This window comes from Phyllostomus hastatus, unplaced genomic scaffold (genome assembly GCF_019186645.2).
Source record: "Phyllostomus hastatus isolate PE091 unplaced genomic scaffold, TTU_PhHast_1.1 phas_contig_34, whole genome shotgun sequence".
NCBI classification, from domain to species: Eukaryota; Metazoa; Chordata; class Mammalia; order Chiroptera; family Phyllostomidae; genus Phyllostomus; species Phyllostomus hastatus.
The window spans coordinates 37,080,046-37,152,134 of record NW_025333857.1 but is presented as its reverse complement, the minus strand read 5'-3'; the positions used below and the strand labels follow the sequence as shown (position 1 = coordinate 37,152,134).

Sequence of the window (72,089 nt, the reverse complement as noted above, 5' to 3'; positions counted from 1 at the left end):
ATAGCAAAAACATTTGTAGCATTTGTTGTCCCGTAACGGTTTTCTCCTTTTTAAGTTTCCCTGAGACAAATGTAACACAGGATCACTTTAAAATGTTCAGACATTACAGAAATTCAGAATGTAGACAGAGAGTGTTCAGCTCTCAAGGCCAATTCTAGTTTAGGTACTAAACATGTTTTTTGGATTGGTGATAACATTCACATGGTTCAAAAATCAAACATCTAAGAGATGTGCAGAGATAATGTCCTTGTCCTCCACTCACATAGGTCCCCTGCCACCTCCCCTAGTGGCCACGTTGCTCAGTTGCTTTTGTTTCTTTCCCTAGTTCTCTTAGCAAATATAAGAAAATACAAATACATATTTACTCCTCTCTCCCTGTTATACAAAAGGCAGTATACCATATACACTCCCATGCACTTTGTGTTGTTATTGTACATAACAGGTAGTAAGCAAACTTTTATTCAGAAGCCAGAAATAAAAGGTCATATGCACATAAATGCATGCCTGTATACAAGCATGCACACACCCACCCACACACTCTTTCCTTGTTATAACTAAGCAGGACAAATTAATCAGGCCAATAATTATTCAGCTTATTCCTCTTCCTCTGCTTAGACTTAAGAAGACACAAACCAGTGAGAAGATCTGATGTTCCGTTTCTGAGGTAACAGTTGTGAATGAGAAGATGCTGTTCGATGTAGTAACAGAAGGTGGGGCAGGGGAGCCTGTCTAAGGGCCAGAAGTGCTCAGGTTCATGTCTCGCGTGTTCAGAAGACATTGTGAGACCCAGCTCTTTTAGGGCCGACCAAGACTGGGCATGCCTCTTCTCTTTGAGAATTCTACTCTGATTCTTTTTATCACTAGAAAACAGAAATCGTAGCATACCAAGTGACAGAAGCTGGAGAATGGGCTTCTTCTTCATCCTCTCTTAAACACAATGCCAGTACAAACACAGAACTCACCATCTGCCTGAGCACGAGACTTTCCGATAGCCCAGACAGCCCTAGGGTCCCACACTCTGGTCAAGCTCACTCCCTAACAGGCTGTGAACCATGGATTTTGCAGAGAAGTTCAACCAAGCCCCTGGAAGCATAATTATTCCAAGAAATCCTTTGATCCTGTTGTTATTTCTCCCCACACAAACACTAAAAGTTTACAGTGTCAACCAACCACTATCTTCTTCAACTTTTTGTGGAGAAGGATGCTTACACATGTGCACACACATTTCAAAGGCACAAAGCAAGCATATTTTTCAGAGACTTAGCCTTTTCGAGAGATACCACATTATGCTCCTTCCTCACCACACAGACAAGATATTTCCTGAAGGAAGCACAGAAATCCTCGTGTATTTTTTTCAGAACCATAGTCACTGTTCTGGTAAGAGTCCCCAGGCTGTTAAAAGGATCTTCCCTGGTTATGCTGAGGGAATGCAGACCTACATAGGACATTTTTCCTAGCGTCTTCCATCATAGCAACCCAAACCATTCTTCAAACAGCAGAACTCCGCTCCTGGGTACACATCCCTTCTACGTTTGGCCACTGTCATCCTGTGATAAAACATCAGCCAGCAACAGCACCCAACCTTTTAAACAAAATACATCATGGACAATTTGAAGCTCTTCTTTCTTTTGCTTTCTTTGTGCCTAACCTTCCAATAAGTAGATATCTTCTTTCTTTAATATGTGAGTGCTCAATATAACTGGGGAGATGTAGGGTGCACTATTTTTCCTGTTAGTGCCTCTAGCCACCTCAGGAGGGTCCCCAAGTTAAACCATGTTAAAGAAGTGAGCAAGACTCGAGCAAAGAACTGAAGGCAGAATCGGGGGCAAAATCAAGAGAAGACTCAATAGCATAAATCAAATTGGCACTTAGGCATCTGAAAGAGCAGAAGGGCTGCAAGTGCCCTGTGGATCGTATTATCTAGCCCAGGGGTGTCCAACTCATCTTCACCAGGGGCCACATCAGCCTCCTGGTTGCCTTCAAAGGGCCGAATGTAATTTTAGGACTGTGTAAATGGAACTACTTCTTAACTAGGGGCGAGGAGCTGAGCACTGCCACTGGGCAGAAACAGGGTGGTTGGCTGGATAAAACAAGGTGGAGAGCCGGATTCAGCCCGCGGGCCTTGTGTTTGCCACCTGTGATCTAGCCCATCATTTTACAGAGAACTAGAAAGTACCTCATCCAAGATCACACAGAACATTAATGGTAAGAGCAGAAACCAAATCGCTCTCCTTTGCTTCAGTGTTCAAGATACCTTTCCCTGCTACTCCTGTCTTCTCCTGAAGGGAAGGCAATAGCCCGATCCTGCCACTAGTTCATCTTCAGAGGATAGCCCCTTCACCTTAGGTGCTGGGAGCACTTAGATGCCTCCCTGGACTTTTTCAGTTGCAAGTGTCAGAAATTCGTCTCCACTCAGCTTATGCAGAGGGGAAGAGAATCCATTCGTGACACCTGGAGCCAAGCATTAGTGCAGGCAGACAAGGGTAAGGCTTCACTTCCGGTGCAGCCTGGACCGAATCCCTGCATGCTGTGAGGTGTGCATTAGTGTATGTCTTTCTCTCCTGTCTTTGCCTCTGTGATCACATCCTGTCATTCTCTCAGACTGGCTTTCTCCTCAGGCCTGAAACCATGGCCAGGGCTGTCCCATCTTTGCCATGAGAGGAGAAGAAACCCTCTTTCCTTGTTTCTAGTTCAAACATCATCTGGGAAGGACTCCAGGGCCTTTGGGTCACACCCCTTCCTGTTCTCAGGGACACAGAGCAGTGGGACTGGCAGCATCTACTGGACCACGATAGTGAGGTGAGGAGGGACTAGTGCAGCCCAAAAAGGGATGCTCCGGGCAGAAGAAAGACAAAGATCTGGGAAGACGAACTTTATTCCCCTCACCTGCCCCCTCCCTTATGCAGCTCAGTCAGGTGACCTCGCCTTAACTCCTGTCAATGTTCAGATGCTTAGCTGATGTACGTTGTCTCCCAGACATTCCAGTTCATGACCCGTGCAGGCAGACTACTTAGAATGCGCTACCAGCACAGCAGAAATCCAACTTTTAACAGCAGGTCAATGATTAACATTTTATCCTGTACCAAAGTGCTAGATGATATTGCAAAAGAAACATGTTTTTATTCTAAAATCACCAAATCCTTATTGCTGCAAACTGCATGTGACCTTAAATGGCTGAACTCAGAAGGCCACATACCATTGGGAAATATTTATTATGCAAGAATGCTTTATAATCCTAGAGATTCGGGGGGGGGGACCCTGTCTTTCCTGCACTTTCTGTCCTGTGGTCTCACATGGAAGTTCTGATTTATTAGTTTTATTCTTCTGAGCTTGAACATCTCAGAAGAAATATTCCATCCTTTCCTTTTGACTATTAAAAAAAACTATGCAATTGTTTCTTCTGCAAAAATTTCAGTGACCCTTCAGTTCCATTTTGAGTTTCTGTGTCACAGACATTTTTCAGCCACAGCATTCGGGTTTTCCAATGTCCCCAAGTTTAAAGGTATTTGGAGGCCAGCAGCCGTGGACGTTCAGTGCTCCCCCTGCAACGTGATTGGAGGCTCGGGTGTTCTGCCTGTGTCCACAGGTAATTGCTTTGAGAGTTATCCCCTCATCCAAAGGTGTGCATCAAAAATCTTCCCCCAGGAGTTTAAAAAACTGTGCTGAAATGCACATAAAAATGCACAGTTTTGGCCATTTTTAAGTGTACAGTTTAGTAGTGTTAAGTACATTCACATTTGTATGCAACCAATCTCCAGAACTCTTTTCATCTCGCAAAACTCAAACTTTGTCCCCATTAAGTAGCAGCTCTCCATCCCCCCTTCCCCTCCTCCTGACCCTGGCAACAACACCATTTCACTTTCTGTCACTGTGAAGATGACTACTCTAGGCTCTCCACATGAATGTAATGGCACAGTGTTTGTCTTCTTGTGACTGGCTATTTCATTCAACATAAGGTCGTCAAGTTTCATGACTGTTGTAGCACATGTCAGCACTCCCTCCCTTTTTAAGGCTGAATGGTGTTCCACTGCGTGAGTAGAACACATTTTGTTTATCTGCTTCTTGGTCAATGGACACTTGGGTTGCTTCTACATTTTGGCTATTGTGAATAATGCTGCTATGAACATGAAGGAATAAATAGCTCTTGGAGACATTGCTTTCAATTCTTTTGGATACACAAAGTCTGTTCTGAAATAGTCCGATCATTGTTAACATAATGAGAATGGTTTGTGTGACATCGATTGAACCTGGCAGGCAAGAAGAGTGGACAGGAGTGCACATGTGTGAACAATGATGACTTCACTGTGCTAGTCAGTGGGGGTGGTAGATGCCATTGAATGAGCATGTGTACTGTGTGGCCATCACATTAAAAATGCCTGAGCGAGTACAGCAACGAAACTGTCTGCATCAAATTTTGCGTGAAGTGTGAACATTCCCCCGTGGAAAATATTTGGATGGTTCAGAAGGCTTTCAGGGATGTTGCAATAAGTGCATTGCAAATAAAAGCGTGGCACAAATGCTTTAAAGATGGTCGAGAATCTGTTGAAAGTGACCCATGTTCTGGAAGGCTGCAATAAGCAGAATACCTGAGAATGCTGAACATGTACAGGCTGAAATCCACGCAGACCAACAGTGTGAGAACTAAAAGCTGATCTGAGGATTCCAAAAACTACTGGCTTTTCCCAAAACTAAAATCACCTTTGAAAGGGAAGAGATTTCAGACCATCAATGAGATTCAGGAAAATACGATGGGGCAGCTGATAGTGATTCCAACAAAGGATTTTGCAGAGTGTTTTGAACAGTGGAAGAGATGCTGGGAGAACTGTGTGAGGTCCCAAGGTGCCTACTTTGAAAGGGATTGAGGCATCATGGTGCTGTGTGCAATGTTTTTTGTATCTAGTACTTTCTTCAATAAATGCCTCTGTTTTCCACATTACATGGCTGGAAACTTTCTGACCAGACCTCTGGAATTGCAGGATCATAGGATACTTCTATTTTTAATTTTTTTGAGGACCTGCCACAGTACTTTCCATAGTGCCTGCACCATTTCACATTCTCATCAATAAAGTACAAGGGTTCCACTTTCTTCAAATCTCACCAAATGCTTGTTGTTTTCATTTTTTGTTGTTGTTTTGAACAGCCATCCTAAAGGGTATGAGGTGGTTTCTCCAGGATTTTTAACTGGAACTGAGGAAGGAGGTCGGTCTCTCCTAGGACAGAGCAGTGGAGGTGGGACCTAATTGTCATGTTTCTTGACACGTAAAGAGAGTACAAATTAATCCTACCCCTCTTCCCTCCAAAGTTTGGAACCTAGCTGAAACTTATTCATAGAAGCCCAATAAACACTAATAGGAATGAAAATATTAGCAACAGTACTTTTCAAGGTGGTCTGGACACAGTGACTGGAAATCAATTCCCCGAGAAGTTTCCCTTTGCTCTTCCCCCTGCCAGACCGAATCTCCTCTCCAGGCAATGGTGGGCCTGTCACGCCCAACTTGCCACAGAGACAGAGAAGGCTCTGGTGAATTACTACGGAAAAGGCACAAGACTAAAGGAAGACTGCCTGCTGCTTGGGGACAGGCAGGGTCCTGAAAAGAACCAGAGGGAGGAGGCCGTGCCTGCATGATGACCATTTGCCAGCCTCACCAACCGCCAACTGGGGCAAGCCACCTCACCATCCTGGGAGAAAGGAGGGCGTCTGACAAGGAGAATGAAAGCTCAGTTTCTCAAAGCTCTGAGAAGGTAGACACTCATCTGTGTGGAATTAGGGTGATTGATACATAAAGGCCGGGAAAAGGTCTTTCCCCTGCCTCCCCAGTATTTCCATTTCCTAAGACACACAGGCTCCGCGCTGCACAAACCACAGCCGCCCTTCCCGGGGAAGGATGCGGAGTGCAGGGGAGCACCCTGTGAGGCCGCTCCCTGACCCGTCGGCCACTGCTCTGTGAATTCTCCCGAGCTCAGCCAGGGGGCCCTGAAGGCTCTGAAATGGGTCCCAATAGAACACTGAGTAGATTCATTTGAAGCTCCACCAACACCGTGGCCTGGAAATCCACTCCCCAATCTGTTTTCCATCATACCTTTGCCCAGGTAGGACATTCTACAGAGATCATTGGAGAAAACACAATGAACTCAAACGAAGGTATAAAACTACTCCACATAATAAATGCCAGCAATATTAAAAATGCCCTGATTTGAACTGTATGAAATACCTCACATTATTAAATTCTCAGGGAGGAATTAAAGTCTTAAAAAAATAAATATCCTTTTTCTTGAGGGTTGAGCTCTAAAGAAATTATTTTTGCCCCAAGTTCTTTTCAGTTCGTAGTCTGTCAGAGGGGCCTCATTCAGGCATGGGTGGTGGATTCTGGCGTTTTCTGCAGTTGTCTCCAGTGCAGAGCAATCTTGGCTTCCGCATCTCCAGGATGTCTGGAGTTCATGACTTGTAAGCATAAACCCAACTGGGAGAAACCACGCTCATGGGTTTCTGCGGCCATGGCACCCTCCCCTCGTGGGCAGAAGTCCCATGCTGGCAGAGGCTTGTGCGCTTTTCCTTAGAAGCCACTTCTGCTCAAAACCATTAACTGCGGAGGTCCTGGCTGATCTGACAGACACAAAGAAACTCTTTTCTTAAATATTGTTACATATATCGGATGCACACACACTTGTACATGACTAATGTTAAGCCATAATGTTCAAGTTAGTTGTGACCTTGAACCTATGCACCCGATATATGTAACAATATTTAAGAAAAGAGTTTCTTTGAATCTCTCAGATCGGCTGTCCAGTTAGGGGGAAACCCCCCTTGAGGAGGGTCTCTGCCTGCCTGGAGGTGAGACTTCCCCAGCTCCAGCAAGCACCTGGCCTCTTCCACAATGGGACTCAGAAGTTGGTGAAGAAATGAAGCTGTTTTTAATTCCTCCTAAAGCTCCCTCTGAAGGAGGCCCACTTGTGCTCAAGTCACTGGCAAGCCTGTGAGATGAAGAGTAGCGGGACACAAGCAGCTACCCACGTGGAGGCAACGACCTGCCAGGCCCATGCTGCCTAACCCGAGGCCCGTGGCATCCGCCTCTCCTTCCAGCGAGCTGCGGAACATGGAGAAGTAAGCAGGTGGAGAGAGGCATCTTTTCATTGTGGAGAATAACTCTGGGTTTAAAGCTGATAAACATGGAAAAGCCTGAAGTGATTATAATCTGTCTGTAAATCATGAAGGAGATTTAACCCAGGTTAGTGGGAAGTTCAGTCCCTGTCTGGGTTTAAAATAGGAAATACTTGAAAAGCCCGGTAGAATCACAGACAATCGAGAGTCTTGGGCCTGAAGCTTTATCATAACCTAAAGTTAGAGGTCTAAAATGTTAACTACTACCCCTCGCCCCCTCACCCCTCAGTAAAAGATTCAGGGAAAATCTGTCAGAGAGAGAAAACAGAAACTGTATTTTGTCAATTGTATTCAAAATCTAGGCGTTAAAGACTTGGACTTTATTCTAAAATGAGTGATTTCTGCAAAAAGTTACTTAATTTAAAAACTCTAATATTTAATTTTTAAAAACAGAAATGAATGGAAAAGTCTACAGAAATTTTTGAGGCATTAGCCAATTTAAACTTACAGTTATTATTTAACTTAACTGGGGAAGAGAGCAATGTTAGAAACTGATATAAGCCTAAGTGTCCATAATGACCAGGAAACCCAGAAAAAGCTTGTTTCGGAGCTCACGTTTGTTGTTCCTGCACTCAGTACAGAAACAGCCAGCAGTGCACTGGATTGGACGCTCATACCGGGGTATGACTGACACACGGCCTAAGGAGAACACCTTTGACACCCTATAGGTTTTTGAATCTTAGAATAATGTATGAAAGTGTCTCCTATCTGAGAACAAGGCACTCCATTATTAGGAAAGATTTAGGTGAAGTTCGACTTTGGTATCAAGAAAACAGAGCTGACTTTAGCAAATGGATTTTAGTGTTTTTTTTTTTTTAAATAGAAATATATTTGGCATATATTGTGCAAATTTAAAGTGTACAACATGTCACTTTGATACATTTATATATTGTAATATGATTGCCATTGTAGCATTAGTACCTCTACTCATATCACATACTTCTGTTTAGTGGTTGAAATAATTAAGATCTAGTTTCTCAGCAATTTTTAAAAAGATTTTATTTTTAGAGAGAGGGGGAGAAGAGAGAAAGAGAAAAAGAGTCACATTGATGTGAGAGAGAAACATGGATAGATTGCCCCTCCTACACGCCCCGATGGAGGAATGAACTGCAACCCAGGCTTGTGCCCTGACCAGGAATTGAACCAGCAACCTCTCACTTTCCAGGACGTCGCCCAAACAAGTGAGCCATGCCAGTCAGGGCTGGTCGCTCAGCAGTTTTGATAATTATCATATAGTATTGTCTATATTCACCATGTCGTGCATTAGATCTTCAGGACTTAATATTTACTACTTGTTGTAAGTTTGTACCCTTAAACATCTTTCCTACCTCCTCCCCCCACCTGACTTGAGAGTTTTCAGACCCTACTCAAATATTATCGTTTAGGATACTGATCTGGGATTAACTGGTTTTAAGATTTTGTGAAGTGTTTTATTTTATTTTTTCCATTTTCTTTCGCATATTTCAAAGACTTTGAGGACTTATTTTTCTAAGACATTAAATAAACCAATCAATCCTCACTGGCCTGATGAACAAAGTTAATGATTATTTAATCCATAGGAGTTTTTCTTATGTTTTTTTTTTTTTAATTAGCACTGGTTTAAAATTGACAGACTGTACGAAGAGAGCGTGGGCATGAGGTTGAGCCCTTCCGCCCCCCGTTGTGTGTTATGTGCCTTGTGAGAGCCCCCGTACCGAGGGATTGATCGCCTTGTCACAGCCCTTAAGTCACAAGACATTTGTATCCTTGTCTTTTAACTGTTTGGCCAAATTATATTTCAAAATTGTCCTATAGACATGTCAATTAGAAAACTCAGGCTTTTAGTGTAATGAAAGGGTTTTAAAATGGGGAATCTACCATAAATTACCTTCAGACTACAGAGAGTTAAAGAGCCCAGGAAAGCTGGGCTTTGGAAGTAATGAGCAGATGGAGAACGACTTTCAGGCATAAAATAACAAAGCAAATGTCGGAAAAACTTGCACAGCAGTTTTGTCAGGGGGAAACCAAGCAAATAAATGTTTGGAACACTCTGGCCAGTGTTTTCAAACCGCAGGACATGACCCATTAGTGGATTGTGAAACCGACTTTGTGGGTTGCCAGCAGACTTTCTTTAAAGGAATGAGACAGAACAGAACACAGAGTGAATCACTGGAAGTACACTAAGAATGGTTTGAAGAAATTTTCCATTTATAATCTGTGCACATGAGGCAGGTGTGGACCAGGGTGATTACCTTTCACTTTGTATAAAATATAATTTTTACTGTGGGCTGTGGTTAAGAAAAGAGTTTAAATACATTATGTAGGAACGCCTGAGGGGCACAAGCCTTGGAGAGGAAGTCAACATACTTTATAAATCCTATTTTTGCTCAGATGTTAGGACAGATACATTTTGAAAATTAAATGGACACAGGACATATGGAATGACAGATTATGTATTTGCCTCTTTCAAGTTTTCTGTGATGAAGAAGGATTCAGGAAATTACTCGTCATCAATAAAAACTTACTGATTTTAAAGAAGTCAAATAGCCTAGAAGTAAATGAGTAGAACACGAAAAGCCCCTTTCCTTCCTCCTCCCGCAATCCTCGGGCCTTGGCAGAGGAAACTGTCGGCCGCCTGCTGTGTGCCACCACAGGCTGTTTCCTAGGTGCTCACACAGACACAGGCGTGCTACGTGTATGTGAACAGGCTTTTAACCGTATACATGTGAACAGGAGTACGATATTATCGTGCAACTTGTTTTCCATATCACTGTGTCTTACAGGTATTTTCACGTCCATGCCAAACAGCAACTATTTTGTCTGCTGCAGAGCATTGTGTGGTGGGCCTGGTTCGTGCCAACTCAATAGCTTCTGCGTTCATGTACAATCATGTTGTTTCTAATTTTTATTATCTCAAAAAAATGCCTCAACATACATCCTTTTATTTCAGTAAACGTTTTTATATCTGAACATATGTTCTCTTAGGACACAGGTGTGAATATTTCTTTGTGGTTGGTGCCTAGAATCAGAGCCGTCAAACCAGAGGCTAACAATTTTTAAAATATTGATATACACTGCCAAACTGTCCACCCAAAGAGCCGTGTCTACTTATATACCCTTCCTTCAACAATGACAGTGCTCAACTCTTCACTTTCTCTCCAGCACTAGCAACAATAAATCCTTTATTCTCTGTCATTTCAGTCGATTGAAAAATAGTATCTCATTTTCATTTTCCTGATTTCTTATGGAGTTAAATGTTTTTATGTTTGTTGTTTATAGTTCTTCCTTTTTATATAAATATTTTATATCCTTTGTTCATCTTTGGTTTGTAGGTATGTTTTATATTAAGAATCTTTTCTCTTTATTTATATTTAATTTGTGCACAGATCACATTTTTTAAATGCTGTCGAACCTATCAGTCTTTTTTCATGAATTTATAAAGTTGATTTTAGAGAGAAACATTGCTTTGTTTTTCCACTTATTTATGCATTCATTGGTTGATTCTTATATGTGCCTTGACCAGGGATTGAACCCACAACCTTGGCATATGGGGATGATGCTCTAACCAACTGAGTTACCCAGCCAGGGCCTTCTTCATGGAGATTGGGTTTTGTGTCTTGCTTAGAAAGGCCTTCCTCACCCAACATTTGTTACATTTTTTTCCTTGTATTTCCTTCTAGTTGTTTTTACATTTCCATGTTTAATTCATTGGGATTTTATTTTTTGTCCATAGTATGAAAGAAGAAAATGTTATTCAAATAGTCAATAATCTCATCATGGTTCAATCCTTCCCTACTTATTTGTAATGTCATTTTTCAAACATTAAATTCCTATATACATACACATTGCTCTGTTCTTGGATGTTCTGTTCTGTGCTTTTAACCTATTGATTTTTCCTATGCCAATACCACACTGTTTCATTTACCCTGGCTCCATGGATTGCTTTGATATCTATTCAAAATGTATTTTGTGCTCTATGTCTTCCAGATGAATTTTATAATCAGGTTGTTGTAGCCATTGAAAAAACTTTGCTATGATTGTATGAAATTGCTTTGAATTTCTAATTTGGTAGAACTGACATATTTACATCGGGTCTTCTCTCAGAGAATTGTGGCGTGCTCTCCTTTTTGGGTGCACCTTCTTCCATAACCTTCAGTATAGATGTTTTTTATTCACATAGGCCTTACATTTCTTGTTAACCTTGTTTCTAGATGAATAGGGTTTTTTCCTCCATAAATGTGTTAATTGGTTATTGCTGGTATATACAAAAGCTTTTGACATTGGTGTTCCAACTGCCTCCTTACTAAGCTTCCTCATTCATTGTAGCAGTATGCCAGTTGATCATCGTGGGTTTCTTTTCTGTCCAAAATACTTTATTACAAACGATAACAGTCTTGTCTTACTTTCCATTGTGTATACTTTTTGGTACTATTTTTGTTTTCTTTTTGAGTTAGTAAGAACACGTCAAAATATTCACGAAGTTTGTTGTAAATTTCTGGCAGGTATATTTGGCCAAGCTGCAGAAGTTCAGAAAAGGAAGCTTCCTTCTGCTTCTAGGTTGTTACGGGTACTAGAGGTTGATTTATCAAATGCTTTTTCGGCATTGGAGATGGTATGAAATTCTTTAATCGGTTAATTGAATGAGCTATAGTGACTTTGCACCTCTGTCAAGTGAAGCTGCCCTACAGTGTTCTTTGGGTTGCATTTGTGCAGTTTGGGTATGAGGATTATGCTGACCACATGGGTGGAACTAGGGAGCTTTACGTCTTTTTTCTGTCCTCTGGCACAGTTTACAAATAAATGTGTCCCTGGAAGTTTTGTCTATTAATATTTGCCTTTTTGAAAGAAGTTCTCATACCAGGTTTTTGATTTCTCCTAGGATGTTTGGTCTATTTACAATCTCTACCTCTTGTCAATTTTTAGAATCTGTATTTTTGGCAGTCCTCAGACTTTATCTAGTTTTTCAGATTTACTGGAATGAAGTTATTAAATGGTTATATTGGAAGTAAACTATAAATTTTATTTTCGTATAATTTGAAAAGTTTCTGTTCATAGGTATCTTTCTAAAGATTGTTTTCCCCTTTTATTCTATTTTTAACTTTTTTCAATTACAGTTTACATTCAATATTATTTTGTATTAGTGTCACATGTGCAGAATAGTGGCTAGACAATCATATACTTTACAAAGTGTTTCCCCTGATATTTCCAGTACCCATCTGGCACCATACATAGTTATTACAATATTATTGACTATATTCCCTGTGCTGTACTAAAATTATTTTTAATGCTGGGTATATATTTTTGTTAATTACTTATTACAATTTTTCTTTCTCCTATTTTCTGAAGATTTATTAGGTTTTATTTAAAAATCTTTTAGTTTTATTGATCAAATTTATTTGCTATTTTAATTAATTTAATTTTTTAAATTCCTCACTTCTACTTCCTTTTGGTTTATAATTTTTTCTAACTTCTAAAGTTATTTTTTATCTATTTTCAGTTTATTTCTTGAAAAATGAATAAAAATTTATGAAATTTCCTCTAGCACCTGATTTGGCAGAATTCCCCAGGTTCTGAGAAGTAATTTTTGTTAATTCTAAATAGTCTGTAATTTGATTTCACCTATGAATTATTTAAAATATAATTAAAAAATTTCCAGTGTAGAGGCCCTTTATTAGTTTTATTACATTATGCAAAGAACATGACTTATATAATCTCTGTAAGTTTTTCCCTCATATGAATCATTTTAATAAGTGCTCCATAGGTTTTCCAAAAGAATTTGTATTAATGATAGATACAAAATACATTAGACATTTTCCTTATGTTAGATATCTTCCCTATCTTGAATTTTTGATGGGAAGAGGAGGGGCCTGAGCTTTTTGTTTTAAAATTATTAGATAGTAAAAATGGCTTTTTTTTTTTTTGCAGGAGGGTATACAATTCCATGAATTTTAACATATGTATTTATGTTAACCCTACTACAACACAGCTCATCACTGAAGAACTCCCTCTCACCCCCTCTGTTATCAAACCCCCCCCACCCCAGCAGCTGGCAACCATTGACCTACTGTCACTGCAGTTGTGTCCCTTTGAGGATGTCATATAAATGGAGTCACGGTGTATGTAAGCTTTTGAGATTGCCTAAAGATGTAAGATTTTGGCTTTTTACTTAGCACATGACTTTGAGATTCATCCAGGTTGTTACATGTATTAATAATTTATTCCTTTTTATTGATGAGTAGTATTCCATCGACTGGAAGCACCGTTATTTACCCACTCTCCTGCTGGAAGGCATTTTGGTGTTATGAGTAGAACTGCTGTAAATATCCATGCACAGGCGTTTGTGTCAACACGAGTCTTTTTCTCTCCAGGGCAAATACCCAAGAGTGAGACTGCTGGGTCATATGGCGTGTTGAATGTTTAAAGGCACTGCAAACTGGTTTTGAGTGACACATCATTTGGAATTCCTACCAGCAACCTGAGAATTCCAGTTGCTTTGCATCCTCACCAGCACTTGCTTCTGTATTTTAAAATTTCAGCTGTTCTACAAAGAGCCTAGTGGTAGAATTAAAATTTCTCTCATAATTGGCATGTTCATTTTTCCTTGTGCTTCTAAGTTTTTGTTCTATAAATTTTGAAACTGCGTTTTCATGTTGCAGATAAATTTTTTAAAAATCTTTCTACAGAACTATACTTCTTATCAACCAAAAAGAAACATTTTCTTCTTCTATTTTGGTCCTATTCCATGGTTTTCATCTTGGGTTCTACTTATTCTATTGAATCTGAAGTTAACACAGCCACATCTGCTTTTATTAGCATCTGCCTGGTATACTTCTGTTTCTTTTGGATTTTTTTTCTTTTGCAAACAGCACATAGCTGGATTTTGTGTTTTTACTCAAGCTTAAGGAATTCCAGAATCTAACCTACTGACAGTCACTGTGAGAAAAGCATTTGGTCTTGCTGCCTCGTGTTCTTTTTCCCTGTGTAGCTTTCTCATTTCCTGCCTTTCCTTGGATTCTTAAGTCTTATCGTCCCTGGCCACGTAGTTTGACATATATTTGGTTCTCTCTCTCCTCTTGGCACACAGTACATCTGTACTTCCTTGCTCTGTTGAACTCAGGCGTGGCCATGTGCCTTTCTTGGACAGTAAAATGTGAACCCAAGTGGCATGTATTACATGTGTCCGAAACTTTAAGTCAGTGTGTGTTGCATCACACTCTTTCTCCCCGCCCCCCGCCCGGGTATTGCCACCAGCAATGTTCCACACTAGGTGGAAGGTGATGAGGAACTGGATCCTCGCCAGTCTGTCAAAGGCACATAGATAGCATGGACACAAATCAATCTCTGTTGTTTTAAAACCTAAGGTTTGGGGCTGGTTACTGCAGCATCACCTATTTTTATTGATACACCTTTAACTTTAAATATATTTTAATATATTTTTCTACCAACAACTAAACATTACATCCTTTTTAAGAAAACTCCTAAACATACTTTCTATATATCCTGCCTTACCATCTACTCATGTTAAAACTTAGAATCTTAGTTCACTTTATATTCACATGTGCATTAGTATTTATTTAGACTATTTCTGATTATAGGCATCTCTGGTTATTATAAAGGGAAGGCACATGAAATAATTTTTCTTTGATTTAAAACCTTTTTTCATAGATTCATTGTTCACAGCTCAGTGGATTGAGCACGTGCTGCGAACCATAGCATCACAGGTTCGATTCCCAGTCAGGGCACATGCCTAGGTTGCAGGCCATGGCCCCCAGCAACCGCACATTGATGTCTCTCTCCCTTTCTTCCTCTCTTCCCTCTCTAAAAATTAACTAAATAAAATCTTTAAAAAAACCCTCAATATATCCAAACAATAACTCTTCTCCTCCATACAGTTCCTTACCCGCTGTCTCCAACCTGGGTAATACCACCTAACTTTGGTGACACAAAGGGGAGACCAGCCTCCGCCTTCCTTCTTCCTTACTTCCTATAACCAAGACTTGCTCATTATTTCCTTTCACCTATACCTCACTTCAGACCCTTTCTTCCTCTTGCTATTGCCTAATTAAGAACTTATCAAATTGGTGTTTGCTGGAACCAGTTGTCAGACACTTCTATTAGAGCAGATTCTATAACCCAATCTACTTTGTGAAGGGCTACATACCATATGCCTGTCTCGGAGATTCAGAATGAACGTTAGTCTGCAACGGCCTTGAGGAGTAGTAAAGAAACCTGCTGAACTGTAAGCCAAGTTCTCCCGTTTGCCCATTGAACCCTTTCAATAGGGACAGGAGAGAAAGTGGGGGTGTTTTAAATCCTATTTAGAAACCAGCGCTCCTCAGAAGAGGAGTAAGTGGGGTGTAATTGATTTCCATGCTTCTTCAATTTGGCGTGTGATATGGAAGCTAATGATCTAAAATGCAAACCTGAACATGTCATGGCCATTCTTCAGTCCTCCCTATTAGCTCACTCTTCTTGAAGAGAAACCAGCTCCATGCAACATGGATTCTAAGACCTTCACCCACTCTCCCGCTGCCTACTTTAGCCTTAGTTGCCACTGCCTGAGGACATCCCAAATTCTAAACTACATGTAGGTGTGGTTTCCAAACACACCACTCTCACACCCACTGCTCTGTACTTGTGCTTACGCTGTTCCTTGTTCCTGGAGTATCTCTTCCCTTCATCACTTCATTTGTCAGTTTCCAGTCTTTTAAGACTTAGCTTAGATATTACATCTTTAGGTAACCCTTCGTGGCCCCACAACTCCCTTCTTCTCCAAACACTGGCTAAATTCCCTAAGTATTCTCTGCATAGAATGTAACATGCTGTATTAAGATACCTGCTTGTGTGTCTTCTCTCTATTGTTAAAGGGCCAAGACTACATCTTGTTCGCTGTTCCCATAACACTAAATTAATGGTTAAAGGACAACACAGTATTCATTCATAGTATTGTCGCAGCTTTTCTGATAACAATCAGGCAGGACCTTCAGGAAGAAATCTGATGCTCCAGCTTTCTCTGATCTTACTTACCTTTCAAGCCAGTCTTGGTTGAACTAAAAACTTATTTACACATGTTTTACCAGAGACATAATTTAGTTCAGAGACATATGTTCACATACTCTTATATACTCTGCCTTTAAAAAATCCTGACCAGTTGGGGGAAGGGACAGGTGTATAGGCCCACCCCCTGGCACTCCAGTGCTCACTGGCTTTTCTCTCACTGTCATCTTTAAGCCCTTCCTCTCTTAACAAGGAAAGAGAATAACGAAGTGATTAAGAGCATGGCTACTGATTCAAATCCCAGCTCTGCCACTTACTTTAACTGAGCGGTTTGGGGCAATGCACATAACCTGTCTCAGCCACCTCATCTATACAATGGGCAAAAGACTAATCCCCGCCACCCCCCCCACAGTGTTGCTGTAATCAATAAACCTGGTTAAGCACTTGGTAAATGTAGGCTGCTCTGGACATTAGGAATTAGGATACATCAATGGCTCTTGGCCATGAAATTTATAATGTGTTCACATTTAACCAAACAGTAAAACTGTTCACTTATTCACTCCCATCCCTCTCTAGTCCCCCTACCCTGTTTTGTTCATTTTTCCTCACTCCACAGAGAATTAGTTCCATAAGGGTAAAGGCTTTGTTCTGTTCACTGCTAGGAATAGTAACGCCTAGAATGGTACTGTACATATCAAGCCCTCAGCAAATACTTGAGTGAATGAATGGTGCAAAGTATCAAAAAGAAATAAACACCAAGAGTTTCATTATAATGAAAATACATAAATCTTTCTCTAATGGCTTCCAGTCCTATATTTTAAAACACCATATGCCATAATGAAAACATGAGAAATTTATTAAAATTTTAAGGCAAAAAACATAATTTCAAAAGATTTAGACCTATGTCAGGCGTGATAGAGTATGAATGCTTTCTTCAAATTCAAAATCAGATTCAAGAGTATCACTTTCAGAATGTTCTAACAGATTGAGTTTACTTTTATTCGTCTTGGATGAAACAGTCACTATTCTACTTTCTTTCTTGACAGAAATGTGTTTTTTCAAAGACTCACTTTTAATTGGTTCGTTAACCAAAGAGCTATTCTGCCCTGCTCCTTTGCTTTTCTGGTTTACAGGTGAGTCAGAGTCGGAACGTAGGTCCTTTCCAGGTTGTTTCTTAGCAGAGTGTTTTTTGGAATATTCACCTGTTTTGGTCATTTTCTCTGAAGAAGATCTGCTATTTCTAGACAACTCGTCTTCTTTTCTTTGACTTCCAGGCCCAGAAACCACATCTGCCAAAGGAGAACACGTTCTAGCAATGAATTCTTCAAAAGACTCCTGCCGCCGCTCAGTGACGTGCACCCCTGCGTGGTCCCTGGATGTTTCTAAAGCCTCCTGAGTGGAAACTGGAACGTGCAGGGAGTCCAGAGGCAAAGGAATTCTAGCATCACCCGTGATTTTCTGAAACTGGAGGGGAAGAAAAAAAGACAAGACAAAATTTCAGCAATGAACAAAGCCAACCATTAAAAATAGAGTCCTAAACTTCAGTGTTCCTCTGACCTTATTACTAAGGTAGTCAACTGATCATTCACAAGATTTTAGAGCTAGTTTTTTTCTAGCTATATCTTGACAAGTGATTCCCAACTTAACTTTGCTATAACCAAGGTATGTCTACTATGTTTTCAGACATTTGTGTTTGGGGGTAATTACCCATTTCCCTTTCCTTCATTAGCTATAATAAAACCCTATTCCCTGAGAAAAGTAGTTTCTTTCCTATACTTCGGCCACATGTAAGCAGCACCCCATTTGTGATGAGACTGTGTTCTCAAGCTGTGGTTCCCATGGCCAGTCTCAGGCTGGCTGAGAGGGAGATGGCGACTCCAAGGAGGGGCTGACGAGAAGCAGACAGGTTTCCCTCTTCCACTCCCCCAACAGGGTGATTAACTATAATATACTGCCTATTCCTGGATCGCTTATTTTTACGTAATTATCTGTATCAGTACTTGTACCTTCATTAGTGTTCCTTCATTGTAAGCTGACTGCATACAAATAGAAACCTAGATGAAATATGAATAGAATAGACATTTACACAACTTAAAATTTGGAATATTTTCTCTAATGCTTCATTTCTTTCACTGAGGACAGTTTGCTTTCAATCATAAATTTTCAAAAGAACTTCCAGTTTTCTTATATATAACAAATCATGAAATGGACACAAATTTACTAATTTCCGATTCAGAAAGGACCCCAAAGAAGCTTCTAGCTCCCAAGTATGTGAATGAAGATTATTATTTTCTCTGACTTGGTGACTCCCTTTTTGCTAATCAGTCTTAGAATTGTTAAGTTTTATTCTGTCCACTTACTTGGATATTTTGCATTTGTCCAAGGGCATTCTGCTTTGAGTCTGGTTTTTCTTCTTCAAGTGCCTTCTTTTCTTCGTTAGGTGGACTAGTAAGAGTAGAATTCAGCTGGGGACGACCTAGTAAGTGAAAATCTGACGAATCTATACCAGCCATTGTGGCAAGCTGCCCAAGCCTGGACAAGAGGAGGAAAAGGCAATGGTTACTGTAGTCACATAAGGGCAGCTTAAATTTCTCCATACCTAAAGTTAAAAAATACTTTTGTAATCTTAAGAGCCAATATCCTACTTCAGATTATAAGCCTCTCTCTTTCCCAAATTCTCACATTTCTCCATATTCATGCTCTGGGACCACAAAGACCAACCAACCCTTTTTCAGTATCTCTCTCCCCTCAACATTGTGTTAACCACGATTCAACTTTATTCCCTTACCTGTCAGCACTCCATTTTAAACACAGTCTCTCTAGCAGCTTCAACATCTCCCACACACCTGGTCTTCAGTCCCTCACTCCCCCCACAGTTCTTTATCACCCGTCCTTCCTTCAGTTTCCAACAACGTGTGTGTTCCTCCCTTCCCAACACCAACCATTCACTGACAAAACATACGCCATCAATGATCGACATCCCTTTCTCTCTTTCAAAGTGAAAAACAGGTGGGGAAATTCCTATGCCTTCTGAAATATTTTCAATTCAAATTATCTTTAATTTCCTCTTGATCAAAAACTATACTTACTAATTATTCCATCTATAGGTCATTCTTTTGTAATGGGCTCTCTACCAAAGCAAGATCTACAATTTTGCATTTCTTTTAAAGTTTGATGCCTCAAATTTAGTACAGTACACACAGTTACACACTGAATATGACAATGGAAGTGAAGAAAATTGCTCAAGTTCCTCAGCAAACTACCATTACAGTTGTGAGGAGATGACGGGCATGGAGCGAAATGAACTAACCCAGCATCTTTGAGGAGATCCAAGAAAGCATGGAACTTCTGAAAAGAATTCTCAATGCTGCCTAAGACACCTTCATCATCCAGGATCATGCTTGTCAATGAATGAGCTTGAAGGGCCTCAGACAAAGAGAAGTTTATGTTTCTTAACTGGGCATTTTCGTGTTCCAGCTATAAAAGAAGATTGGAAATGTCTGATATGATTTTGTCTCACTGTCATAAAACAAAGTAACAAATCTAAAATGAAACATTTAAAAACGTAGTTAATTTGTAATTAATCTAACTCTCCACCAGTAAAAGACATAATAAAAACTCAGAGGCACCTAATAAAGTTTCTTATATAACACTTAGGTGGTACATAAATAAAACAGTTGTTGTTTTATTAATGATCTTTCAAAAGATCACATTTCTAGCTGGTTAAATTCACAATGGATCTTCATTTACATTAGAAAATTAGCTGCTTAAGGGTTCCCTTGAAGTAGAAAATAAAATACAGAGTCAAATTTGAACAAGGAATAATGTAATTCTGTTGAATGTTAAAGATTAATTTTAATGAGAAAAATATTAATTGTGTAAGTTTAAAAGTCCTAAGCCATACCCGATTTATTAACTATATGTTTACCAACACTCTTTTTGGCATGTTAAAAATATTTCCTCCCTTGCACAGCCCTCCCCTCACCATTTGTTCATGTAAAACCATGTGTAAGCCCAATTCTAGTGTTTCTCAGAAAGGCCATTTGTTCAGGATACACCTTTTGTCTCATATAAACAGACACTAGGTATTTATTGAATGAATAAGCATCCTCCAATTCAGTGTATGCATTTTATGAAATTCCCCCTATACTCTCCTTGTAATAATATATTTATGTAGAACTTGTCATAGTTTATGCCTGGCTTTCACACACATTAGTCTAATTGTAATTCTCATAACATATTTTTCTTTCATTGTGTTCTTAGCAATTTCTCAGTATCTTATAATAACTTACTTATTTGAATGGTTCACTTTCCTAATTCACTGTCAGTAAACAGTCTTATTATGTCTTTTATATTACTGCATATATATTATGAGCTTAATAAGTGCTCTGTTGAATCAAAACATCATGAATGAAAAATAAGCTAAAGTCATATAAAGGTACACAGATACAAAAACCCTAAGATTTTTATGTTTTTAAAAAATATGCTTTCTGGAATATAGATCATATGACCACTAACTATAAATAAATACAAAGGTTTATAATTGTATAACCAGTTTGCAATATGTTAGTTTTAAAGTTTACAAATTGTGTGTACAGTTTAAAATCAAATAAAAATGAAGCCAAAAAACTCTCCAAGTATAAAAACACTAGCTTACCTCACTAACTCGTTTGTCGGCCTTGAGCCTTATTACTCTTTCCTCCTTTAGCTGCCTCAGGCACTCCTCCAGTTTCTCCTGGTGTGAAGACGTAGAGTGCGTGTTACAGACTAGTCACAGTATGAGATCCCTAAGTCTTTGCAGGTACAGATCTCACCAAGGATTTGGAGGCAGAACCAGAAGTGAACCCAGATTTTGGGATTATAGCCCATTACTCATAATACCATACTATGATAGTAAAATTAGTTACCAATATATATTGAATAAGAATGTTAAGATTTATTTAACTCCCACTCTTTCCAAAATAGATTTGTGGCAGCTCAAATAAAAGGCATATATGTGTATAACTTAGTCAGAAATAACTGAGTCAGAAATAAATAAAAATTCTATTTTTGTGGGTTGCTTTAATTAAGGAAGCCCTGTTAACATACTTAACACACCTGAATTATGTAACTGCAGATTCAAATGCATTTTTTAAAAAAGTAAACACCTTTAAAGCACCTTACTATATGCCCAGCACAATTCTAGGAGGTTCGACATTAAATAATTTAATCATCAAAACCCTATAAGAAAAAGACAATTATTAACTCCACGCTATTTTACAGATGGGAAAACCGAGGCAGAGAGAAGAGTAGTGCCCCCCACAAGGCTCCATCATCAACTGAAGAGCAGAGCCACGTTTGAACTCAGGAGGGTGGGTGCCATTCCTGTTCACAGAAATGGCAATTTTTCTATTCACCAAAGTCAATGAAATAGAAGGGACACTGGTGAACTTCCTTACTAACACTCCAAGAACACACAGACCCTTGCAGTGGGAACACTACTTGTGGTGTGTACCACTCTAAGAGAACCCCCAAGATTCCTACATGCTGAAGTGCACAAATCTTGCAGTTACTTAATCAAACACTAGCCTAGGTGCTGCAGTGGAGGGATTTCACAGGTGTATTAAAGTTCCACAAATCAGTTAATCTTAAAATAGGGAGATTATTCTGGATGAACAGGGCAGCCCACTAAATGGGACTCAGCTCTTTCTGAAGACCTGAAGTACAAAAGAGACAAGAGGAACTTTCTCTGTTGCCGGCTTTGAAGAAGTGTAATGCTGTGGCGAAGGATACAGGAAGATAATCGCTAGGAGTTAAGACTGTCCTCCAAATGCCTGCAAACTTTCCTATCAAATGAGGGGAACTCTGTCTCACAACTGCAGAAAGTGAATTATGTGAATGGGTTCAATAAGCTTGGAAGGAGATTCTTTTTCAGAGTCTCTGGATGATAAAATGTCCTGGCATCCCGTTTCAGCTTTTTGAGACCCTGAGCAGAGAACTCAGTCATGCTGGGCCTGGGCTCCTGACCCAGAGAACTGTGAACTAATAAATAAGTATTGTGTTAGGTATATTTACTTATTTTAAAGGCTTCTGAATAATAACTTGAACAAGATATTTCATCTTAGTTTAATTTGCCCCTGGTATGTGTGTGTTGAGGGAAGGAACTCTTATGTACCATCACTGGGAGTGGAAAACTGGAACTACTTTCTGGAGGGCAATTTCTAGTACACACCAACAATCCTATGTCCAAGAATTTGCCAGAAGGAATTCATCAGACATGTGGGCAAAGATTTATCTACCAATATGATGTCACAGGGCTGTTTATCTAATAACTTCAAGTTTTTAAATGTTTCATTACCAGTTAAAGCTAGCCAAATTTTTAATGAGGAAAAAGGGAAAAAATTCAAAACTCTTTCAGAGATTTCTAAAAAAACAAAAACAAAAGCAAAACCAAACCAAAACAAAACCAAAAAACCCCACCACGTGAAAGAAGTCAGAATGGTGGCTCCCTTTGGAGAGGGAGAATATATTGACTAGAGAAGCTGAGCAAGGGAGCCTTTGGAAAAACTGTAGATGTGTTTATGCTGACGGGAGTGCTATGAGTGTATACTCATATACACAGTAAAAATTCAGTTTTTACAATTATGATTTATGTGCTTTGCTATATATGTGTTATACCTCAATAAAAATTTTTTTACAAAAAAACCCAAACTAATGAACAAATCCTACCACAACCAGAGACAGTAGATTCTTAACCAGTTCTAAAAAGCATGTCCAATTACATTAAGCAGTACCTCCCTCTAGTGCAGAGAAATAGAACACAATGTTAAACTTAGGAAAAAACATCTCCTCCTCCTACAAAGTATGTTATTTGAAAAAAAAAATGAAACTAAAATATTAGAAAGTAAATTGCATGGTATCCTATTCCTTTCTTCCTGTCATCTGCTCTCCTTCCCTGCTATTCATTGGCTAGTTGATATTTTTCTGGAACAAAGCTCCCATTATACTGTATATCAGGTTTTAAGTTCAAGTTTTTTCCATTTAACATGGAATCAATCATTTCTCGTATAATCAGGGGAGCCATTACCTTGATATTTTTAATGGAACATGTAATATTCCATTGAGAGGGTTTATCGGTCTACGTTAAATCATTCTTTTATGGTTAAACAGTTAAGTTCTTCACAATTTTTCAATATTATAAGACAAAATAATTATTTTTATGCATAAAGGCTTTTTTATATCTAGCATTATAGTTTAATGAAATAAATCAATAAAAACAAGATGGGATCAAAGTATGTGAACGTTTTTAAGGCTCTGTGGTACCACTCTCCAAACTGTTTTCCAAAAGATTCCTAAGATTTCATACTGCTAATAACAATGTATCACTAGTATATAACCTCTACTGTAACTGTTGGCTTACTTCTTCATTCAAAGTGCAAGATATTTAAGGGAACAGAGTATTTTAAGCATTTATCCCCAGCACCTGTGCCTAGCACAAAAGCAGACAATCAGTAAATACTTGCTGAATAAGAAACAGCTCTGCCAGTGCAAGATTTGTGTGTATGGACAGGTGTGTTTTCCTCCAGCTGGGTATCCAGGTGAAAACTTCCTGTCTTCCTTACATGTGCCTTTCTCTGCTTATAATTGGTACATTTCTTTTAGATTATATTTAAAAAATTCAGATTCTCTGGGACAAAATCCTAGCCCTAATCTTTAGCTATTTAACCTCTGACAAGTTCAATAAATTTTGGCTTCAATTTAATCATCCATAAAATGGGGGTAAGTTCCCACATCATAGAGTTCTTATGAGAATTATATGAGTTAACACACATATAAAACCTAGAAGAGTGTTTGGTACATAGAATATGTTCAATCAAGGTTAAATGATGAACATGTGAAAGCAAACAGTAGCAAAGGGCTTAAAACAAAGCAGCTGACCCTTGAACAACTCGCATTTGGAGTGTGTGGGTTCCCCTAACGTGATTTCCGATTGACAGGCACAGCTCAAACCCAAGTTATTCAAGGGTCTACTGGTTGGTGGTTGGGAATCCATGTAATTTGGTGGAGGGCCAACTTGAGTTATACTCAAATATCTGACTATCTGACTGTGCAAATGGTAGGCCCTCTACCCCCACGTTGTTCCCACTCACACATCCAGCTCTCTAGAGGCATCCGTTTCTTTAAGCAGGTTTTTAACTGTGACATAATGAATACTAAAAATTGCAAAGAATGAAATTGTTAGTGTAACAAATAAAGAGAATACTTTTATAACTATCACTTAAGTCTTTAAGAAAAACTTGTCAGCATATTAAAAGTCCCTCACATTCCTTCCCTATTATAAGCCCCTCTTCTCCTCCCAGAGTTAAATACGTTTTTCCTGACAGTCATTTCCTTTATAGGCATACATACCTAGCAATATCGTCTGGTTTTACCAACTTCTAACTTTATGTAAAGAGAAGCATAGTGCACGCAGTCTTTCATCTCTTATTTAACTCACTCAACACTGGTTTTAAAAATTCATCAACACTGTTGCCTGTAGTTCTAGTTCATTCAATTTTATTGCTTTGTAGTTTTTCCACTGTATTAATATATATATAATTTGCTTAATTTTTAACTCTTAATGGGTATCTGGGAGCTGAAAGAGTCCTCATGCACTTAAATCAGCTACTCCCTAGTTACAGTTTCTAGCCTTCTTGGTCTCCCCTAATACCTATAATCACTTTTCCAAATACAACCTCCTAGTCACCTGGTGAAGGGAACGAATGCAACATCGAAACTGGCAGTGAATGGGGATTAGAAACTCCAGGGTCATGTCTTTACTCTGTGACTCAGAATAAACGATTTTGAGGCTACAATTTGTAGGTGCTCATTTATAAGATAAAAGGGATAGTTTTACATGCTCAACAGATTCCTGCCACTCCAACGTTTCATAATTTTCTAAGTATTTAACTTAAAATTTCTCTATATTATCATTAGTTTTAACTTAAAAAAAAAACCCAACAAAATATGGCTTTCTTTTTTGAAAACCAAATAGTAATTTCCATAGTCCTAATGGGATAACTAGTTTTAAATCTGTCAAGTTTATAACTAAAATCATATTAAATAATTTTTAAAAATTAAGTATGGAGTTTGTAGCACAAAAAAACAAGGGTCCTCCAAATGATATTTTTCTTATTTCCAACCAATTATCAACTCTGCGTAAAAGTTAAAATAAAATACAGTATTTTTGAGGTGCAAAAATTTGTCATAAAAATCCAATTTTCTTCTCTATCCATACAAACAGACCTATGAAATGACATTAGATGGCAGGTTTATTAAGCAATATAATGTAGGGTTTCTTATTTTAGGAAAGGAGACTATCAACATCAAAACTTTTGCTAGACATGAAATCATCTTATAGAAAGAGAATTCAGCTAGAAGAGTCAATTTCCTGATTTATAAAATGAGAATGATGAATCGGCTGACTACATTCATTCAGAACTATGATCATTAAGGCTCTCCCTAAATCTAGTATATTTTACGGTTCTAAGAAAAAGAAAATATATTATGGATGGCATGTTTTGATTTTTATTTCTTAGAGTTCAAACATCCATCTTTCACCTTGGCCTAAGCTAAGGAACCGGTCAGAGGGAAATGACGGTGGGGGAAAGCAGAAGCCTCACACAAGCTATCTTAACCTCCTCTCTAGTCGTGCAAGCGGTGACTGTGTACCTGTAATGCTTCTTGTTTTAGACTGGTTTTTTCAGGCTCTTCATGAACACTTTCTGAAGAATCATCCACCTCTTCAATTTCTGAGGAGGAAGGACTCTCTACTGTCACGGTCACGGGAAAATCTAATTGCTTGAAGAAACAAGTCAAGAAGTGTAAGAAATAACATAAACCAGCTACCAAATATTAAAGGACGTTGTGGGTTTGACCCCCCATCAGGGCACATACAAGAATCAACCAATGGGTACAGGGGGTAGGAGGGGCAGCGAATTGATGTGTCTCTTTCCTTCTCTATCTATCCCTCCCTCCCTCCTTCCCCTTCCTTTCTCTCTGAAGTGAATAAATAAAAATTTTTAAAAAGTGGTCTGAGTTATCAAGTTATTATTTATAAATGTCTTTCACTGCCCCTTAGTCTAAAATAAGCAATGATGAAGTAAAATGAGAGGAACTTGTTTTTGCTCTGTTACTATAGAGAATTCTGTTGTACATGGTTAGGATTAATATTTAGAATTGTCTATATTATTTTATTAAATATCTTGCACATGAGCCACAGAGGGGCCAGGGTAAACATTTTTTTCTCAGATCAACTTTTTACTGCAGATGAGAAATTTATTCTCCACCCTAGACATAAAGTCTGAAAAAAAAAATGTAATTTTAGAAGGAAAATCCATCCGGAGGGGACTGATAAAAAAGACGTAAAATTAATTAGAAAGCCAAACACTAGAATTTTAAAAAATAAATCACATGCCCATACACAATTAAAAGTAACCCATCAAAGCCTCATCTTCCAACATCCTTAAGCCAAAACTTGTGTAATACTAATGCAACTCCTCTGTCAAGTTTCACTGCCACTGGGATGTTGTTCAGCATGATATACCCAAAATTTTAAAAATGGACCTGGTCGCAACCCCATGGAAAGTATAGAGACCAAAAAGAAGCATGCTGGGGTCACATAACTGCGCAGGGGACAAGGCACTAAGACATCACAAGCAGCAAACCCTGCAGTATGGGCAGATCCCAGGGGCAGGACAAAGCAAGCATGTGGGACCAGCACGGACACTGAGGGTGGCGCTCCTGTCTCAATCCTGGAGGGCTGCCTTGTACAGATACTCTGAGGACTCGTTTGCTCTAAGATAATGAGGCAGCATGGCAGGAATTCCTGTGGTCTTGGTGAGAGAGGGAGCAGTGTTTGGAGAGGGCAGAGGCTTAGGGATTTGCTGCTTTGTTTTGGCTTTAGGATTTGGAACTTATATAGCTCCCAGACAACATTTCTTGAAAACATAAGGAAACTCTTGAATATGACAGCTCCACATATTGGGTCAGTAATGGCAGTCGCACCCATTTCCCTGGGTAACAGCTGATTTATGGACCACAGAAACGGCTTTCTTGTTTACAGATGAAACCACAGGGGTGTGAGTGCATGCCACATCCACACAACCACAAAGTGGCACTGGGAGACTGACCCACAGTTTTACGTAAATTCACTTCAGGAAGGGAAAAATGTTTAAGGCTCTGCCCCATTTAAAAAGCAAAGAGAATGACCTTCCACCTTCAGTCCCTGAGAGATTGTAAGTATGATAACTACATACCTGCAACTGATTATATAAATCACGAGTTTTGATCAATGGAAAACCCCTAAAGAGATATCAACAAATTAAATTATATTTTAATGTAAATACATCATCAGTTAATCCATTAATAAAACTTGTCAGGATTATGTACAATATCCACATGGAATTTTGTATAAAAATACGTAAGTTCAAAATGAGGACCTGGCAGGCTCTGCCATGAAGAAAATTTTAACAGAATTTAGCAGACTGGCTTTGTGATAACTGAGCTGCAGAGGTGCACCGTCAGTTCCTACGTTCAGGATGACTGAACTTTCCGGTCTTACTTCTTTACTTGGTAATATTATGATTCTCTAATTTACTATTCCTTATGACTAGGATGAACTTGAGATTACTAAGTATCTCTGAAAGAAGATATAAAACCACTAAGTTATAAAACTATGGGCAAAGACAGGGCCTCAGCTCCGCCGTTTATACAATAATAATTCACATTACCATTTGTGAAACAGTACAATCAGTGGTCCAATGGAGACAATGATGTATAATTGATCACTACACACAATCAATTTAATGTGAGCAATTTAACATTTTACACAGTATCTACTTCAAGTCCCGTTTAAAATCAATGCTCTGTTTTCCTAAGCAACTGTCAATTCCCAATTTCTTGAATATACCAAATCACCTGAAAATAACTTCTAGTAATCTGATTCACTGACAAGCCTAAAATTATAGTTCCAACGATTTTAAGACTTTTACACTTGTATGACAAAAATAACTATAAACAGCTATTCCTTGAGTAAACAATCAGCTAAAACTAGTTAAATCTGTGACTCACAAAATGCATTATGCCAGTTGACTGAGTTAGATCAAGTCTAATCCATACTTGTTACCCACTCTGCACTACACTATTTCCATGTGTACAGTGTCTTTCTTCCCATTACTACATTCCACAGTCCCACTTTTGTGATGCAGGCAGGGCTCGGCTCACCTATGCCAGCCTTTAGTGAAACTTCTCACTTGCACGATTAGAGATCATTTTAGTCTCCTCTTGACTTCCACTGGATTACATCTCTTTTGACACTCAAGAAATAACTTTAAAACTCCTGATTATAATTACCTTTAATTTTTCTTCCTTACAGGTCCACTAGGCAGAAACCATTGTGTGAGTTATCTTTATCCACTAGAGAAACAGCCAGAGACCCCCACATAATAGAAGCGTCAAAATAAAGAATTCTGAGTGACTGAAGATAGGGAATAAAAACACTCTACCTGTTCCTCTTGGCACGTTCTGCAGTGCGCCAGGGCAGGAAACCAGACACGCCAGGTGGGAGAGGCTCGGGGGCATAACACTCTTTACTAAGGCAGGGTTTTCTTCCATTATTTGCAGGTTTCTTTGTGGCCAGTCCTGTGTTTGAAAAAGCATTACAAGAAAGACTCAAGATGCACTCAGGGTCTACAGACCAATTATCACATGGGCACGCCTTTAAAAGAATACAAACGACCCTTAAGAGTGATCCAAGGCCATTAAAGATAGGGTCATTTTGTAAAAATGTTTTACATAAGCCAGAAATGTTTAAAAATATAACTTCTCCATGGTAACAGGTTAGTATTCTAACTAAAATAAATGAAATGTGCAGAATATGTAAAAGTAAATAAAAATATATCAAGAATTGAAAATTATATATGGTATGTTTTATGTAGCATGCATAAACATTCAGTTTGTTGAATATCAGAATATCTTTGGCATTTCTGAATATCAAAGATAGAGATACATCCATGATTCCTGCCAAACAGAATCTCCTGAACGGACCAAAATTTCAACTTCAGATGAATTTTCCTATGCAAAAATAATCAGGTTACAAGGCTGAAAATTCCTGGGTGTTATAATCAATGTTACTCTCCTATAAGTCTGTTCATTGCTCATTTGATTTCATGTAGAAAATGCAAAAGAAATAAAACCCATTGGGTAAAAGAGTGAAATGTGGAGACTTACCCAACATTTCAATACTAAAGAGTCAAGTATCTTTATATGAAGTATTTGGTAGCAAAAAGTAGTCTACATGTTAACACTTTATTTAGAACAAACCATATATTAAAATTCGCATTAAAATATTTTCACTATCGCTGAAAACAAGTAAGATAGGTTTGTTAAAATAGTTGTATTCATCCCTCAAACCTATTTCACTAGAGAAGATCTACTTTAGGAACATTAGGATGGCATGTGAAATAAAGTACACGTGATTAATATGGGACAAATATTTCCTGTAGTGTAGCTGACTAATAATCACATAATCACATGATCCTGTGTGATTTCTCTGGATAAATTCACATTATCTCTCAAACTATATAGAAGCCCATTCCATCTTACTGTATTATGTTTTTGTTAATTAATTACTCTCAAATAACATTGTGTGTATGTGATTTGTATGTGTATACCTTTTCCTTTAATTTCAGAAATGAATGCAAATATATTTATAATTAAAACCAAAAGAATTTATATTTATCTTGTTAGAAGAAAAAAATATTTTAATAAAAGTTCCTCTTTCCTTTCTGCACATGCTATTATAATAGGAATGTGACACAGTTCACAACTGTTTAATCCTCAACCTTACCTGGCTCTAACTACAGGACTAGACACTGATTTGGCTTACCTCCATGTCTCCACATAACTGAGGCAAATACAAAAAACAAACAAACAAAAAACCCAAGAAATAAAATTACTCTCAAAATAGCTCAGTGAGCTCATAAACTTGTCATATTTCCATTCTGTTTAATCATGCTAAGTAAGAAAAAAAATTTTAATTGTTTTAGTTTCATCCCATGATGCCCTTTTACACCACCAGGTACTAAAATTGTTGAATTTCCAATATTTTTAATATGTAAGTATTTTACATATACATTTCTACTTCTAATATTATATGAAAACACCAATTTACTTTTAAGAATCTTTACATATGATATAAACTTTTAATAATAATAATATAATTAGTGTGATACCTCAAATCTCAACTTCTTTGTATATACTATTTGACTACTAAAATATCACTGTTTGGAAATTAAAATTGGTAGGCAAATCGTAAGATTTCTTTGGATTTAATAAAACACTCTTAACAACTATTACTTAAATATTATTGACCAAACAAGTTAATTAATGGAGAATAAAAAACACAAATCTTTTAATAGTAAAAAAAAGAACTTGTATTTATGAAGATGTTTTTTACAAAATTACTTAATATTTAGGTTATTTCTAATTTTTCAACAATTAAAATTAACCAATCAAGTCAACTCAATGAAACCTTGTGAATGCATTAAAAAGTACAACAAGAAATCACATAAAATTTAATTTAATACAGAGTTAAAAAAATAATGGCCAATTAATATATTTAAGCAATGTAGAATTATGTTTATAGATGAAGAAAAATGAAAATGTCAATATATCTTGACAGTATAATGGAATTAGCAGTGCTCTCTATTTTTATTTCCATTATTATACAAAATCAATACCTTCATAAAACCTAAGCAAAAATCTTTAAATATATACTTAAAAATTGTGGTCAAATACACCAAACATAAAATTTATCATCTTAACCATTTTATTTGTTTGTTTGTTTGTTTATAGACAGAGGGGAAGGGAGAGACAGAGGGAGAGAAACATCAATGTGTGGTTGCCTCTCGCACACCCCCAACCAGGGACCCAGCCCACAACCCAGGCATGTGCCCCAAACAGGGATTGAACCGGTGACCCTTTGGCCCACAGGTGGGCACTCAATCCACTGAGCCACACCAGCTAGGGCCATCTTAACCACTTTTAAGTGTACAGTTCAGTGGTATTAAGTCAAACAACAATTTCTAAAAATTTCAGGTAGCATCCAATACTTACTACAAGGCCATAATAATTGAAACAACAATGTTATGGCACAAAAACAGACACATAGTTCAATGGAACAGAATAGAGAGCCCAGAAATAAACCCACATCTGTGTGGTTAGTTAATATTTGACAAAGGAGGCAAAACATACAACAGGGTGATAACAGTCTATTCAATACATGCTACTGGGAAAATTGAACCAATACAAGCAAAAAAAATAAAACTAGACCACCTTCTTACACCATACACAATAATAAATTAAAAATGTATTAAGGACTGAAATGTAAGACTCAAAATCATTAAACTCCTAGAAAAAAACACAGGCAGTAAAATTTTGGACTTTCTCTTAGTAACCTATTTTTTAATATATCTCCTTGGGTAAAGGAAACAAAATAAAAAAATAAATGGTACTACATCAAACTAGAAAGTTTTGTAGAGCAAAGAAAACATCAACAATCTGATTAAGGGTTAATATCCAAAATTTATAAAGAACTCATACAATTCAGTACAAAAAAATCCCGCAAAAACAAAAAATAAAACCAAACAACCCGATTAAAAAATGGGCACAACCCTGGCTGGTGTGACTCAGTTGGTTGGTCACTGTCCCACAAACCGAAAGGTCATAGGTTCATTCCTGTTCAGGGCACACGCCTAGGTTGCAGGTTTGGTCCCCAGTTGGGCACTTACAGGAGGCAACCAATCAAATTTCTCTCACATGAATGTTTCTCTCCCTCTTTCTCCCTCCCTTTAAACCTCCCCTCTCTCTAAACCTCCTCTCCCTTCCTCTCTCTCTCTAAAAGCAATGGAAAAAAAATGTCATTGGTTGAGGATCAAACAAAACAGAACAAAAAAAATGAGCAAAGAACTTGAATAGACACTCCTCCAAAGAGGAATAATACAGATGACTAACAGATGTGAAAAAATGCTTAATGTCACTAATCATCAGAGAGATGCAAATTCAAACCACAATGAGATATTGCCTCTCACACCTGTCAGAATGGCTATCAACAGTAAATCAACAAACAACAAGTACAGAGAAAAGGGAACCCTCATGCACTGTTGGTGGGAATGCAGACTAGTATAGCCACTATGGAAAACAGTATGTAAGTTCCCCCAGAAATTAAAAATGGAACTGCCTTATGACCTAGCAATCCCACTTCTGGGTATATATCCAGAGAAACTCAAATCACTAATTCCAAAGAATATATTTCACCTCTATGTTCACTGCTGAGTTATTTACAATAGCTAACCTAAGAAAGTAAACCAAGTACTCATCAATACATGAGTAGGTAAGAAAGCGGTGGTATGTATATGCAATGGAGTATTACTCAGCCATAAACAAGAACAAAATCCTACCATTTGCTACAGCATGCATGGACCAAGGTTATTATGCTAAGTGAAGTAAGTCAATCACAGGAAGACAAATATCACATGATTTCACTTATATGTAGAATCTAAAGGGGGGAGAGTTGTCACAGAATATGTATAAGGACAAATGGACAAAGCCAAAGGGGGTTAGGATTGAGGGTGAAGTGGAAATGGCTGGGGTAGGGGGAAGTGGTGGTGGGGAAATGCAGACAACTATACTTGAACAACAATGAAAAAAAACACAACTATATAAATGAACAAACAAAACAGAAACAGACTCATAGACACAGAGAACAGACTGCTGGTTCCCAGAGGGGTGAGGAGTTAGGGGACTGGGTGAGAAAGGTGAAGGGACTGAGCAGTACAAGTTGATAGCTATAAAACAATCACGGGGATGTAAAGTACAGCACAGAGAATATAGTCAGTAATATTGTAATGACTATGTATGGTGCCAGTTGGGTACAGGAAATACCAGGGGGAGCCCTTTGTAAAGTATATGATTGTCTAATCACTATGTGGTATACCTGAAACTAACACAAAATAATATCGAGTGTAAACTGTAATAGAAAAAAATTTTTAATTACAAAAGAAAAATAAATAAAAAAGCAATCCAATAGACCTGTCAGCGAAACCTCTGTCTTGCCTCTGCTGAGTCACAAGCAGAAAACACCACTGACCAGACCTGATCTATATTTCCCTCACCTTAAAGTAGGGATGGGGTATATATTGCAAACAAATAAATCAATAAACATTTTACTCTAAACATTTTTTTCAGGTAGCATCCAAATAAAAGATTATTTGTTGGTAATTGGTGATCTTCACGTACCTGATATATAATGAAAGTCACCACAAACCTTTTTCTAGAAAATTGGAAGATTATATATACAAAAAATTTACTTCACTTTCTTTTTAACATACTTTATGGTTTTACTGTTTCAAAACGTAAATTAACTCTCAATAAAGGGTCAGGTTCATATTAGATTTTGTTTAACTAATTCCATTTCGCCATTCATTCTCATCACACACACACACAAGAAGGGTATTTGTAACTAAAGATACTTGCTCTAGAAATAAAAGTTATGGTGTTTTTAGAAACAATACAAAAACATCAGAACTGAATTATATCAAATTAATATGTTCACAAGAATATGAAACTTATGCCATTGTTCAAGGATTTCATAAGAAGATTTTAAAAATTATGTTTGGACACAAAATTTTAGGCTTGATTTTAAAATTCAGTATTAAGTATTATTTGAATAGTTAAGTATTATTTGAAAAATTAAATATAAATTATAACAAAAAGAATGTTTTTCTACAATGTTCCATCTATGGTCAAAAAACTTGCCTGCAGCATTCTTTTATAAGGATTATATATACTCTAAGTCTTTTTTTTACTCATGAAAGAAACAAGGTGTAACCTCACTCAACAACTTTACACAGGAATATCCAAGGAAGAGGAGAGCAAGAGGTAAAACTAGAACTTGGAAAAAATTTCGTTTCTCATAGCACAAAAGAATAATTATTTTTAAAAAATCACCAATCAAAAACGTCAATGCTAAAATTGTCAATTAAGTGCTCCCCAAATTTCAACTGTGAAGTATTAGAAATAATCATCAAGCAGGAAATATATTCAAAATATATATATATAACAAAGTTTTTATGAAGCACAAACAAGAAAATCAGTTAATTTAAAAATATGAAAATATTAGCATCTCCTGCTTAAATTCATCATTTCTACAGTCCACAAATTCTCATAATCTGCATCAGAACAATCATAGTCACCCCAAAATACATGTAGTTAATACAGGTTGTTACCATAAACATACGAGAAAAGACTTCAATTTCAGCACACCAGAATACATGGAAGCATAAGTTCTAGTAGCGCTGAAAAGCCAACATAAAAAGGGTTACCAATTCTAATAGTTGCTTTTCCTTTCCGACCACTTCCCAGAATTATAGTTTTCTTTTTCTGTTTAGCAGTTTTGAATGGTTCCTTCACTGATGGAGAAGTTATCCACTGATACTGGAAGAGGAATAATAAATACTCCATTTCAGAAAAAGGTAATTTATGAGGGTTTGATCTTAATGAGAAATTACTAAGATATTTTAAGCTAATAAAAAGTTTACAATTTGCGTTCCTGAGACTTCAAATTAAGATTCACACAATATTTCAAAGACAGAAAAGCCATTTCATTTGATTAACAACTTAAGATGCTAGAAACTACCTTGATAATTTTATTTCATTAGGAAAAAAAAAAACAATCAATAAAAGAGACATTTTTGGCCTAAGAAGTAAACCATGTTATACCTCCGACTTGGCACTCCTTCCATTCTGGAGAACTTTTTTGGTAACTGCTTTCATCACAGAATGATCTAAAGTAAAATAAATTGAAGTTATAGTAATTGTTTCCCGGTAAGTGGCTAGTCCTATTTAAAAACAAAAGCCAACCAATTATTGCTTTTCCCATAAAATTAAATATTAAACCATCATAATGTAATTGTATACCTATTCCTGCCTCTGAGTAGTCTAATTTCTTCCTCAAAAACCTAACATGAAAGTATTTCACTTCACATACTGCCCCCTGATGGCTACTATTTTGCAAGCAGCAAAGATCAAATCTAAACACTTTGGATACCTTCGGACAGAAGGCAGAGTCTAGGTACTATCCATACGCTTAGATACCTAAGGGGCACCTGAGCATCAAACCAAAGTGCCAACATTCCCTCTAATCTGCTCTTTTCCTCAGCCCCCTTCTCAGTAAGCAGTATCAGCTAGTTGCACACAAACATCTGGGATTTGTTTCATTACTACTTCCTTCAAACCCCACACCTAATTTATCTCCAAGTCTTGTCAGCTATAGCCTCAAAAGACAGCCTGAATTCAATGACTTTTCACCAGCTCCAACTTTCCACCTAAGGTAAGCCATAACCCTCTCTTACTTGGACCACTGTGACAGCCTTCTAACTGGTCTCCCCGTTTCACTTCTTTATCCCCTCACAAGTCTAGTCCCTATACCATAGTTATCTTATCGAAATGCTCTCCAAATCATGCCTTTTTCCAGTTCAAAACTTTGCTCATTTAGAACAATCCATGTCCTTACTCTGGCCCTCAAGACCCTCAAGGCTAGCTCCCTGCCTTCATGCATACCAAGCTCTCCCTCACTCAGTGTTCAGGCTGTGCTGTCTTCCCGTTTTTCCTTACTTACTCTGTCCACCCTGCCACCCACGTACTCACTGCTCTGCTGTCTTGGAACGCACTTCCCCAGATCTTCCACAGCGTGCCCCTCTGGTCACTCAGGTTTCCTCCCTTCCACTGTCACTTCTCCAGGAGAACTGTCCCCGGACAGACCTATCTAATGCAGTGCTACGTGCCCCACTCAGTCTCCTCACCTTAAGGTATTTTTGCAGTTACTACTGTATGAAATAATACTACTTATTTGTTTACTCATTTCTATCTAAACTCCTCCACTAGCATGTAAGTCCCACGAGGGTAAGACTTTGTATTAGAAAAGTGTAAGACTAGAAAAGTAAAAACACATTAGGGTTTAACAACTGTCAATACATGAATAAATCTTTTTGTTTTGTTAATCAAAAAAAAATGTGGAGACATACCAACGAGTGGATTTTTTCTTATATCCAGGATGACCAGAGTTCCATTGGTTTCAAGGGCCTTTAGTAAAGCCTTGGCTCCTTCATTGGTGAGGCCACACTGTTGCAGGTCAAGTGCTAGTGACAAAAGACAAAAGGTCATTTGCCGGTTCTGTACAGGTTTAACATACAGTCAGCTTTCACTTATTCATGCACAGGCAATTCCTGCACAAGGCTAGTCATGGTAGGTGTTTAATATTAGGAACTGAAAAAAATTTTTTAAAGCATATCACACATAATACGTAATCCAATAAAAAAGTCTTCTTGAACATGCCATGATTATCCTGACTTTAGTAATCACCCAGCATGCTTTACAATTAGAGTTGAAGAATAACTCTGCATAATCCATAAGGCAAAAAACCACAAGAGAAGCACAGTTCCTATCAGCAAGGATGCTAGTGGCAGTGTAGCTCTCATAGGCAAAAACTGGGAGGGCTCAGTAATCAGACTGCACTCTTTTCATCATGATCTTGAGCTCCAATTTACTCTCGAAACTAATTAAAATGGGAAATCAATTAAAAATGTATTAACTATTAGATTTAGAACTAAAAAGACATAGAAAAAAGTTTAAAGATGCAAATAATGACAAGTCCAAAGAATGTGTGGCTATATGATAAAATACATGTTAAATATGCTTAAAGCCTGTCATGAGAGAATGACAGTCAAGAACTCTTTCTCAGTAACAGGTCCAAGAACAGAATGAATGATCATGAACACCTGCAGTTCTGAGGCAGCACAGTCTACTCATTTAAACCAAAGGGATCATCATAAAAGCTCTGCTATAAAAAGTATACATATGAGGAAACTATCATATGAGCCTTCTAAAAAAAGTGTTATGTACACACTTACATTAAAATAACTGGTCTTTCAGAACCTCATGACACACAGAAATAAGAAGTCAGATACATGGACCTAACAGAATATGATGTAACACTTACAAACTCTTACCACAGAAGAATGGACACAGAATATAATTACTCAATTAGCCAAACTGATAATGAATAAGCTAAGTATACTATGGCATATTTATATAAATGGAACTCTGAACAGTCACTAAAGATAATGTGGTAGATGCAAATTTACTAATTGTTAAGGTGTTCATACTACACTAAGTGAAAAAAATTATAAAATTTGAAGTAATCCCATTCGCATTTAAAAAAAAACAGTGGTACTAATTTTCGTAGCTTTACCATGTTTAAAAGCGACACAAGCCCGTGTTTGCGAAGGAGCAAGCCTCACATAAACTGTCAGAGCAGACTATACACAGACACAACATTCCTGGCTGGCAGTTTAGCAGCATATACCCAAAGTCTTAAAAATCCGTCACATTTAGATATGTATATACTGAGTGCTCACTACACACTGCTTCCGACAGGAAAATACACAAACTGTCTAAATCTAACTGCATGGAATTGATTAAGCCATTGTACATCAGTATAATGAAGTACTGCATGATACGTCATTCAGTGTAAAAAGCAGAGATGTGAGTAGGTACACTATGATTCTATTTTCATAATCTCTAAATGTACAAGTAAATTTATAAAAAATACAGACTGAAAGTTCATATACCAAAATAAACAATGATTATGTTTAGGTATTACTAAGATTAGGGGTAATTTTTTCTTATTACTTTTGTATTCTCTATAAAGAATATACACAACTCTTCAAAAAAGTTTAAAAGCATAATAAAAGTTTTCAGAAAAAATGGGGAATACAGACTGGTGCAACCACTGTGGAAAACAGTATGAAATTTCCTCAAAAAATTAAAACTGGAACTGCCTTTTGACCCAGCAATCCCACATCTGGGTATATAACCTTAGAATTCTGAAACAGCAATTCGAAAGAATATATGTATCCCTATGTTCACTGCAGTATTATTTACAATAGCTAAGGTCTGGAAACAGCCCAAACACACATCAGTAGGTAATGGATAAACAAGGGTTGGTACATATACACAATGGAATACTATATGGCCATAAAAAAGAAGGAACTTTTACCTTTTGTGACAGCATGGATAGACCTGGAGATTATTATGCTAAGTGAAATAAGCCAGTGAGAGAAGACAATTACCATATGATTTCACTTACATGTGGAATCTAATAAACAAAAGAAACTGACACACAAAATAGAAACAGAGGTATGGACACATGGAACAGACTGGCAAAGAATGTGAAGGGATGAGCCAAAGAACATTTATGCGTGGCACACAGACACAGGCAACAGTGTGGTGGTGGCCACAGGGAAATGAAGGGCGGGGACTGAGTGCAGGTAGGAAAAGGGTGGGGGCGGTGAATGGGGACATCTGTAATAATGTCAACAATAAAAATAAAGTAAAACAAGACAACAGTATTGTGCCAAAAGCTAAATGCTTTTAATATTAAAAGAGTCAACATTTTTACCTCTAAGCCATAAATCCTCACTAAGAGATTCTGCAAAAGCACTTGCACCAAAGTCACCAATGAGCGTGTTACAATTCAAAGTGATGCGCCTCAAGCCAGCCATACAGTCGAGATCAGGTCTCCTATAACGAAGACTCTCTGCCCAGGTTTCTTCATGTCTTCTCATGGTCTGATACTTCAAAGGTTTAATAAGACGGAATTAAGTAGGTTGAATAAGGGAGCAAGGTAGGCATACTGAGTGTGGCTTATCCTGTTTGAGATTTACACACACATACCAAGTATATATTCCAGGAGAGTCAACTGGAGAGGTTAAACACTCGACTGTGGTTTAGGAGTCCTGTGACCCAGGTTCTAGTTTGCCAGTGATTAGTTAGACTTCAGGCGCAGGATGACCTGCTGCTGGTTAGTTATGTAAACTTTGACAACTCAATTCCATTCCATGAATTTAATTTTCCTTATATGAATAAATTATATACATGCAAGTCCATGCATATATTTTATGTACATTTGTACTATGCATATTTTTTAAATGATAAAAAAATAAATATAGAGGTTCTAATATTTTCTTCTTGTAACCCAATGGATCTCAACATACTACTTGGGGTATGCATACCAACTTTAGAGGCCTTGAATATACAAAACCAGTTTGACATGCCTTAGAAAATTGATGGTTTGATTTTTAACCACATGAGTTGTCTGAAAGACATAAGCTCTCTCTAGTCATAAAATAAACTTTAGCAACAGGGAAAACTTTAAAAGAAAGAAATTTTACTACATTCTTAAAGAACAAGACCCAGTTTCTATGACATTATAAACAAAAAATCATTAGTGTTGTTTTTCTATTAGCAGTAACTTATTAAAGCAACAGTGGAAATCACAGCAAGCACTTACATAGTGTTTATTATGTGCCAGCCACTACTTTATACAAAATTAGTTCATTTAATCCACATAATGAGGCAGAGAAGTAATTTGTCTATAGTCAAAAGCTATGAAATGGGAGACCTGGGATTTGAACCTAGGCCATTTGGTTTCAGAATCCTTGCTTTTTGCTGTCTTCTATACCAGGGGTCAGTGGGTTTGCTCTGTACAGGCCCAAAGGTACATTTTTAGCTTGGTGGGCTATACAGTTTCTGTTGCAGCTACTCAGTGCGACGAGTAAAGGAAAGACGGCTGGTGGGCCAAATGGGGCTCACCAGCCACAGTCTACCTATGCCTGACCTGTACCATCAACCTATTAAAAAAGGGCTGCATATTACATTACTAATAAGGAATTTTAGGCCTAAATATGGTAGTTAAAACCACTGTAAAGTTGTTAAAGTGTTATTTTAAAAACTATATTTACAAAATGCTATGGTAGTGATTTTTATTTGTTTATGAATTACAGCAGTTAACAATAAATATTTAAGTCATCTGAAAGCTGTAATAATATAAACTCTCTTCATAGTATCACAATAAATGTGTTCAATAACTAAAAATACACAAAAGCATTATTTATAATGAGTTTATAATACATCTCTAATCTCTAACATTAAATGGACCATTGTTACTAAATGTAGAACCCCAAAATGAAAACTGGTCATATTCTTTCAACAGAACTAGAACTGCAATTACCACCTGTATCAAATGACAAAAATAACTGCCATATTGTATCAAAATAGTAATGTGCTTCAGTCACATAATGTTTTCATGAAAGTTTAAACATAAAATCACCTTTAAGATCTTGGCCATGTGATCTGCTCCCTGCCATGTCAGATTACACCCCGTGAAGTCTACTGTCTTAAGAGTGACAGAGTTCTTTATACCTTGACAAATAACTAAAGGGAAAAAAACACATACACAGAGTAAGATGAAGAGCCTACAGAGTCTAGTCCATCTTGATTTACTCACTTTTCTGAGTCTACTGGAGGTTTATAGCTATACTCTAAGAATCATTATCTATGATCTTCACTGACAATGGATATGGATTGGTGCATTCTAAAATATGGCAGTAACAAAGTGTTATTCCAGTTTATAGCAACAGTTAAATTCTATTTAGATGCTAAAAACTAAACTCTGAATATTGCAGATTTTATTCCAAATTACTCAGTAAAATACCGTCTACCTTCTGAGACAGAGGAAAAACTAAAAAGCTAAGATTCTTCCTATTTTCATTTCCTATAACCTCATCTTGATTATCAGTCAACATTTTTTTTTAAAGATTTTATTTATTTAAGTAGAGGGGAAGAAAGGGAGAAAGAGAGGGAGAGAAACCTCAATGTATGGTTGCCTCTTGCATGCACCCTACTGGGAACCTGGCCTGCAACCCAGGCATGTACCCTGACTGGGAATCAAACCAGTGACCCTTTGGTTCATAGGCCAGCACTCAATCCACTGAGCCACACCAGCCAGGGCTCAATCAACAATTTAAATGTCAACTATAACCCCAGAATTTTATTAGGTGCTATACAACATACTAGAGCAACATAAGATAAGATAGAGGGCCTCAAATTCTGTTCCCTCAAACTGAAATTCAGGCTTCGTTATCCCTCCAGACCACTACTGGACATGGTGATCACACACTAATTCTTCAGGACCCCAATTAAGAGCACCTTCTCTGTGATTACATCCATGATATGCCCCCACCTACACTGAGTTTGCTGGCCTTTTATATATTGTCATAGTACTCAGCATATATTTCCTATTTTAGCACATACCACAGTGCATTATAATTATGATTGCACATAAGTGTTTTAACTATTTAAAGATAATGCTGATTTTCTCTCTTTATATCTTGCTATTTCCCTTTCCATAATATTTCTAAAAGATAAACACAGAAAAACAAAACATGTATCTGTGTAGCTTGTGGCTTAACACAACCTTAAGTAAAACTAGTTCAGAAAGTATCAGGCATGATGAACTTTTATGGTAAAGTGAGACTGGACAAAGGTTTGAGCAGGCACGGGAGACAATTCAGGTAGAGGCAGCACCAAGAAAAGGTGCAAACAGGAATTAACATGGTGTGTAGGGCATCATGAGACCAGTCCAATGAGAAGATACTTAAGTAAGATTGAAACTCACTTTCTAAACCTCCATCTCCAATTGGACAATTTGCAAGAGAAAGGTGCACCAAAGTAGTTGATTTATTCAATCCCTTAAATGGGGAGAAAAGGTTAAAAAAATTATTGGTTTAGTTTCCCCTAAAAGCAACTATCAAATGTTCTCAGGACCCAATGGAAAAGGCTTACCTTTGTTAAAAGAATTAAATCTCTCTCTCTCAGAACTAGTCCATTTAGCTCCAGGTTCTTTAGAGCATTTGATGCACTTAAACAGCATTTAAGAGCTTTACAAAGCTGGAAGGTCACATCTTTGCTTCTTATTGCAGGAACTCGACTCCTGCAAACTTTATTTCTGTCAGAAACTGAAGCAAAAGTAATGTAAAGTTAGTGGTTTCAACCATACATTTGATCATCCTTAAAAAGCATCTGCTCTGTGCTTAGGCATAGAAATGACTCCTACCCTTAATGTCCTCTTTAAGGAGGGACACATATAAACTCAAAACTTCAACCACATAAGATATAAAAACATAAACTATGTGAGTAAAAAAGTTCCTATGGAAGCAAAAAGTTATATATAAGTGATGACTTCAAAATAACCTTGAGGTTGATCATTTAGAAAGATGAGAACGACTACTCAGTTAGCAAGGAAGGCGCATTAACTGCAGAGGGGGCACATGTGCAAAGACTTCCAAGCCCAACACCTGCCAAGCATGGACAGTACTGCAGGTGGGGATGAGTAAAGGCCAGGGGTACAAGGTGGGAAGAGATCGAAATGACCCTTTGCCTTTTCTCCTTCCAGCTGGCGCCAAGCCATGGGCATCTCTCTGGACAACAGGCACAAGCACCATAAGACTGGGCGCCAAGAGAAAGCCCCATCAAGAGAAGTGAAAAAGCAAGCCGGGAGGCCCTGCTGCCAACACTAAGATGGGCTCCTGCCGCGTACACACACAGTCCACGTGTGGGGAGCCAACGACAAGTACCAAGCCTTGAGGCTGGACGTGGGCAACTACTCCTGGGCTCAGAGTGCTGTATGCACAAAACAAGGATCATAGATGTTGTCCATAAGGCATCCAACAACGAACTGAGCCATACCAAGAATCTCATAAAGAACTGCATCATGCTCATTAATGGCACACCATAACGACAGTGATACAAGTCCCACTAGGCACTGTCCTTGGGCCGCAAGAAGGGGGCCACGCTGACTCCTGTGGAGGAAGAGATTTTAAACAAAAAAAGATCAAAGAAAACTCAGAAGAAATATGATGAAAGGAAAAAGAATGTCAAAACCATCAGTCTTCTAGAGGAGCAGTTCCAGCAGGGTGAGATTCTGAAATGCACGGCTCCAGGACCAGGCCAGTGTGGCCCGGCAAGTGATTACGTGCTGGAGGGCAAGGAGCTGGAGTTCTATCTGAGGAAAATCAAAGTCCCAAAAGGCAAATAAATCCTCTTCTCTCCTATTTTAGATCACATAATAGAGGTGTTTATTCTAAAAAATAAAATAAATAATAAAATAAAAACAGACAGGCTGCCTGAAGCATGCCTGGGAGAGAGTAGCTTTAATCTCATGGGTGATGAGGATGAGGGCTGCCGCTGGAACAGGTGACTGCAGGGTAGAAAAGGCACCCCGCTGCTCAAGGACCAATTAGATAAAGGAAAGGATTAGAAAAAAGTATCTACTTCAGACAGATTAGAAAAAGAACCCCTCCTCAGGGCTAACTAGCCCTGTGAGGCTTGGCAGAGCACAGCTCAGATTTCAAGCCTTGGTGCAGAACCCAAGCTATGCAACCAATATGTATTAATCCTGTGGACGTGAGCTATTATAAGCATTATGTTAAGCACATCTTTTCATTTTAGAAGATAACTGAAGAAGAGAAGGCAGATGAACTGAGAGAAACTGAACTCACAGGCAGCAAAATCAGCTGGTAGCTTCTGCAACAGCCCAGGCAAAACATAATTAAGGATGAAGAAGCAAATCTAGGAGGTTAAAATCTACATAGCCTAGATCCACTGGATGCAAGTGATATATGAGGTTCGGTAAAGGAACTCTGGAGAATGGTCTAATGCATTTTCCTTACTGTAATGTAAATATCTAAATGTAAAATATAAAACAGGATTAAATGCAGTGGTCTTGACTCTGAGGTCCCTTCCAACTGTAATTTCTTTTGATTTTGAAGTTACTACTTTGGTTAAGTAAAGTCTTCAGAGGTACAGAACAGTTCCTACACCTGAATAAGATGCAGAGAATAACCTGAATTCACTTCACCAGGGGATGAATTACACTGTCCTTGCCGAAGAGGTTACCAGATGGCACGAACCCCAGTGCCTAGAAAACGACCCAGCATATACACGACAAGTGTTTAGGTTTTAAAAAAATAAATAAATAAAAAATCCTTCCCTCTTCTAAATCTTCACACCCTCCCTTTCTGTTGACTTTCTAAGTTTATGAACATTTTCAATTGTGTCCATTTAAAAATAAACACAATACATTTTTCAGGTCTATGATTTTCAGGATCTTCTTTTTGCGTAAGCTCCGTCTCTCCCAGGCCTTCAAACATCTGTCTTCCCAAAGAGCCCAGATCTGTACCTTGGGCCCAGACCTGTCTAGCAGAGACACGTTTGGATGCCCCACAGGCCCCTCTTAAAGCATTAAAGATGGAGACCCTCTCCCCACCCCGAATCCCTTCCTCTGGTACTCTGCCTCTCACAGAAAAATGCTGCTTTAAACTGTCACCTAAACTTGTTGCCTCCCTCTTCTAACTGGTCACCAGATCACATCTATTCTCTTTGACCTCTGTAACCCAGTTCTCCCTCTCTACACTTAATTTGGGCCCTTAGATTACAATTCACCCTCCTCCCAATAAACTCCCTTCCATAATGCAGGTCAGAGTGAGCTTCCAAATCAAAGTCTATCTCATCATCCTTGAGTGTTCCCCACCACCTTCAAGATAAACATCCAACCCTTTGACAAGACAAACAAGGCCCCTCCCTATTTGACCCCAGGGGGTTTCCCGCCTTAATTCACTTCTTTCTCAACCCGAGGTTTTAGTCCTGTACCTTAGTTTTGCCAGATATTCTTATATTTATCAATCTTTGACACAGCTGCTTCTTCCTGTCATCTGAGTAGCTTCTACACATTCTTAGAAAGGATGGCTCCTCCAAGAAGCCTGCCCTGAACCTTCGTTCCAATAGCTACACTCTGTAACACCAGAACTCACTTCTTCCAGAGGACTGACCACTGCGTTTGTGTTCACCTGCAGCCTCCCACGGTAAAGGGAAAGCTCCTCTAGGACAGAAGCCTTGTCTCCAGGAGCGTTTTGTGGAGACAAGTGCCAGGATACTTTACAAACATAACTTACTGATTCTAAGAACCCGTGGGAAAGAGTGGTTTTTCATGTCATTTTACAATTATGCAGTTCAAAAGTAACCCGTCCCGGCCACACAGAGTTCAACTCTGGAATCCAAGCCCTAGGCTGCATTCACACCTATGCTCTTCCCACTATACAATACTCCTATAAAAAAACACCCACTTTGGCTTTGCCCATGGGTCCTTTATACATGTTCCTTGACCACCCTTTCCCTTCCAAAGCGGGGAAGGGAAAGGGAGTGGGGGTGGGTGGGACAGGGGAAAGTGGTGGCGGGAAAATGGAGACAACCGTATTCGAACAATAAAAAGAAAAAGAAAGAAAACACCCCCTCCCCAACAGAGAGCCCTGTCGTAAAACAGACAGAGCAAAAAGCTCGGATGTATCAATTTCCTTATTGTTTTGTTCTACTCTAGGCAAAGTCATTCAATAAACTTGGTAACCATAACATCTGTCGAGTCCTAAATGATGTCCCAAACTGTGCTAAGTGCTCTCTACAAGCGTCAACTCGGCGAATCTTTGCGGTCACCATACAGAGCAGGTCCTGTTAAAACCCATGCTACGGACAAGAAAAGAGACCTTAAAGGATTTTCCCAGGGTCACCAAGCAGGTAAGACTCCCAGGCCGCACGCCCCCTCCCCGGCACACGTACCCCGGCAGTGGGCACCGGGGTTGCAGTGCCCAGGCTCCACCTTGCACCATTTAAAATCCCGCTTCCCTGAACCGATACTGGGACTACGAGAAGCGGGAATTACAAACCTGTTTCGCCAAGCCACGGTTGGAAGAAGCTCTTGATAGAGATCAGGGGCAGATCTTTATTAATTTTAAGGGTGTTGAGGAGCGGCGTCCAGTCTACCAGGCGCAGGCGGTCGGCGTTGAAGTCCAGCACGCCCTCCCGCAGGCAGGAGCGCACGGCGGGCAGCGGCACAGAGTCCTGCAGCGCGCACAGGTACTCATAGTGCGAGAAGAAGTCGGCCGAGCTGTCGCGGCGCAGCTTCACGGAGTCGATCATGGCCACGGGGAGGCCTTGGGGGACTGGAGGTGGAGAAGACGCCCGCCCCCGTCTGGGAGCCCCTGATTGCCGCCCCGCTCCTCGCGCGCCCACAGCCCGAAAGCTGTGGCCCCGCGGGGTGCAGAAGAGCAGCGGCTCGGCCAGAAGAAGCAGAACCCGGGGATCCCCCTAAGCCGCCCCTCAACGCTGCGCTCCCGCGCCGCTTCCCGCTCCCCGGGGCCAGCCGTTGGCTCCCGCCTCACCCACCGCCCTCCACAGCGCGGGGTCGCGGTTCAAGCCGGTGGGCGGGTCCCACGGGGGAAGTGCGCGAAGACGTCAGCGCGCTCGCCTTGCGTCCTCACGCAGGCCCCGCCTCCCGTGGGGCCAAGGGGCGGGACCTTCGAGGCGAGGGTGGTGCAAAAGGCAAGTGGTTTAGGAATTCAGGATTCCCAAAAATAGTTTACCGATTGGTCCGCTTAAAAGCGAAATACGGATGTGGCAATGCATTTTAAAAAGTAGTCTGAACTCCTCATAAGTGTCTGGGGTTGTAGGAACAACTGTGGCCCTTTAAATCTTTCACATCTGTGTAAATTTCGTGCAAAGAACTCTTAATATCTATTCCCTACTTACTTCACATGGTTGCTTGCAAATTGTAAAGTGTTCCATGAATTCAGGACATTACTGTGGTTATTACTAATCTCTTTGTTTTGTACGGGGGGTGATGATGGCTAACTCTGGTAACTAGTACCATATGTCTTCTAGGCATCATTATCAGCGCTGAGTCCATATGAAACCATTAAATTTCCCTGACAACTTCGCAGAGAATTTACTGTTGCATATCCATTTTACAAAACAGAAACTGAGGCGCAGGAAGTTAAGTAATTTAAAGCTAAGTGGAAGAACTCAGAAAATTGGTATTAACTTAAACAAGGAAGCCGTCAGACTGATATGGTGTTAATGTGGTGGTGACTTACATACTCAAACCAAAATATAAGCCTGTAAATACCCCAAGTTAGGAAAATTGAAAAGCTAAGGCCAATCACAGTTGACTAGGCTTTAATCTACAGTCAGTCAGTAATTGCCTTGTTTTGCTGTCTACTTTTTCTTATAAAAATCTTTCCCCAGTTTCTATTGGTCGAGGACTTCTAATCACTTCCAGTTTGGTGCTGCCTGATTTGAATTGATCTTTGCTCAAATAATCTAAAAAATTTAAGTATGCCAAAGTTTATCTTTTAACATTGGCCTCAGAACCTGTGTGCATTTGAATCCAGTGTCTGGAATAATGATGGTCATCTAGTTAGGCCTTAGGCATTGTGTTCACAGCATTACTCTTCCATTCACTGTGTTCTGAATACCCACACCCAGTACCAACGTGTACACTCCACTAAAATACCCTAGGTCAATAATTATTTTTACATGCAACATGCTAAATGTAGCATCCAGCATACTCGAGAACGAATATCGGAGACTTTCAGGGTATCAAAGATGTTACTTTATTGGCCAAGTTTAACCTGCGCAGGGGCGAACTCTTAAAGTGTCCAGCGACACAGTGCCCACAAGGAGCTGCAAACGAGAGCCGCGCCGAGCGCTTACAACTATGTTCTTATATACGGGGCAGGCAAGCGTTATACAGAAGCAGACGTGGCAGTTAGTAATTCGCTTACAAAGACCGCGCGCGGGAATTTCAAACCAAGCATTCTTTCATAAGGCGGGAAGGCAGGATGTTTGTTCATTAACCTAGTAATCTCCTGGCTCTAGCTAGCTAGTTTTCTATTTTCTCATTAAAAACTACAAAGCACTGCTTATCTAGCCTACCCAGGGAGAGCGTCTGCTAGACACAGGATGTTTGCTTTGACTGTACTTTGTCTCTTTTATCATTTCTTTTTAGCTACAATGTGGTTCTTGTCTATTAAGGTTAAACTTAGTTCTTAATTTCCTTGTTCCCAACACTAAATTATAAGACAGTCGTACACCACATAACGTTTCAGTAAAAGACTGCATATAAAATGCTGGTATGCCATATAGCCTAGGTGTGTCGTGGGCTACATGCATTTCTTAGAATGTAGCCATCATTAAGTGGTACATGACGTATAGCAAACACTCCTCTGTCAGCTTAGGAAATGAAACGTTATCATTTCTGTTGAAGGCCCTATGAACACTCTCTGGACCACTCTTTAACTGACCCCGGTAATTGCTCTTCTGAATTTGGTATTCATCGTTGCAATATATGTCTTTGTATTTCTGCTACATTTGTAAGTATTTTTAAACAGCAGATAACATTCGATATGCTTTCTTCTGCTATTTGCTTTATTTAGTGTTCCCTTTGCTCAGTTCATCCATGCTGACATATAAGAGATCTAGTTTATATACTTTCCTTACTGTATAGGATTCACATGCAGCAAAATGCAATAATTTATTATCGTGTTGATGGAATTTTAAATTGTTGCCAATTTTCAGTATGATTTCTTGGTTGCTACATCCATTTTTTAGTCCTCAGCATCACTTAAGGTAGTAATCCATGGTTTTCTTAAAGCTTTCTTTTCTGTTTTCCACAAAGTCACCTTCTCTAATTCCTTATTCTCTGTCTCACTTTTAGGTATCTCTTGCTTATTCATTCTAATGTTGGTGTTTTTCAGGTTCCCATTCATAGTGTCCAGTCCTCTGACATTTCTCTGGGTGATCTTATCTCCTGCTCAGGTTTAACTACCCACTGTAGGCTGAGGCTTCTAACAAAGATCTCTCTCTCCAAACATCAAACTGCCTGGAGAAAGCCAAAGACCTCTCATTGCCCCAGCCTTAGATTTGTACTCCTTAACTTTGCCATATAGGCTCCTTTGTGATCTGACTACCTCTGTTGTCTTGTTTCTTGCTACATTCCTCCTGGAATGTTTTCTGTATACATGGAACTGCTTAGAGTTTCTAATGTTCTATCATTCCTACCTGGGCCTTTACAGTTGCTGCTCCTTGACCTAGGGCCTTCCTCCTCCACTCCCTCCTTAGCAGGTATAAGGGATGTCAGAGATGCAATATGGCTCCAGCAGTAAAGGTATCTGGGAAATGTTAGGCTCTCTGTTTAACCTTCTGCAACTGTTTAATTCTCTGTAGCCTCAGGCTTGGCTGACTACCCAGAAAACTGGAATGCCCAAAGATAAATGTCATTCCCCCAGGGAGGAGGTCAATGAATGTATAGAGTGTGATAACTGCCTGATGCTCTTAACTTAGAAATGCATTGTTCTTTCTGGTGAGTATGTGACTGCCCACCATATGGTCTTACTATTAACCTCCTATAAAAAAGAGACCCTGTCCTGGGAGGGGTGTAAATTTCTTCCTGGCAGCCACCACCAGGAACAAGCAGCTGCTTTGCCCATGTATGTAAGTTTCTCCTCTTGAAGCTCTCCTAAATTTGAATAAGGCCACTTGTTAGTTCTTCAGAATCCTAAAATTTGACTTTTGGGGCTTTCCTCCTTCAGCAAGCTAACTCCCACTTGCTTCTCAGCTTCAGGTGGGGGGCCACTATCCCTGGGAAGTCTTCTTTCCCTAATCCTCATTTCTCCTCCTGCTTGTTTAGTGCCCAGCTGCTCTGCTTCCTGACATCCTTGTATCATAATACTTCATATGTCCAATAATAAATATCTTTTTACATGGTTTTCCTTCTGTAAACTGTAATTCCTTTGAAGGAAGGGACTGTGTCTCATTCATGCCTATATTCCCTATGTCTAGCACAGTGCTGGTCAATAGGAGGTACTGAATAATTGATACTGATAGCCTGGTGGCATACCCTTGCCTCCGGTCAAGATGGTGACAGGAGGAACTATTTCACTGAGCATGGGCAAGGCTAGTGAGACACTTGGATGGCAGAGTAGGGAAGTCCTCCTACCTGCTTCCAGTACCTGATTGGGGGTGAGACCAGGGGAAAGCAGGCCTATGCACCATAAAGGTCAGTATGGTGGCAGGGGGCAGTACCAAACCTGAGAAAAAGAAGGGCTTGGTTGGGGGACAAACCTGCCTGGAGCACATGGAAGTTTGGCTGAGAAAGAACTTGGTCTGTCCCACGTAGAAAACAAATATAAACCCAGGGGAAAGAAGGGACCTGTGCTTATCCCACCTTGTGAGTGTACTGGCTGGTGTGTTCCCAGCACCTTCTGGCCCCAGAAGCCACATGGCCAGTGGCGAAGCTAGCCACACAGGTGGATTCTGAGGAGGGAGCCTGAGGCCTGACAGTGTCCAGGAGAAAAGCCAAGCTGCCTGGATGACCACTCAGTGGCCACCTGTAGTTTCCAAGGGATGGTATTTTAAATGGGAGAAGGAACTCTTGACGCTGCCTTTGGTTTTGCTCTGGCCGAGGGTGGCTGGGTCCCAGATTGTTCAGTATTTAAATAAAAATCTCTTTCATTTCTCACCAACCTCTGCCTCCAAGATTTGCCTATTGGTGGCAGCGGCAGGCAGACCCACTTTGTTTCAGTAACAATAACTATTGGAGCAGTCTCCTCTCTTCTCCCTACACGTCATTACCAGCACCTTGTAGCCACTGCCTATTTATGTAGCTCAGGAAAATCTTCATCATCTTAATTAATCATTTAGGATATTAATTTATAATTTATTTTCCCCAAGCTTACTTATTTTCTGTTTGGCAAGATTTCTTCCAAGGCTTGCCTGATAATCTCTTCTCTACTTCCATTTAGTTATAGTTTAATAGTCCTTCTTTTGGCTTCTATGGCTTTAGTTCTTTTCAGCATCTGGTAGGTTCTACCCATGTGCTTCCCTGAATACAATGAGCAACAGATGCCTCTGCACAACACATATGGGACCCTCTGACAAGGAAGTTCATGCCTGGCCTCAGACAAAATGCTTTGGCTTCCCTGCAGGCACATGCAATACAAGAGATGGTGTCTCCTTCTTCAGGGCTCTGGTGAGTGAATGCTTGACTAGAGTATAGTTTAATAGGATCATTTTACCTATTATTCACTGTACTCCTATTTTTTCCTGACGGCATAATAACCCAGACTTCCAAGCCAACTTACCTTCCATGGGTCCTCAATGCTAATACTGTTTGCTCATCTCTAACAATCATCTTCTCTAGACTTGCATTCTAGAGTAATGAGTTTGTTGGATCTAGTCCCAGCACTATATCCACAAAATAGGCTGTCTTATTTTAAGTGACATGTGGTCCCCATTTCTCTTTTACTGTCCCTTATTTATAGATATTTACAATGGCTTTTCCAAATCTTCTTCACTCTTTTCATGTCATTACTAGACTTTATTCTATGTCCCTGCTCTCTTACCTGAAGAGGATACCTCTTATTTCACCAAGAAAATAAGGTTTCAGGCACAAGCTTCCTTGTCTTCTTTCTGCTAACTGCCTTCCAACCCATTTTCCATAATATAGCCACTGCCACTTTCTCTTCAAATCCTCCTGTGACTTCCCATTGCACTTAGGATAAAGACAAACCTCCTCACAGTGGTCTAAACCAACACTACTCAATGTGAAGTCCACAGACTGTTTGCTGGTTGAAAACCTACTGTTCTGTAAGATAAGGAGCTAGCTTCCGATGCAAATCTGTTTTGTTCAGCAGGCAAGACTTTCTTGGTGAAGGAAGCAGTGTGTTGAGTGAGTTATGTTCTAGAACAAGCTCTGTACCTCATTGTGCACTGGCATTTCGAGTGCACTAGTCTACAGGACACTGCATTCCCTGGGCACAAAGAGGGCATGATCGCTGCAGCCTTGTCTCGCACCCCACTCCCTTTCATTATCAGTAATCCAGCCCACAGTGTTCTCCTTTCAGGCCTGCAAATGTACAGGGGTTCATTGTCTGAGCTACACCTGCCAAGGTTCTTTGATTATGCCGTTGCCCTCTGCCAAACCTTCCATGATACCCATTGCTAACGTAATACTGCACAAACTCTTTTTTGTAAAGATTTTATTTATTTTTAGACAGAGGGGAAGGGAGGGAGAAAGAGAGGGAGAGAAATATCAATGTGTGGTTGCCTCTCATGCCTCCTACTGGGGACCTGGCCCACAACCCAGGCATGTGTCCTGACTGGGAATTGAACTGGTGAACTTTTGTTCATAGACCAGTGCTCAATCCACTGAGCCATACCAGTCAGAGCTGCCCAAACTCTTAAGACTGATATTTAAGACCCTCTATAATTTGGCTTTAATTTTACTTTTCACACTTCTTTTTATTCTCATGGGTCTAATTGTCTACCTCTTTGTCCCTTTCCAGCTCTACTTATTATATAAACATTTTTTCCCTTAGCATTAACCTTATTCCTCCTTCTCTGAGAATCCAAGCAATATATGGACCTCTTCTATCCTCTGAACTTGTAAATAGTTTAACAGGATACATCTGGAACTGGTGTAAGGTCTCTACATCTTATCTGCCCATCTGGTATCTGAGCTGTTTGAGACTGGGGATATATCTCTGAAGTCAATGCAGTTTTCAGCATGGTATTATACACATAGTCAATCTGATCAGTAAGTACTTGGTGAATGAATGAATGAATGAATGAATGGATCACCATGAGAACATGTTCTTTGGCTATTTCTCTCTTTTTCCACTTTAAAGTTTCTGTAGTTACACTGAGACAATATACTGCTTCATAGCCACACAATATCCAAGGTCACAGAGTGTTGCATCAAGCTGCTAAGAGCATCCACCACCATTTTAGAACAACATGTTCTCTCTCTCAAGTGGTGAGAGCAGGATTCAATAGTTATTAAGTGCCTCTATTCCCTTGGCATTTAGAGGCACTGAGGGCATCAGTACTATACAGTTAGCAAAGTGCCCATTCTGATTGTAATTTTACCCCTGTGAATAACAGCTATCCATGAAGATGTTGTTTTACCACTTTCCATCCTGTTAGATTCATAAAAAGCATTTTAACTACATAAAGGCAGAAAATGAATAGAGAGAACTTTGCATTGTATTTAATAGAAGTTTAGAGAGATGTCTGTGTGACATATTACCAAAATTATTTGGGGCAACTTTGTGTGAATTGTATTGGAGACACACCAAGAGTTTAAGAATTCTCAAAATTTCTGAGTTGTATGCAGCTGGCACAGTGGTAGCCATCTACATAGCAATGATTTGGAGGATGTCATATTAGCTCCGGCTGCAAAAATATCATAGGACATACCACCCCAAAACTCAGTGACATAAGCAAAAATTTTGTTTTCTCATGTCTATGGGTTAGCTTTAGTCACTTGTTTTAGAGCTGAAGGTGGCTGGTTTTGCTCCATGATTTAGGGCAGTTTGAGGTCTATCCCACAGGTCTTATTCCAGGACCCCATGGAGGAAGACAGGGCAACTGTGGAGCAGCAGCTCCCAGCGCACGCTCTCCTCAGGATGGTCACTGAAACACAAGACATGAGCCTAACTATACAAGCCAATTTAAAGCTTCTGCTGGCATCATGTCTGCTCACACCCCATTGGCTAAAACACATCACAGATCTAAGTTATAGTTAGAGTACATACATATGTTTAAAGTTGGGTTATCTCACAGAAGAATATTGTATCTTGGACAGTGTTACCATAGCATTCTCACTGGCGTTTGTAAACTTGATAAACATCATGGGAACTTTTTCATCTTTGAAAACTTTTTAGACTTGTGGAACAACTTCTATAAGAAAAGATGAAGGTACACTTTAGAACTCAGCTATTGTTATTGCGATGCTGGGAGAAGAATTGTTGATGATAAGGTCAATACAAATTAAAACTTGAGATTCACATATTCTTCACTAACACCTGCATTATACAGAATGTTCCTGGAGGACTGTGATGGTACGCTGATTCATGCAGTTGTGTAGGTAATTATAAAAGATGATATAATTTTTGGTTTCTTTTCCTTCTTTTAACTGAGTGCATAAACAATATGTTTATGTTTGGATTGTGTGCATAAAACATAGAAAAGTAGTACATTTGACAATGGGAACAAAGCTGTATTAGAGTAAAAATGATACTAGATTGTCACTTCAAGCCATAGGAAGAAATTAAGAGAGAAATGATATAGGAATAGATTAATCTAACAAACTTTATAAATTCTTTGCTCTCCTTTCTTCTGTCATCTACTTTAGAAGACAGGATTATAGCTGTTCCGGATAGGAGCCTGAGGTGGTCTGTGAATATGGTCAGCTATTCACTTGACCCATAAAACCTCATAAAATCATGCAAATCAAGAGGTTCAAATCTTCATGTTCACTTTAAGAATTTGAGTGAAACTGCCCAGGCCATCAGGGGTATGCATATCTGAAAAGCCACCAAGTATCTGCAGAATGTCACTTTACAGAAGCAACATGCGCCATTCGGTTGTTACAAGGGTGGAGTTGGTAGGTGCGCCCAGGGCAGAACAGTGGGGCTGGACACAGGGTCAGTAGCCAAAAAGAGTGCTGTGGCACATGCATAATAATACAGAGAGTAATGCTGAACTTAAGGGCTTAGATGTAGGTTCCCTGGTCGTTGAGCACGTCAAACACAGCTTCCAAGATGGGGCACAGAACTTAACAGATATCACGGGGGGATTAAGCCTCACACACGCTCTCCCTGCCACACTGAGATGACCCTTACTGACAAAGAGCAGGTTGTTCCTAAACCAGAAGAGGAGGATGCACAGAGGAGAAAAATACCCCAGAAGAAACCGAAGAAACAAAACTTAAGGCCCAAGGAATAAATTAAGCATAAAATAAATGCTAATAAAAGTACAAGCAGAATGTTGGTTGTCTTTATTAGTAAATATATTTCAAGTGTTCTTACAAGATGGATCAAACAAATTTTCTTCTGATTAGAGTGAAAAACATAAAAAGATAAAAAATAAAAGGATTATATCATGTAATAATTATAAAATATATTCTTGACAAAAAGGGAAGGAAAGAATAGAGCTATATAAAAGTATAGTTTGTATATTTCACTGGAATGATGTCAGTATAAATCTGAAGTAGATTCTGGTAAGATATATATCAGAAATCCTAGAGCATTCATTCCTCAAAAAATATAGTTAAAAATGATTTAGGGAATTAAACATTACACTGTAAAATATCAACTTTGTATATAAAAGGAGGCAGTAAAGGAAGGATAGAGGAATGACAAGAACAAAAAGCAAAAACATCAGGTAACATGACAGATATAAATCCTACCAAATGAATAATAAAATTAAATGTGATTGTACTGAACAGTCCAATAAAAAGGCAGAGACTCCATTTTTGAAGTTCTGAATCAGGTGAACTGAACTGCAGTGACAGAGATCAGGATTGTGGTGAATCTCCATCGGGCTCTGGGTTGTTGAATGTTCTAAGTTTTGAATGCTAAGATCTGGTTACACAGGTGTACTTTATAAAAATGTATCAATACTTCTGATTTCTGTACTTTTTCTGGATGTATGTTAGAGTTCTATTTAAAATTTGCTTTAAAATATTAATATTCTCCCTTAGGGGCCCATCCTGCTATGAGCAACTTTCACTGTCCCTAACCATCAGTCTCTCCTCCTCTGCTGGGCCAAGCAGTAAAATGCAAACCCAGTTTACACTCTGCCAATTCAAATCTGACAGTTTAACAAATTTGGAAAAAATATGGGTTGAGTAGTCAAATTTAGATATTTTACCACCCACAGGTTGTGTGACCTTAGTCTTCATTTTTCTCATCTGTATTATTAGTGTGCATTAGGGATTGCATGGCAAACTAATGACCAGAAGTCTTACAACATACACCTAATATAAAATGACTTGAAGTTCCCCCAAAGACTTATAACAGTTTCTAATTGCAGCCTCTGTTAACTTCCTCACTTTCCTGTGGGCTTCATGCTGTTTGGCCGGACTCCCAGACCTTTCTTCATCTACATCCAGACAGAACATTCCTGAAGCATTCTCTTAGGTTTAACTCTGGCAGACCGCTCTGTAGGCATCCCTTAGAGATACTGAGGGTTCAATTCTAGACCACCATTATAAAGTAAGTATTGCAGTAAAGTGAGCTGTAATCTTTTTTCTGGTCCGGGGTCTTGCCTTCAAAATGTAAAAACACGTAACAGCTATGAAGTGCAGCAAATCGAAGCACAACAAAGCGAAGCACAATAAAACGAGGTATGCCTGTGTCTCCATACGTCACCCTAAACCAGTAACTTTCAGCCTCACAGAATATACCCACGTAAATATCTAAAAAAGGCTTTTGCTTTATTTTCTCCTCAGGTTTTCTTGGTTTTTATTATTTTTTAAGAAATCAGTGCTAAGCCCTGGCTGGCGTAGCTCAGTGGATTGAGTGCGGGCTGGGAACCAAAGTGTCCCAGGTTCGATTCCCAGCCAGGGTACATTCCTGGGTTGCAGGCCAGAACCCCCAGCAACCTCACACTGATGTTTCTCTCTCTCCCTCTCCCTCTCCCTCTCTCTCTCTCTCTCTCTCTCTCTCTCTTTCCCTCCCTTCCCTCTCTAAAAATAAATAAATAAAATCTTAAAAAAAAAAGAAATCAGTGCTTAATCAACAGGAATGTAGATAGATGAATTAGGCTATATCCATTTTATGGAATGGTATTTAGCCAGTAAAATATGCAGCAAGTTTGCCTATGTTGATGTCATGAAGTATTCATGATATATTGTAAAGAGGACAGGGAATATATAGCACAATCAGACAAGTACTGTGCCCACTAGAATGTAGGATATATGAGGGCAGAGACCACGTTTGTCTTATTTATCTACAGCATGTAGTGGACACAGAGTGGGTGCTCATGAGTATTTGTGGATTGAATGTAAAAGCACAGAAAGTGACGTGGAAGAATAAGCATCACATTGTTATCAAGGGTTACTTTTCTCAGGAATGGGGGGTGGGCAGATTTGAGGGCTTTGGAAGACTTGTACTTCTTGTTTGCTGCATTTCTGATGTTTCACATAGTTTAATTAGAATGTATTCATATTGATGTTTGGTGCTCTCTGGCACCTAAAGTGCTTTCCCCCAACAGCCTGCATCTGTGTCTCCTTGTTGCTAGGGTTCCTTCAGGCTAACGGAGACAGCTTTGCTGGTGGCCTGGAGAGGCAGAAGTGGCTCGAGTTTTGTGGTCCCCTCCCCACACTGCAGTCAACTAGCTGACAAGAGGAATATGAGGGCTCCTGCAACCTAGCCCTTGTTTGGGCAACTTGAAGGCATACTTTTGATCCTACACAGCTCTCTTGCTATTCAGCCCAGATGACTTTATTGACTTGAAGGGACTGTACTTGAAATTGAGCTTTCTTTCTGGACAGTCCAGGTCCCCCTGAATTGTCCTGGAACAGTTCCCCCTCTCAGAGTCTGCTCCCAGGGACCCAGTTGAGGTCACTTGTGTAATTAAAAACCATAAAAACAGTGGGTACCTTTTGGAAGGTGAGGTGGATGACCTCTTATCTCAAACTTTTTCCCTGCCCTAGCTCTAAATTAGCCTGAAGAGATGTCCAGGCACAGCTCTGTAGCTCATGGTGCCCAGGCACATGGGACGGTGGTGCCCCTTTTGTGCAAGCAGGACATGTGGTGGTAGCCATGCTGAGACACAAAACTTGTTTTTTCAAAGTCTGAAAACTTGGCATTTTTTGCTTGCTATTCATTATTGTCCTAAGTAAAGAAAAATGAAAAATTTACATTATTAGCGTGAATTTTACCATTCATATGTATATTGTGCAATGTGAGTTTTAAGTGCAAATATAAGAACGCTGTTCAATGTGACTCTATCCAGCAAAGCTATCATTTAGAGTGGAAGGGCAGATAAAGTGCTTCCCAGATAAGATCAAGTTAAAGGAGTTTATCATCACCAAGCCCTTATTATATGAAATGTTGTCTTCACTTGGTGTGCAAAATCACCACAATTACCTACTTTGTACTTTGTATGTTGTACACGCATAGGTCTTTCTTACGCATACTGTAGAAATGCTGCCTAAACTAACCCAGCTGTTTTAATTTCATGTCATAATACATGCAGTTTCTACCACTATTCTCCACCTTCAGCTTACTGATGTGTAAAGGACTGAAAGGGAAAGGAACTATAGGTGGTTCTATTTTTCCCTTTCCTTCTATGTTGTCATTTTCAGGGTAAGCAATTGGCTAATACAGGGAAATAAGTGAGTAAGGAAGGATGTAGCAGGTCCCTTGATTGTTCATTATTCTTAGAACACCATTGCCTTTTCTGTGTGTGAATCACTCTGATTAGAATATAAGGGGTGGCCTCTCAGGGCTACTGGCTCCTCCACTTACTCAGTTATACAGGTAACAGGCCTTGAGTCTTGCTGAACTACTAGTCATCGGGAGTCCTCCTGAATTCTGTACACGTGGGGCATTGCAGTTGCTATATATGAATGGAGCAGCAAGGAACAGTGGATATGAATATTGTATTTACTCACATGCCTCATAGGCTTCACTTAGAAATTATAACTTGAAAGATAAAATTAAGAACTTCAAGACAGTGACTATACAGCATTAAACCAAGCACAGGATGCTTCTGAGTGCCGAGCCCAGGGTGACTGCTCATGAAGACAGCCCTGGCTGCAAGCAGTATGAAGGTGAATGAGGCCCAGGCCTTGCCCCCTCCTGTGGTTAACCTGCATGTCTATCTCCAGGTTTCTGCTTGGGGCATATAGTAGGGTACCTGAGCTTCCATGTTGGCATACTGCTTGTTTCAGTGCTTAAAAAGAAATTTATTGAAGACCATCACTTTTTCTTTTGAGCTTAGGAAGAAATTCAAAGGTATGGTTGCTCTCATTTATCTAGTATTAAGTGTTTCATGATGGAAGGAAGGGATTACCTAGTTCTGTTAAACTCATGGAAATGGAGATCACAGAGCACATTTTTTGCTGACTTCCAGAGTTACAATGTTCCAAGTCTACTTCAGATCTCACAGACCTCTGATGAATACTCATTTATCTTAGTGATTTTTCAAAAAACTTTTTATCAGAGTAATGGATATACTTTGAAATGTCAATCTTGCTAAACATCCTTCAACAAAAATCCTAAGTCTCTTCTCCCCTATCTCCTTCCATCTCTGGCCCTTCTTCCCAAAGGCAATGGTTTTACACTCACTAGAGCCATTTCTTGCAAAATCCATCTCCCTATTTTAAAATAGTGTGCTTTTAGTCAGTATCTTATTGAATCATCAATTATAGACCTTACATATTATAGTATATTCTGATTGTGTTAACTCCCCTGGAATATTTTTTTGTTCTTTGTGAAGAACAGTATTTTTCTAATTTACAAACTTTATTTTTAATTAACCAAGTTTCCCATGTTTCTTAAACCTCCTGCCTATTTCCTGTGTACCCACATCATTAAGTCATTGCCTTTATCCCTCTGACCACATCCCTCTAACAATCCTACATCCTCTTATTCAATATGGACCATTTGCTTTTTGAACTTACTGCAAAGCTGCCACCCAAAGACCTAATTTCCGGGGTGCTGAATTTTTCCTTTTCTTGCTTTTTCCTCTTGTTTTAGTGGTGACATATCTTCCAGGAGCTTCCTGATGCTGAGTGAAAAGGAGATCAGTTTTGAAAATGTTGAATGTCTGAAAACGTTTGGATTCCACCTTCACTCACAGTTAGTAGTTTGTGAAAGTAGAGAATCCAGTGTTGGAGGTCATTGTCAGTTAGAACTGTGACAACATTCCTCATTGGACCTGGCTTCTGAGGCAGCTGTTGAGAAATCCAATGCAATTCCAATTTCCCTCCTGTTGGTTATATGCGGTTTTCCTCCTGACACCCGAAGTGTTCCCTTTTTATCCAGGGTCTCTCAAATTCCCTGTGGACGTGCCTTGTGGATGTTTTTATTTTCTGTTCATGGTACTCAGTGATCCCTTTATATGGTGAAGCTCAGTCTTTTAGTTCTGATCACACTGCATCATACATATATAAAATGTCTCCCTTCTGGAGGACCTACCCAGTTGGAAACAGCCCACAACAGTAAGCTTAAATAATTTCTGAGGTTAGGTCTTAAAAGCAATCCAACTTTTGTCTAGATCTTCTTCTCTGAAGATGCTCACCTTTGGAACTCAGCCAGCATTCTGTGAGGAAGCCCAAGACACATGAAGAGGCCACATAGGTGCCCTGGCTGACAGTTCCGGCCCACAGCTGATATTAATCACTAGTCATATAAGTGAATAAGCCTCCAGGCTTCTCCAATTTCAGATTCCAATCTGCACCAGTTGATGCCAAGTGGAGCAAAAGTAAACTGTCCCTACTGATCCCTGCTCAAGTTGCAGATTTGTGAGGAAAATAAATGTAGGTGGTCTATTAAGTCACTAACTTTTAGGGTGGTTTGTTACACAGCATTTTATTACTGAAACACCACCCAAAGTCCACTGCCCTGCCCGAGACATCTGGAGCCTTGTGTGCTAGGGTAACCCCCTGTCCTGAGAACATAGCCTCAGGACCTGGCTGTGGGTTTCTTTTGGGTTCGACCATCCTTCCTTCAGGACACAGCCGAAGCAGGTTAACTAGCTCTGTGGACATTACCGGCTTCAGCCTCATTTAAGGAAAGATGTAGCCAAGTATTTATTGTTTTTATTAGTGAGACACCTCTCCCACCATCTGGAGTTCCAACCACTGGCATTGAAGTGTAGCTGTCACACTTACTAGCTGCGTGCTCTGCGCCAAATTACTTTTTTTCCAAGTTTTCTTTCTTCTTCTGTAAAGTGAGTGTAAGGATACCTCATTTATATAAGCGTGTCACTTACTGTCTGGCTCATTGTAAGTGTTCAGTAAGCAATAGGTAACTGCTTTGCTGGAATGTTAAAATGTTCAAACGTTTTTGTCTATATAAAATATCTCATTGATGGAGGTTGTACAAATTTGTAAAACATTCATACATAGTAACCAACTGTAAGACTATGTTATTTTGGAATCAGGATTCTTCAGCATCAAGTCAGAGACAGTAAATATTTATTACAGCAGCATAATTCTGTTGCTAAAGCTCACAAGAACATACTTATTAAATTGACAGATTGAAAGAGGCTTTTAAAATTAGCTCTAGCTGCCTTGCAAAGCAAGAAAAGACCAGAAAAAAAAATGGCCTACATCAAATGCTTGGGGAATTTCTAAGTTCTTTTCTTCTGATGGCAAGATTTATCCCCTATTAGAAACACATATGGTGAGAAATTTTCTGGGATGAGTGTGAAGACTGCAGGGTCAGCTAGATGTGGGGAGTGGTTGGTTGATCCTGGAATCTCAAGTGGAAGCCAAGCTTAATGTTTCTGAGTCACGTTGTTTTTATATGTGAGATTCTATGCATTATTTGTTGGTAATTTTTATTCAGCCTTTCACATACATCAGAAACGTGGACATTTTATGAATTGCAACATAAAGATGAATTTCATCTACACAGCTTTTGGCAGAAAAAAAAATTTCTTCTGACAAAGTCTATTTAGTTTTGTTTATTTTATTCTCATACTTCCCAGTTCTTATTTGTATTACTGTCCTATTTTAAAGATCCTTTCCACTTGCTTTTCACAAACCTAGACTCTACTGGTAAATGACTTTCCCCCTGCATTCCTTGGGAAGCGCACACTCCCTGAATGGTAAGTGGAAAGCAACCAAAACCCCAATTTGCAAATGTGTTTACTCAAAAATTAGCTGGAGTCAGTTCTTTGTCTGGAGCCTGGGAAGAATACTTGATTCTGTTGCTAGGTGGCAGTGTTCTTTTAGAAAAAGATGATTGTTAAGAGTCTGCAGGTCCCCTTCTGAAACAGAAACACAGACACTGCCTCTTCGTTAGCAACTTTTCACTCAGACTTCCTGATTTCAACCCACAAAGAGGCACCAACCACCACTGTCTGAAATTGCCAGGCTGGAATGATCAAATAAAAATTTCTTCCTGCTAGCCACTATTAACTGCAAAACAGGGCATTCTTCAGTATAAAGTACCTGGCTGCTCTCAGTACCTGTAAAAATCCTTTATGCAGAGACCAGAGTCTATGTCAGGTCTAGTAAACAAGTGATATGATCTCGCTTGTTCAGTAATTGGTGGTATAGTATTGAGTTCACAAAAGAGCTCAGCACTGCAGTTACGACATGTCTGTGTATAGTATACCTAAGAATTACTGAAGGTTCTTTTTTAAAATGTTTCTTTTACTCCCTAACCAGATAGGTTTGCCAGATTTCGCAAATAAAAATATCAGTTATATTTGAATTAGAGATAAACAACAAACTTTTTAAAAGGCAGGTTTATTGAGGTGTAATTTACATATAATAAAGTTCACTCTTTTAGATATTAGAGTTCTATAAATTTTTACAAATGTGTACATTGTGTAACTACTACAACAACTCAAGATACAGGCTGTTTTCACCACCCCCAGAAGTTCCTTCATGCCTCTTTTTAGTCAATCCCTCAGTCACCCCCCACCCCCCATAACCACTGCTCAAATTTCTGTTTTCATAAGCTAACCTTTTCCACAGTATCAAATAACTGGAATCATATAATACATTGCCTTTTGTACCTGACCTTTTTATGTACCAATTTTGAGATTTATCCATGTGTAGGTAATAATTACTGACTTTTTTTTAGTGTAAGTATGACCCCTGGACTAATTAGGACTTACTTATAATTTTTTAAAAAGTATTTATTGTTTTTCTGAAAATTCTGAGTCAGTGGGCCTGGAGTGGAACTTGGAGTCTACATTTTTGACAAAACCCATGGTGTGTCCCACACAGGTGATTCTCAGATCCCACTTTCAACCAGCAAAGATCTGAAGCAGTGGGGTGGTGAGTCTCCTTGAGAATCTGCTTTACTCAATCAAGTCTTTTACCAGAAAAATGCTCAGAGAAACTCAGTAATTGCACACAATTTCAGGAAGTTGCAGGATTCACCAAGACTCAAACACCCCATGAACCTGAGGTTAAGAGCTGCAGTGCCGTCCTCTCATGGGCTTTACCGGAAGCTCAAGTCTTCCCCAGAAGTGGCAGGAAAGCAAGTTCGTTTCAGATGCTCCCACTCCCTCTGCTCATCGTTTCCCCCACACTTCTCAGCACAGCAGAATTTTTTTGTCTTTCCATAAAGTATGATGCCTTGCAACTCTGTTTCCATTCCTATTTAAATGTTTATTTATTAAAGCAAAAGTGGATTAACTATGTATGTACTGTAAAACCCAGACAATTGTCACAAAAGTCTAAAATTGCAAAGAAAATTCGAAAATGAAAAAGAGTAATGCATAGTCACCACCCAAAGATGTAGTGAGATAATCATTTTATTTGTCTACATTTTTTTCACAGCTGTGATAATAATTTAATGATGCCTGGCTCCCACCCCAAATAGTTTGATTTACTTGGCATGTGGTGTGTTCTAGACTCGGAATTTTTTAAAGCTCCTTAAGTGTTGGTAACATGCAGCAGAGTTTGGAAACATGCTGCCCCAGGCACCTGCCATCAGCATGTTCTTAGTGCTCCCTCTATGTTCTCAGTTGGTTGGACCATGCAGAATGGTTCATAGAACCCACTGGGAGTCAATTATAATCATAATTGTACATCAACATGACAGGAAAGAATCCTCTAATTACTAGTTCATACTGAAGGGATATCTACAACTGGCCATTCATGATGAAGGATGGGGTGCACTGCTTGAAGAAATAAGAGTAGGCTGGAATGGGAGAAAATTCCATGCAAAAATTGTTAGGTTTCACCATAAACTCCAGGAGTTGCCTGAATTCTTGTGAGTGAGAGCTAATCAGAGATGAGGAAGAAACAGAGACAATGGTGGCAACACTCCCAGAGGTAGACCTGTAACAGAGTTAAGACTGGAGGCAGCAAGGTAAACCCAGGTCCCTGGAAGTGATGCAGGCATGTTCCAGTGACCTGAAATCCTATCTCCCGTGAGCAAATATGTCATGGACAGGAGTCTGCTCACAAGGGGAAACTCACTGCTCCCCCAATCCCAAATTTTCCCAGAGCTGGCATTGGAGATCCCAGTTTGCTTTCTGTATGGTGAGATTTATTGCAAGTGAAATCATTGTGGCAGTGCATGTTCCAGCCTTTGAGTATTCGCTGGTCCATGTTAGCAAGGGTTTTAAATTCAATGACAGCCTTTAGTCTGTGGTGAACTTTGGGAAAAGGGATTGAAAGAGTCTTGAGTCTTATTTTATGAGAGGTCTCAAGGAATCTCAATCTCTTATGGTTGGTTGTGTCCATAAAGAACTCCACAATCACAATGACTAGACCCCATCCTCAGATTCAGAGATCTTGGAGAGAAGGACTGAAATAGTCAGAGGCCATCTCAGTGCTTCTCCTCAGGGGGCCTTTTATCAGAAACAAATATGATAGCCTTCATACTGACTATGGAATAAATGTGTCCAGGGACCTCAGAGGGTAGAATCTCATATACATATCAAGTTCAAGTTGTTGCAGATGTCTTTTAATATAACTTACTATAAAATTATGGTAGTTAGTAGATCTGCTGCTAAATATTGTTGTTGATTATTAAAGAAGCACATATGAGATCTGTCCAGCCATGAAATATGAAAAATAGACATATTTCTTGAAGAAGATACAAGATACAGGAAACATTGTATGCAGGACAATGATGCCTCAGTCCCCTTCAAAGTAGGCACCATGGGACCTCATAGTTCTCCCAATAGCCATCAGATGCTCTGTTGTATTTTCCTGAATATCATCAGTGGTCTGAAATCTCTTCCCTTTCAAAGGTGGTTTTAGTTTTGGGAAAAGCCAGAAGTCACAGGGTGCAAAATCTGGGCTGTAGAGGGGCTGAGTCAGCTGGGTGATTTGTAGTTTTGCCAAAAAACTCTGCATGAGATCTGATGCATGAGCAGGCACGTGGTTGTGATGAAGCTGTCAATCACCAGTTGCCCATAGCTGCAGCCTTCTGAATCACAGAGGAACGTTCAAGCTTAACACAAAATTTTATGCAGTTTCACTGCTCTACTTGCTCATTTTGAATGCGATGGTCACACAGAACACATGCTCACTCAATGGCGTCTACCGCCCCCACTGACTAGCACAGTGAAATTGTCACTGTTCACACATACGCATTCCAGTCCACTTTCTGTGGCTGCCAGGTTGCATAGATGTTGTGTGAACTCTTCTCATATTAACAATGGTTGGATTATTTTTGGACAGACCTCATTTATTACCATAAACATTTTAGTACCTTGACAACTATATTTCAATATTATTCATATTCTTTGTAATCCTATGTGTTTTATTTTATGTATTTGCAAACATGAACAGAGTTTCGTTTTGTGTTATTTGAAGTGATGCTTATCACTTCTGTTTTTTAGTTTAGTGGTATTTAGGAATTGGGAGGAGAAACTAGCAGAGGGAAATAGGGAAATTTTATGTTCTTACAGCTTATATGCTTTTCTTACATACTTTATTTCCTTTGTTCTCAGGGTATTTTTTTTTAATCTGATGGTGTTGCTTACATCTGCTGTTTTACTTTCTGTAAGAACCTTATTTGAATTACCTTTCCCAGGGAATAATTATTTGCTTCCCAATGGGAGGCTGGGACTACTGCTGCTGGTTCCATTGCAGAATCAATGATAAGGTACATTAATGAGTCTCAGAATCACTCTCAGGAGACTGATTTCCTTTCTGTGCTCTATTCCATGATCTGACCTCTCCTTTTCATAGATTTGGGAATTGTAGTTCAGGTACACTGCTTAATAGCTTAATTTTCTGTGTATCCAGATCACAGGTGTAGATGTGACTTCTAAAAACATCACATGCTCAAAGTCCCCAAATCAGTAGTGGGAGCCGCCCAGAGATGGTTGGTACACCGTCTCCCTTCATTGCTATCTTAGGAATGAATGTCAAGAATCAGAATGGAGTTTATCTATTTCAGGAGACCTAATCATGAACTTCTCAGAGCTATTTTTATTGGGGAATATGCTGCAACATTTCTCAGAATGGCATTTCAGAAGCATATTTTACCAGACATGACAATAAAGGAAACTTACATTTGTACTAGTGAAAGTTAATGTTCAAAACAAATAAATGTGTTTATGTGCATTTTAACATCACTTTATGTAATGAGCAAAATTATATTTTCATCATATGTTTTTGTGAGTTTTATGTAATTCCCTCCCATTTGTCCTGGTATGACGTGAGGTCAGCCCATTTCATATCCAGCACCTTTGATGAACTACCTAGAAACCAAAGAAGTGGTGCAGGGACAGATTAGTATGTAATGCTGTGTAGCTAAATAGTTCTTAACACTCCATTCCCTTCATCTTTCCTTGGGTCTGTGACCTGAGAGGAAGCTACAAAGGCATCTGTTGGCATTAACAGAGAGTTGAGGATAGAATGGCCAAGGTGTTACATTTCTTGTAGAGAATGCTTACCTGCTAATTTTTTGGGGGGAACTGTAAGTCTCCTGTACATACTTTGCACCTTTCTTTGTAGATATTATATGCCCTTTTTTTTCACTTTAATGATGTGCTAGGTTTATGTATGCTTAAATGTAAACAACTGTGATTTTAATGGAGAAAGATCATGGCAAGGGAGCATTTTCCATAATCTAATTTTTTAACAAAAAGGTCAAAAACAGTTTTATTCTCAAACGTTTATTAAAGCAAGTTTGCACAGGGTTCTGCTTGAGGAAATCAGCTCCTCTTGGACAGTCACAGATAACAATGAGAAGAAACCCAAACACAGTTGCATGTGTCAGTGCCTGTCTCTACAAGGCAATGTGCTGTGCACTGCAAGGTATTCATGGATAGCCTCCCCCTTCACGGCCTTCAAGTGAATCTCGTACTGAGGAGGAGATAAGCACATAAAGCACAGAGCAGGGAGGTAAATGATAAAAGAAAGATAAACATGAAGAACTTGGGAGTTCCAGGAAAGATAAGCCTCAGATTCCAGCCCTGACCCTAAGGGTTTTTGAACATAGCTTCAGGCTTGTGATACACAGGGGTAGGTTTATGGTTGTATATGGTTCTTGCTGTTATTAATAAAGGGCTGTTTTGTTTCCCATTTGGTTATTGCTTCTTGTATATATTTGATCTGAAATACCACAAGGAGGAGTGGAAAGCATCAGGGCAGGATTCTTGGTTACTTGGCAATAATTCTATCATCGTCACATACAAGACTCCTCTTTCTCTGAACAGCTACCCAGTGATACCGAGTGTGGATATTACTGTGGATATGACTATTTATGTGGATACCTACATAAGAACTAGTATTTGGGCCAAAGTACCATTTAGGGAGATTGAGGCTGTTAGTGCACCTGTGAGGGCTGACATTGTAAACTGAGATAATAGATTGTTAGGAAAAGAGACACTTTTGCAATCACAAAATGCTCATCTCAAGATACACAGACCTTCAATATACAGACATTTTAGATACTGATATGTGGAGATGTTTTGTTTTTGTGTTTGATATTTTTGTTCACCAGTATTTTATTTTACATTTTTTTAACTTAAAAAAAAAGATTTTATTTATTTTTAGAGAGGGGAAGGGAGGAAGAAAGAGGGAGAAAAACATCAATGTGTGGTTGTACCTTGTGTGCCCCCTACTGGGGACCTGGCCCTCAACCCAGGCATGTGCCCTACCATGGGAATTGACAACCCTTTGTTTCACAGGCCAGCACTCAATTCACTGAGGCACTCCAGCCAGGGCTTTTCTCCAGTATTTTAAACTGTAAAAGCTATTTGATTCTTGAGATCTAGAGAACACCAATGTAGGAAACATTTGGATTTAAATTCCTAGTGCTTGGCATGGGTAGATGGCGCTAGAATGGTAGTTCCAAATCTAGTTTCTCTTTATGTTATTTTGAAGAGGATGTAAGGGGAAGAAAAATCACTGTGAAATTTAGCTTTAGATTCATGTGGCTTGTCTCTAGGTCCTGGAATTCACTATCCCAGCCGCTGACCATGATGGTCTCTACCAGCACATGACCTCATGCTGCTTCTGCCTTGTTAATTTTATAGGCTAAAATCATAGATGTGAGCCAAGTTTGTGGGTTCAGCTGTGATGGGGTGGGATTGGAGGTTGGCATCCAGGGTAATTTTGTTTTAAACAATCTTCCAGAGAAATGGAAAGTCCTTATTTGTCAGGTAGAAATAGAGAAAAAAATCAATGAGATTATTAAGAGTATAAGAGCTGAAAAGGAAATTCCAAAGCTTGTACCTAAACACTTACCTCCAGACTCAGGTTTGTGTCAAAACTCAAAAAGGAATGTGGTCATTATATAAAACAGGTGTTGGTCTTACAGTTTGAACAGAAAGAACATGAAACACATCTTCTATAATTCTCGCATTTCTTTCCCTACCACCTTGCTCAGGAACGCATTAAGGCTCTGCTATGTTCTTTGACTGCCAGCAGCAGTGTGGCCTGGATTATACCATATGCTGGGATCTAGGGAAATAACTTTGCTTGGAAATAAACTGCTGTCATGGTTTGGCATTCATGTGTTTCGTGGGTGTGGGCTGATCCATTCATGTGTTATATGCTCTGCTGACCCTTAAAAACTTCAGAAAACCAGAGTGTTGGAGACAGTGGAGTGGGTTGGGATTCATCTAATTTTAGAGAGGTTTGAAGGCACTCCACCCATCCCAGGCCACAGCTGTGAAAAAAGGAACTGAGACTCCGTGTGAGTGAAGCAACTCCAACTGAGAGTGAACAAAGTAAGAAAGGAGGATGGTGAGAACAATGGACTGTAATTTCTTTCAGACTTAAACTTCAACACCCGGAGGGGAATTTTGCTCTAGGACTTCAATTTCTCTCTAGTGAATTAAATTGGAGACAATTCACATTTTTCAGTTTTTGGGTATTCTTTATTGTTTGGTTCAGACTCGCGGTCTAGACTCTGGCGAGCCGGTCTGAACACCATGATTGCACATAGGGATGAAAAGTAGGCTAGAAAGCAAACTTCTTGTTTTGAGTGACCTGTGGCCTTTAAGTGGACTTAATGTACTGCGGTGACTCATTTTAGAGGCTTTTGGGGACAACAGTTAAACTAAAAGATTCTAGGAGGGCTCTAAGGAAAAGTGATGAAGTAATTAATGTTGGGGTAACTGCTCCAAGTCTGAAGGAAGCTCCACTACTTTAAAATATGTGGGATTTCGATAAGGTGGCCAACTTCTCCCAAGCTGCCTGGGGCTTTCTTAGTTTTGGCATCCCAGGAATCCTTTCCCCTTTGTGTGTATTAGTGTGGTTTATCCAGAGAAACAGAACCTGTGGGAATACATGTAGAATAACTGGCTGTAATTTCTATATGTAGTTATATATGGAAAGAGACATTATGAGAGATTGGCTCACATGATCATGGAGGCCGAGAAGTCCCACAGTCTGCGCTCTGCAGCAGGAGGCCCAGGACATAGTTCCAGTCCCAACCCGAAGGCCTGAGAACCAGGAGCACTGATGTCCAAGGGCCAGAGAAGATGGAGGTCCCACCTCACCCAGGAGAGCAAATTCATCCTTTCCGCACCTTTTTGTTCCCTTCAGGCTCTCAGCAGATGAGAAGATGCCCACCAGCCCTGATGAGGGCAATATTTTTTAAATCAATCCATTCAAATGCTAATCTCTTCCAGAAACATTTTCACAGATACACCAGAAATAATATTTTACTAGCTATGTGGAAATCCCTTAGCCCAGTCAAGTTGACACACAAAATTAACCATCACATCCTGTATGAGTAAAGGATAGCCCAACATCAGTGGCCTGTAATTTCTGTTTGCCAACCCCAGGGGTTAAGAGGCAGTCAAAAATGAAAACAGAAGTGGAAGAGGCACTTCAGTTGTCTCTGCCCACTTGGTACTGGTTCCCTGAGAAAGACAGAGCTGTTAATCAGCATGGATGGTAAGATCTCTGGACATTCACTGGGTGCTTTTTGTTTTTAACTTGTGGGTGCAGTTACTGCATTTGAAAAGCCTATCCCCATGTGGGCTCTATTCTCTTGCCTTCCTATCTCAGAACAGAAAACAGAGTCTGCTTTCCAGAGACTGGCCAGCATTGTTTTCTCCAGTGGTTCCCAGCTAGGGGGTTGCCCCCAGCAGAAACATTTGTCAATGTCTGGAGACATTTTTGATTGTCACAACTGGAAGGGGGTATGCTATTGTCATCTAGTGGGTAGAGGTCAGGAGATTCTGTTAAACATCTTACAGTGCACAGGTTAGCATCCTCCACCCCAATAAAGAATTATCTGGTCCAAAATTTCGATAATGCCAAGGTTGTAAAACATTGCTCTTCACTTTCTTTTTTCCACGAGGTTATGTAAATAAGTGGGCCAGGGCATAGGCCATCCTGTTTTCTGCAAGTGCATTCAGTGTGTTGCTTACATATGGGGCAACAGAAGGCCTTAGGTCTCTAGGTCTCAGCCAGCTTTTTGAACCTAGACTTCATGAGAGAGTCTTGCATTCTCTGTCTCGTCTAATGTTTTAAAAAGTAATCATGTGTTTACCTTTTGCCTATTATTCCTCATGTTTGATTCCCTCCCCTGGGGATTCATAGGAAAGAGTGGTGAATTACAAGTCATGATTTGGACGTTTTTTGATTCTGGGCCGAAGCACCATCATAATATGAAACTTCACCTTCCACCTGTTGTCCCCTATCAGTGCACCTTCAGCCTTGTCCTCTGTGCAAACTCTGTTCTATCAGTGGCAAAACATGCTCACATTTCCAGTTACAGTTTAACAAATAAATAAAAAAAACATACTTTAAAAAAGCCCTTTCCCTTTATCCTACATCCCTCTTCTCTATTTAATAGTAAATCTTTGAAATAGTTGAGAAATAGGAAATAGCAAATTTAACACAGCCAATGAGTGTTGTATTGATAAGTGAGGTAAGCCCACTCAGACCCAGACCAGATATGTGCTCATAGCAAAACACAGTCAAAGTTACTGCTTTCATTCAGCCTACCTTTTGTAAGTACTGTTACAGGTGAACAACAAAAAACGGTTAACAAGCGAATCACCTCTCAAAGCTCTTGCTGTAATTGGGACATGGAACATGAAAGAAAGTAAAAAAATGTGAAAGTTCAGGATACTCTGAGTTTGGGACAGATGACTTCTAACCATAGAAGCCAGATTCTCACTTTCCCTGACCCCCTTGAAACTAAAACTCAGGCATGTGACTTAAAACTCCCAATCGGGTGCCAATGAGTCAGACTCAGACTGCGCTACTGGCGATGCAGAGAATCAGGACTATGCATAATGACTTACAAAGATGGTGGCATCCTGGAGTGCCCTCTCCGGCTCCCAGAGGCAGTAGTGATATTTCCCAGAGTGAGGTCCAAAGTCCAGAAGAAGTGATGAAAGTAGTAAAAGAGAGTTTTCTTGTCCAGCCACAGAGGCAGTGTGGCCTTTATGGCCTTCATTAGAGATACCCTAAATCTCAGTGTTAGAGATTTTGGGTATTGTTACTTGCTATATAGCCTCTTGACCTGGCTCTTCAACTTTCTTTGATACGAAGTCTTCTATCTTTTATGTCCTTAAAAGAAATCTCAATGTCTTTTAATCCTTTCTTTACTGACTGAATTACCTAGAATTTGTTTTTGTTGCTTGTTATCAAAAACCCTGTTGGTAACTATCTGAGACTCCTTGGCAAAATGGCAGCTAAATGTGATATAAATATGATATAGTCAAGCTCTGTCACAAAAAAGGGGCAGTTAAATGAATAGTTTAATAACATCATATTTTACTTAGATTCCCTGCTCTAACTGTCATCTTCTCTCCCTCCATTCATGGTAACTGCATCTATTATAATAGAAATAGTGTAATTCGAGTTTCTTTTTCTGGATCTTAGGATCTTAAGATCCCGTCTGTCCCCTTAAGTTGTAGCAAAGCTTTGACTACAAAGCGATAGATGAATAATAATAAAGAAAAGGAAACAGGAAATAAGGGAGAACTGATAAGAGATGTAGGTGTAGACTGTTCAGATTTCAGTACTCTACTACAGAGGTCTGCAAACTTCTTCTGGAAAAAGACCGAAAATATTTTTGACTTTATGAGCCATAGATTTTGCCACAAATGGCTCAACTCTGCCATTGTAGCAAGAAAGCAACCATAAACAACACATAAGAAAATGGGTGCCATTATGTTCCAATAAAACTTTATTTATAAAAACAAGTATTAGGCTGGATTTTGGTTATACTTA

The 72,089-nt window shown here is 39.3% G+C and overlaps 1 protein-coding gene and 1 pseudogene across 3 annotated transcripts; one reads left to right on the top strand and one right to left on the bottom strand.

The window, feature by feature from the left end:
- Positions 1–16,979: 16,979 nt before the first annotated feature.
- On the bottom strand, positions 16,980–46,362 carry CEP78 (centrosomal protein 78). Of its 3 annotated transcripts, XM_045841004.1 has the most exons (16): positions 45,829–46,362; positions 41,897–42,069; positions 41,730–41,802; positions 40,383–40,486; positions 38,673–38,847; positions 36,238–36,351; positions 34,934–34,998; positions 34,537–34,648; positions 28,660–28,795; positions 27,412–27,457; positions 25,826–25,954; positions 20,793–20,870; positions 19,446–19,612; positions 18,496–18,667; positions 18,142–18,189; positions 16,980–17,599 (listed from the first exon to the last, which is right to left on the bottom strand). In XM_045841004.1, the coding sequence occupies exons 1-16, from the start codon at positions 46,079–46,081 to the stop codon at positions 17,036–17,038; spliced, it is 2,409 nt and encodes an 802-aa protein (XP_045696960.1). In that variant the 5' UTR covers positions 46,082–46,362; the 3' UTR covers positions 16,980–17,035. The 3 variants fall into 3 exon arrangements, with proteins under 3 accessions (XP_045696960.1, XP_045696961.1, XP_045696962.1); XM_045841005.1 differs by lacking the exon at positions 18,142–18,189; XM_045841006.1 differs by lacking the exons at positions 38,673–38,847; positions 40,383–40,486.
- On the top strand, positions 42,520–43,148 carry LOC123820256 (annotated as a pseudogene).
- Positions 46,363–72,089: the final 25,727 nt, after the last annotated feature.

Excerpts from the sequence above, each read along its gene's own strand:
- CEP78 (XM_045841004.1), bottom strand. The coding sequence starts at position 46,081 with ATGATCGACTCCGTGAAGCTGCGCCGCGACAGCTCGGCCGACTTCTTC. Across the intron at positions 20,871-25,825 it reads TAAAACAAGAAGCATTACAG|GAGAAACTGGAGGAGTGCCT; the intron begins GTACACAGTCAC and ends TCTTCACACCAG. Across the intron at positions 18,190-18,495 it reads GACAAATGCAAAATATCCAA|GTTTCTATTTGTATGCAGTC; the intron begins GTAAGTGGACAG and ends TATTTCATCTAG.